We start from the raw sequence: 72,089 nt of genomic DNA on the forward strand, positions 1-72,089 counted from the left end.
GCTAGGGAGAAGAAGGATAGTGCAAGCGTTATACCCGAAGGCACTGCTTAACTTACCAACGTATCTAGCGATATAAGCTACACCGGAATATGTGAAAATGGGTAATGGGATGACACGAGATGCAATCACTTCCTTCAGCTCCTCGGTTAGTCATTGCAGCAGAGCAGAAATGATTTTTTTCGGCGTCGACGCGAAGTGCCTTGATTTTACTCCAAGATGAAACGTCCGTCTTGACAATGTGGTCAAGTGTCGCTGTTATGGCCCTCGTATCTAGCGTGTCGTTCTCTTCCGCACATTAGCCTTACTTACCCGAAGAGAGCCTTTATGGGGTCGCTATTGAGATTTTTAGTGAGAACGGAGCTGACATATCTCCGCAGGAGGTATTCTATCACTTGTACAGTAGACTTGATGAAATGCAGTGCCTGAAAGGTTTCTTCAGTGAAAGTGTCGTTGTTTAACGCTTTAGAAGTTACTTGGATGCTTGCGATATAGCAGGTGAACACATTTGTTAGCCACTGCAATCGAGTATCACCAGTGTTATTTATTGGCCTCCTTTTAGCGCTTCCAGCACAAGAAGCGTCATGAATATCAAACCATTCTATGATTGTTTTCCTAAAAAACATAATATCATGAAAAGATTTTATTAAAACAAAGTTTGTTTGAAATTAAAATAATGTTAATAATACAAAACTATTGCTCATTATAAATAAAATAACAGTGAAAACTCCACCTTACAGCGTTTACACAGAATGTTATAGTAATATTTTATTATTCAAGCATTATGCAACTTGCAATACATTTGTGTAAAGCTATTTTCACCATCAGTGCTAGCTATGTGGTTTCGCATCTAGTGCTGAAAGACAGCTTTGCCGTTGCAGACGAGTTGCTGTTATGATAGCTTAGAAAGAGTTCCGATGTGATCGCTTCTCATACAATTTTGTATTCCTATTCTTGTGCAGGCTTGGGAAAAATTCGGATTAAAATGAATAAAAGTAGCTACCATGCCTAGTTTGTGTCATATGCTTGTCGAACGTTTGCTGAGCGACAGTGTTTTTTATATAGTCTCAGCTGATGTCTGTAGTACGCTGACATGCCGCTGCAGCATCTACCTTCTGTGTACATTTCGGGACTGCACTCAAAACGAAACACGCGGGCGACAGCGCGAAACAAGGTAAAAGCCACCCGCAGCCGCGGAAGCAGATGCGGAACAAACAATGAGCAGGTTGCGCCCCTTGCTGAGACGGAGAGCCTAACTCAAGGATAAGAGCTTCCATTGCATGATACTCTCTAACAGCATGCACTACGAGTGATCCTATTTCCGATTCCGCTTTTCCGTGGTTGCCATCAGAGCTCATCAATACTACCAGTTGCAAAACTTCCCACGAGGCCCATGCATAAACAAAAAACGGCCGTTTTGATTGGTCAAAATTGAGATGTTTACGAATAGTGGCGGTACCCGCGGCCATTAAAACAGCGTCTAAATTCCAAACTGTCTGATTTTTGATAAATGCACAACCATGATGGAAAATAAAATTAGTTGAAGACTTGCAGCAGGAAACGTTATTAGGATAACAACCATATAGATAGTTAACGGGGTCGTTCGATGTATTGCTGTTTTATACTTTTTTGAATAATATATAGGCCTGTGATTCTACTCGCAAAGGTTTAGTGCCTAGCGCGACGCCCATATTACAAAAAAAAAGGAAAATGCAATAGAAATCGGGATTCGGAAGCTCTTCCCACCGAGAGGTACCGCAATTCTGAAATGCTCGTGTGACGTCACAAAGTCTATACGGAGGATCGTATACACTTTATATACACGAGAGCGCCCGCTTTCGTCGACCTCTGACCGCCGCATGGTAACCTGAGTTGTGCAGCTTCCGAAGGTAAAGCTGCGTCACCTGCCATTGCTACTATTCCTCCTCTGTCCCCATGAAACATGTGAACTGTAACAGGTGAAGGCATTGTACTAGAAGCATTAATTGATACAGGCACTGTTGTTTCCGTCATGCAGCTTCACTTGTACGAAAAACTACACAAAGTGCGAACTCCTTGCACTGGCCTTACATTACGTGTTGCCAATGGGAAGCATTACAACTCTTCTGCACAGTGCTTAGCCTAAATCATCATTGACGGCATGTTGCACTACAATGAGTTCGCTGTGCTATTATCCTGTGCTCATCCACTCATCCTCGGCAGGGATTTCTTCCCCTCTCACTCTTGAAGTCATTGAATGCACCACTGCTGCATATTCAGAGCCCGCTTATTCCCTCTTGGTTATTGTCGCCTATCAACCATCTCCCGTCTCCTGTCAAAGGGTATCATAAGCATCGTGTCACTACTTCGATCCTCCAGTAGTTCTTCTCTTCTCTTCGCCTTCAACACCACATCGGAGCCCATTTTTCTGCGCCGTCACTCTACTGTTCCTTCAGTCTCTTCCGCAGAGCCTGTCATCCTTCTTCTATTTGCACCTCACCTCGCTCCGATACATCTCCTATTTTGCTCAGTGGAGAACTTTGCAACATGATGAGCACCGACCTCACAGCAAACAGAAGCATTGCTCGGTGTATTGACCATGCACGCAGCCTCATTCGACGTGAGGTCTCGAGCATCGGGTCAAACCGCTGCAGCAACGAATCGCATCCACACCTACCGATCGGGCATCGTTTGACGCCGGCCATATCGTGTGTCTTCAACCGAGCGCAAGGTTATCAAGGAAAATATTGCTGACTTGCTCGCCCGCAACATTATATGCCATTCGTCTAGTTCTTGGTCATCACCCGTTGTTTTAGTGAAGGATGACGGCTTGGTTTGATTCTGTGTAGATTACTGTGCTCTCATAGAATGACTCGTAAGGATTTGTACCCCCTCCCTAGAATTGAGGACGCCCTCGACTGTCTACAAGGTGCCCAAATTTTCTCCAGCCTTGACTTACGATCAGGGTACCGGTAAATCCCCATGCATGAAGATGACAAAGAGGAGGCTGTCCTTGTCACTCCGGATGATTTATATGAATACAATGCAATGCCCTTTGAGCTCTGCAAGGCTCCTGCAACTTTCGAGCGCACGATTGACACAGTTGTGCGAGGGCTCAAATAGAAAACGTGTCTGAGTTACATGGACGGCATCGTCATTTTTTCTGAGACATTTTCAGATCATCTTACTTGACTTGGCTAAGTTTTGACAGCACTTTCCAACGCTGGCCTTCAGCTAAACACAATGAAATGCTGTTTTGCGTCCAAATGTATTAAAGTTCTTGGTCACCTCGTAAGCAGCGCCGGAATTAAGATTGACCCTGAAAAAACTCGCTGCTGCACTGCACTTCCCACGCCCGATTCGGGTCAAAGATCTACGCAGTTTCCTGGGATTGGCATCCTACTTCCGGCGCTTCATCAGCGATTTCGCCTCTATTGTCTCCCCATTACATGCGTTTCTCCACATGGATACACCCTTCGTCTGGTCTCATGCTATGACTTCGAGTCTCGTCCTCTGCCATTTTGACAATACAGCTCTAACTATTTTGCACATCGATAGTCACGGCATTGGCACTGTTCTTCTGCAACGCCAAGACAGCTCTACGGAAAACGTTGTTGCCTACGCAAGCCGCGCTCTGAGTCCCGCGGACTAAAACTATACTATTATGTAGCGGGAATGTCTGGCCGTTAAGACGTTTTGTCCATACCCAAGTAGCACAAAGTGGGCTATGACGTGGGGGCCCGCGTTGGGCCCGTGAGGGCAGCCCATACGGGCCCCATGCGGGATTTGCAACACGTAGCCAGAGGGGCCCCGCGTGGGCTGCCCAATACTGCCGCTATCGGTCCCAATCTGTACCCGTGTGGGCAGCCCAAATAGGGCTGCCCGCATTCAGCCCAGGTAGACGAATGTGGGCAGCACACCAGAATCATTAATGGGTCCCACATTTGTGCAGGCAATGCCATCCCATTGATCAAGGTTTTAATTTTTAAGTCGATTAATCCCTTCAATACCTTAATTATACAGGCGCGGGATTTGTGAAAGCCAGTCCGTTTCGGGCTGACCCACGTGCTGCCCTGATGGGTTGAATATGGCATTTTCGGGGCTGCCCAAATTCCAATAATCATCAATTGCGAAACATTAAGCGCTATTTTTTGCTTGTATGCGACACTCAGTAGCATGAGAGAAATTTATTCCCAACACTACAATAATGTGGGCTGGCCCACATCAACCCCAACATGTTGGTCCGAATACTTATTTCGGTGGTGCGTGTAGAATAGTATTGCCACAGGAAACATTTGGAGGTCGTTCAGTGCATACTCGAAAAGCGGAACAGTTACTGTTGCATATTTTCTGTCGACACTGCATAATTAACGTAGTTGTTAGAGTAAAAATAAATAGTATTTATTCATAGCAGAGATATGCTTAGGACAGTTATGTGAAACCTCCAGAAGAGGCAATTAGTAGCCGGTATAACATGATTTATATAAATAAAATGGTGCCTTAAAGATAGGGTGGAGACGTTTCAGAGCGGTGAGCCCACCTACGGCCAATTTGGGGCCCACTGCGGCATTACATGCGCCGCCCCAATTGGGCTATCTTGATTTTACCGCATGGACTACGAATATATGTTGCATTTTCCCGCGAGTACCCCACGAAATACCCGTGTGGGCAGCTAACGGTGTGGTCGCTTTTCAGCCCGGCCGCAAACCATGCGGGACCTATTCGGTTTTTGTGTGGGCAGCCCCAATCGAACTAGCCCGTCTTCAATTTGCTTTAGGCCCACATCTGCATCGCATCTGCCCTAAATTGCCCCACAAGAGACCGATGCGGGCAGAAGTGGGAAGGAGCAATTGCCTACCCAGCTACCGCCCACGCGGAAATTATCTAGGTTTTTGGTGGGCAACCATATTTGGGGCAGCCCAGGAATTTTCTGCATGAATTCCAGATTTTCGTCTGACCTTCCCTCAAGTACCCCTCAAGGGTCCAATGTAGGCAATCTGCGGGCATACCCGTATTCAGCCCCGCCGCGGCCCATGCGGGACCTATTCGGCTTTTGAGTGGGCAGCCCCAACTAAATCAGCCCAGGCGTTTCCTACACAAAGCCCAAATTTCATTTGCATCGGCCCTAAAATTTCCCAAGCGGGACCCTTGAGGGCCAGATATGGGAATATGTACTCAGTTAGCCCTTTTCACGCCTATGTAATGCCCACATGGAAAAAGCAGGGGCAAGCACAATTTGAGCTTGCCCACTTGATCCCTAAAGCGGGCCCTCGTGGGTGTTATTGAGGTTGCCCACGCCCGACTTGCCCATACGGGCCCCCGGTGGGCCATGTAATGTGTGCTACTTGGGTACCTGTACGGTCGTCACTGACCACCACACCCTATGTTGGTTATCCTCAATGGAAAACGTCTGGACGTCTCGGGCGTTGGATTCTCCATCTTCAAGAGCAGAATTCTTCACAATTACTTACAAATCGGGCAAGCAGCACAACGACGCCAACGCTCTCTCATGTTGCCCACTGCTTCGTCATCAAAATATATGTCTTCGCCTTCCTCACCTGCGCCTTTGAGCCGCGCCGTTCAGAGCCTACAGTCATGCAGCTTTTTATCTCCGCCTCCGTTACTCCTGCGCCAGCAATAGGCTGTCATCTCTCCCACCACCTACGTGCTGATCCATACTGTCGCAAGCTGATTGATCGTCTGAGTGGCATTACCAGAACTCCAAATGCCTGTCTCCGTTTCCAGCTCAAAAATTTAAAGCTAAGGAATGGCAAACTATTTTGGCACAACTACAGCCCGCTATGCCACGCCTGGGTTCCCGTAATTCCCCGCTCTCCACCTTTTCAAATTCTGCAAGCCTTTCACGACGATCCCAACGCTGGCCATCTTGGCTACATGAAAACCTACGACCGCATCCAAATCCTTTTCGTATGGCCTGGCCTCTCAACCTCTGTATTGAAATACGTCGCGTCTTGCATCCATTGCTAACGATCCAAATGGTCTACGTCACTTTTGGCCGGTATCTTGCTGCCTCCCCCGTGTCCTTTCACGCCTTTCGAAACGGTTGGAATCGACTTGTATGGACCCCTGCCTTTGACACTAGCTGTCAACCACTGTGTCATTACTGTTGTCGACCGCCTCACCTGATACGTTTAAACCACAGCTCTTTCTTCCAGCTCTGCTTCTCAAATTGCCAACTTTTTTCTCCCCACCAGACTCCTTCGCCATGGCGCCCCGCGTCTCCTCCTCAGTGATAGTGGAAAGTCGTTCCTCTCCTCAGTGCTCGAAGCAGTGCTTCATGCTATGGCACGGTGCATAAAAGTACATCCACTTACTAGCCACAGACCAATGGCCTCACAGAACGCTTTCATCGCACCCTTTTCGACAAGCTGTCCAAATACATGCACCCCCGTCACAACAACTGGACCCTACTCCCCTGTCACCTTTGCCTACAACACTGCCATTCAACGAACCACCACTTATTCTCCGTTTTTTTTTTTGGTTTATGGCCGTCCCCACTTTCTCGCTCGAAGCATCTTTCTTTTCAGCTACCACACCTTATGACGCACCTTCCCACGAATAATTCGTTTCTCGCATTACTCACTGCCGTGAGCTTGCCCGCCTCCAAACTTAAGCCACTCAAGCTACCAGAAAATGCCCTTAATATTCGACCCCCCTCTGAGTGCCCTCGCATCCGTGGCTTTTGTGTGGAAAATTGATTAGCCGATTTATTACGACGAAATGCATCGAAATGCCTTTAATGCCTCATCGTTGTCGACAAAAGGTTGTCAGCAGAGGTGTCACGCTTTTGAGAGCGAGTTAAAAATAAATTAATAAACCTTGTCGCCACCGGACTAGAACCTCCATTCCTTAGATCCCCAGCCGGGCGCTTTACCAATAGCGCCGCTCTAGGATTTTTTTTTTCAACATTCGAACACATTTTTTATTCACTCAGTGCTGAGGTAAGTAGTGTTATCCATTGCGCCACTGATGGTTTTTTTTCCTTGCCACCGTTTTAGTGAAGTTGTGCTAAGTCGTATTCTAGTTATGTTGTGTTGTATGTTCCAAATTGACTTTTCGCCTACATGCTGATTACTCTGTAAATAATGTATATAACTCTACGCCGAATTTAAAAGCATGTAATAAATACCATGCTGAAAAAAAAAAATGCGCCACGCTCGGATCGTACACCGCTCTTCATAATTCTCCTTGTCTACCGTGAGGATGAACGCGGGATTCCGCGAGTGACAGATGCTACTGCGACTTTCCTTTCCTGTAAACGAATTATAGAACGCCGGTGAACTTTGATGCGTTTCATTAAATGCTGGTTGTGTTCGACAAGAGAGCGGTCGACGTACTGTTACGACAGGTCATGACGTCACCGGGTGATTCGTGCATATGCAAAGCTGATCCCGCCGGGCGTACAATCCAGGCGTCCCTGTGGCGCCTTTTATTTGTCGCTTTTTCGAACGCAGCGCCACAAAGCTAATAGAAGCAGACCAAGATGTTTAGGAGGCCTTAGTACAGCAGGCATGAGCCACGTTGGAAATTGATTTACAGGATTTAAAAGGCGCAGTATCTGTCACAACTCTCCGCTGACACATGTACGACGCCATAAAGGAACGGCGGAAGGTGGGAGTGAAAGAAGAGAGGGAGATAGAGGTGTCGTAGTGGAGGGCTACGATCCACCGCGCTCTAATGGATTTCGCCTCATCGCACTTTATTGGTCCAAAGTGCCCTCTAGAATTGCTTTGGTTCTTACACGGTTCTGAAGCAAGCATAACGTGTGAACTATCTAAAAACGCCCCTGCATCGCCTGTTCGTGACCGTCGTATCTAACCGCTGACCATCTGTAACCTGCGACCACAATGATCGCTTTCGTCCGGGAGGGGGAAGATTGTAAGCACCTTGCGTGCACGTCATCTTCATCTGTACATATTCATCATCGTTGGTCATCTCGTCGGAGAGAAGACGAAGCGTGAATGAAACGCTGCTGGATGTAGCTGCTGCTTCAGCTGGGCTGGCAATAAAAAAGGGATCCTGCCGGTGCTTCCTGCTGTCTCAAAATGTAATAAATATATGTGGTATATATTTTGAAATTATGCACATTTACAAAATAAATAAAAATGACGAAAAAATAACACAAGGATAGGCCACAGTACACATCACACGGGATCACACCTGCTGGCGAAGTCGGGCGATTCGTGCTTGTGTGGGATCAAAGTTGACAACAGGCTTGTTTTTGATCCTTCTAGCCCTGCCCGCGTAGCGTAATGTGCTGAGGGTCTCCTCCAGGTTGCTGTCTGCCGGGCTGATGCAGGCAATCATCACAGTGTGGCTGTTGCCCCCCAAGGAATCTAGAGAAATAAAAATGAACGCGGAAGAGGAAACTCAGTGCTAGGAAGTGCCGCCTCTCTAACGTAGTTACCATAAACCACGTATAATGCTACCTCCAAACAATAGGTTGCCTAGTCCACGAACATACAAGGGACATCGAGAACCACGTTTTTCAATTACTTTTAGCAAATATTGGTCCTCCAGGTCTTTTTGGTTATATTGGAAATAGTTCAGTGGCAAAAATATAACTGTCGCTCTGAAAGCTATACCTAGAAATATCCCATAAAAAGCTTCCTTGGAAAACAAAGGACAGACCGCCGAACTGAATTTCAGCGCACCATGACCTCGCGTATTCGTTTCTGAATTGTTTATTGACGCATGCATTTTGTCGTAAAATTGGCTGGCACTATAGTTTCACCGATATCCCTTTTCTTGTCTTCTAGCTTTAGAAATCTCCGAATTTGGCAAGGCTCGCCTCAGTGTGACTAGAATTTGGAATTATTTCGACGCAGGCCAATACGTACTCAGCGTCCTTTTAATCACTGTAGAGCCTCCCCATTTTGTAGTCGCCTTATTTTAGTTAAACCCTCGTGGAAATTAAATGCTTCTTATCAGAAATGGTTCCCATTTTTGAGCCAGCTAGTATTTACTTATACCTCCAAACTTACAATGTGCAAAATGAAGGGGCATAAACAATAAAATATGCTTTATCAGCCATAGTCTAAAACTCACAGCACCTTGTTAGAGGGTCAGAAAACTTTCTGCATATTTCGAACAGTCCCTAATACATCGAGGGAAACATACGTGGTGATCCCATAAAAATGTTACTTGTCCCGTATCAGCCGAAATTTACGGTTGTTTAATGGTATTCAGAGGCTCAGACGGCACTAACAAAATGTCTTATCACTGTGTTCTCACCATGACACGGGTGATGCTGCACAGTTTTCCTCCTGAGTGTACTGTCACACACATTAGAGCGTAGCTGACGTATATGCCATGTTTAAGCAACAGCGGAAAAGGACAGAGACGAGTGGAAGGAGGTACACAACGACGGTGGAGGTGCACAAAGCATTTGTGTACATCCTTCCACTCGTCTCTCTCCTTTTGCACTGTTACTTAAACATTGATGATCACCAACTAGCCCAAACCTCCGTTCTTCTACAGCTGATGTGTAACCCCTCCCATATTGGTCGCATGCTCAGACTCGCATGATTTTACCATTGCTGTTCGTCGTCTGAAAATTTCTAACACCGGCTTCAACCCTTTCAGAATATAGTGTTTCCTCTTTCTCCGTATACTCAGTCACTGGCAAAACCCTTCCCTGTTACCCTGGTACTTTCGTAATATGCGTCTTCTAGGAATGCAATGCCACAAACGCCAAGAGTAGATCGGTGAGCTTTCACCACGGCGCAGCTTTTAGACACACACACTGACAGGCAGCTGTCAGTTGTAAAAAGAGCACATGGTGGGCGCATGGTAAATCCCGCCTAATCTGGAGCAGAACAGTGCAGTTTGCATTGGCGAGTCTCTCATGGACAACACTACCAAGCTGACGTCTCGCACAAGTCAACTGCTATGCCTTGCAACTGCAAAGCGCACTAATTTAGTAGAGGTACTGCCACTTCTCTCACGGCGAAGTGTGAACAATTATAGACCTTTAGTATAGTAAACTATTGATTGCGGATCTAAGAGAAAATAGGTTAGTGTCCCGTAAATAATCATCCGAGTTGTATCATCCACAATTCCGCTATTGTAAACTGGAATAAATCAAAGTGAAACTCAGCTCTTATTTTTATTGCATAAGCGACTCGACATTTTTTCATTTTTACTAAAGCCGTTTGTATTTAGACATGAGTATAGTAAAAGGGCACCAAAACATAAATACCTCAGGAGATAGGACACCAGGCCTCCAGGGGAGCCCCAAATAACAAAATTTTATTCACCAATATCACTTCAATGTCGTAGGATAAACTTCTGTCTTCCATATTTCCCATTTATGTGTAGCCCTGTCTGTACGGTGAATATGTTGCTCTCGTCAATCTTACTCTGATTTAGCAATGTGCACATATAAAAATCACTAACAAATCAAATACGCTAAGAGTATGGTGCGGTACAATATAGTCGTAAGCAGCAGAGGTGCAGATTGAATGTTTCCTAATATCACATGTGTGTGAATTAACGCCGTTCGAGGAAAATAAAAAGGTTGGGCATTACTATTAGGACACCCTTACTAAACACTGACTAACAATACCTCAATCTCACAACAGGTAATTCTCGAAATACTTTTGAAAATTTTAGATCGAATGTCATTCTAAATTACAAAAACAAAGCTCTATGAGAAAACCTGACACCGACAATATTAAATTCTGGGCAGTTCAATACGGTTGCAGCGCAGCTGGTTGCTGCAGAATCGAGAGCTTCTCAATACCTGGGCCAAACTACAACTATAACCCAAAGCAAGGACACAGCGAAAGGAAATAACATCAGTAGTCGCTAGTAGAAGTCAAGATATGTGAAATTAAAGACCTGAACTGGGATAAAAATATCCGTACGCTGTCAGTGCTCTTTACTTAACGATGTTTAAGTGGACTGAGAAAAACAACGTGAAAAATAAAAGTTTTTGTGAACCTCGTTAAGGCACCCACGTTTGTCCTGCAGAGTTTTGTGGATGGAGCCATGACAGACAAAGGAAGTCGAAAATGTAGTGGTTAAATGCAATCCGCATTATTAACTCCAAGTATTGGTCAAAGCTGCGCTCTCTAAAACTTGAGATGGTGGTGAAGAAAGCAATTATTGTGCGCTGTGCACAGTAAAGTACACAGTATGTGCCACATTCCCAATGCGCAACCGTGCAACCCAGGCATGATCCCAGCCAAAAAATGTTTGTACGTACCCTGAAGCAGCCTCGTCAGTTTAGAGTCTCGGCATGGTACGTGGGGGTCGCCATCGCATAGAGCGCTGATGACATTGCCATGTGACGAGAGGCCTCTGTTGATTTTGATTCCTGTGAACAAATTAGGAGTACACACTCATCCATCTTTTGACACTGATAATGAAATGTCAGCTAAGGGCCAACCAAACAGCTAAACCCTTGAACACGATATGATTTGATATCAAGCGCTGTATCTTTGAAAATGAAATACTAAATTACAACCGTGTGCTGTGATCGCAATGGATAATTTACTATTACGCGTAATTCGCTTATCACAAAAGCCATGTAGGACACTGGTTAAGACGTCCTGAGTCACTTGCGTGAGCAATGAAGCAAAGTATTGAACCTCGTAGAGAAATATTCAACCCTACATGTTGTGTATGAAATCTGGCTTTCAAACCAAATTATCGAAACGTCGACTATAAAAGCTGCATGGAGAACATGGCGGACTACAAGCTGCACAAAAGCTGTACATTCTCGTCCAAAAATTTCGATATCACTGGATGTGTTACGGGGCGTAACAGTAGCGCACCCTCATCTGAACTATTCTGCCTCAGTTTGACTACTGTGCCTTTTTACCTTCCAGCTGCTCGCCCTTTCCCAGCATTAGAGCCATCCACCAACAACTAGCAGCTTAAACATTGAAACATTGGCAACAAACCTTCCTTGAGCCTTTCGCCAACTGCCTTAGTTTTTCCAGCTCGTTCAGATCCAGCGAGATCCACTGTATGGAACTTGGCTAGCCTTGTGGAGACACCATCTCCTTTGTCCCGCTGCTCTACAATCATGGTGAAGATTGCGTGAGACCGAGATGACCGCATGTTCATGTTGGTCGAAGCTGTGCATCGAGATGCAGAGGCATTCTCGAGGAGCTAGATTGTCTCTTCGGGAGTGGTAACACTTACTTCCGTCAGGTTGGTCACCTGTTCATACAAGTTGAAACAAAAGCACAGACAGTGTATCAGCAAGCGTTCGCGCTCAACGTGAAAGCTGAAAATGGGATCAAAAGAAAGAGCGAACATTTCTAGTACCACCCTTTTTTCATCTGAGAATAAGCATGCAAGGAACATTACACTGTTCAAAAATACCAAGTATAGAGATTTCACCATAAGTTCAAGGCTCGAAACCAAACACTGGCACAAGAAAGGCAACGGGAAGGAGCGCGTCGTCCCGTTGCGTTTCTTGTGTCCATGTGCGTTTTCACGCCTTGAACATGAACTCTCACCAACTAGACCGACAAAACGTTATTTCAAGGTAGATATTTGGTCACAGCCCTTTTATAAGTTTAGGAGAAGGAACAGAATACATTTATTGTGAGGCTGAAATGAATTGTGAAAGGAAAGTGCGGATGGGATGGCGCTGGGTGGCAGACCCCATTCCAAGACGCCATTGGCCGCTGCCACTGCTCGAGCTCTCTGGATCCGGGCCCGCTCCTCCAGGTCTGAGCTGGACAGGGCCGCCTTGCAGCCCTCCCTAGTTGGACGTTATAACTGCTATATTTGTGTTTTTCTGGCAAGCCTAGACCATGTGGGATAGGTCAGCATACTGCCCGCAGAAGTTTCACCTACCCGTGAATGCCGGATCCACGTACGTATTTTAGTATGGCGAAGCCGCCAAGGCTTCAAACACCCGGTTTGAAGCCTTGGCGGCTCACGGGAGCTCCCCCCTGCAGAGGCGGAAATGTGTTTCCATCTTCGCATAAATTATGAGCGGGATTGTTATAGTTGCTGCGGTGCAACCGGATTATTTTAGCGGAACCACGGGTAGGAAAGCTCGGGAACCGCGTGAGCGGTCTCGTTCCCCTCCACCATCTGGCGACCGTACACCCACATTATTTGTTTTTTTTTTTACAAATAGCTGAATCTGAATTGCTCGTATGTGCCAATAATATTCTGCAGGTGAGTGGCGCTATCGTACCCCGCACGTAATTTCGGCAAACCTGTTGCGAGTCCAACATTATATACGCTGCGTCTGAGTGTGTGGAGGCCAGCGCAATCGCCACTTCCTCCAACATCAGCGCGTCACTAGTTTTTACCGAGAGCCCGTTCACCTGTCTTTCTTCGTGCACAACAGTGATGGTGCAGATGCCGTCCTTGCGGGGGACCCGCGGCATCCACGTAATATATATGTGCCTCTCTTACTGCCATAGTTATTTTGCATAAATGTTGCTCTGCAGGCCTGCAGCTTCCCCTTATTATGCTCCCAATTCATGTTTCTAAAGAGCGGCTTAACCGTCCAAATATTTCCACATATCCCAGATGTCCACTCTGTTTTCGATGACGGGGAGATGATGGGGAGAAGCCCGAGAATTAGGTCTCCGAGGTTTTGCCTGCCTATGCTGGTCACGGACAGTTTAGAAATATGCTTTGTTCTGCGGGCCTCAATCTGCTCCCGTATGCTATTATGGATTCCGATTTGGAGCAGGCACTCCGCATAGGTTCTGGCCGGGAGTCCTAGCGCCTTTTTAACCGCCGCCCGAATCACCGCGTCAAGGGTTCCACGGTCGCTCTTCCTAAGCTTGAGATAGGGCGCCACATACTCCCCACGAGTGACGCCGAACGCCTAAACCAGGCTAACGGTTTCTTGTTCAAGACGTACACCGTTCTTGCCGGCGATCCTGCCAATCATCCTACTAATTTCTCCGCAGGTGGACTTTCATTTTTCAGGGTCTTGTAAGTGTTACCCAGGTTATCAATTTGCAATCCCAATACCCGAAGTATGTCCATTTCTGGTATCGAATTGCCGTTAGCGTAAATGTGTATGTTTTGTCCTAGATCATTAGGTTTTGCAATGTGTAAGAGTTCTGATTTATTCGGAGCGCACCCCTCTCGGAAGGCTCAAACCATCTGCCCTAAGTTACCCATGGAACGACCAGAAGGTAACGTCGTACGCGTAGATGGCGTGGCGTACGCCATTCACTGGCGTTGAGCTTCTCTGGGAGCGCTATGAGGGCAACGTTAAAGAGCAGCGGAAAAGAACAGCTCCTTGAGGCGTTCCCCGTGTTCCCATATCGAATGGCCCGAATTTTTATTGCCTAAGCAATACTACGCCATGTTTCAACCCGTAGCGTAAACCTGGCCGGTAGCCACGTTTGACCTTTACAGCGACCGTAGATGGGGCCCCTCTTCAAGCCGTCGGGTAAACACGGTCGGTAGCCCGCCGCGCCGCGGAAGCAGGAGAAGAAGAAAGAAGGAAGAAGAATAAGAACAGAAAGAGAAGCTACCTCGGCTTTGCTTACGCTACCTACCGGATTGAACTAAAGCTAAACCTCAGGTAATTTTTTTATTGCCCAATCTGATATAAGATTTCTGATTTACTAAGTTTTTATGTAGCTAAAATATTTCTCGCCGCAATTGTTGCCGTTTGAAATTTTCACTTTTACAATACTTAACGTTTTCAAAGACCATCATCAGGTCCAGGGTCCAAATCGCCCTGTCTCTGAACTCCCTAAAAGGAGATCAATATCTTCCCTATTGATTTAGTGCAGTACATCCTGCGCTGATGAAAGTGGCCGGAAGCCGAACATGAAGGGCGGCAGCAGCTCATGCTGTTCCAAATATTAGGGACAGCCTTTGCCTTACTGCCACCTCCATGAGCTTATCGGTGCAGGACGTGAGAGTGATTGGTCTTAAATTTTCTTTTTTATCTTTATGCCCGGCTTTGGGATGAACATTACTATGGATGTTTTCCAGTCATTTGGTAACATCCCGAGTACCAGCAATCATTACTGGCCGTAAAATCGTCCAGGGTTTGATCGTTGAGGTTGGCCAGAAGGCCGACCGTTATCAGGTCGTCTTCCGGTGTCGTATCTCGCCTCATACTCATTAATGCGCTTTTTATTTCTACGACGGGGAATTCTACATCTTAATTGTGGTGTTTTTTCTCTAGTGTATCTTCTCATCTTTTTCTCATCTTCATCTACGGTCGTACATGAGTGTGTTTCTTTTAGTTGCCGCCGAGCTGTGATCCGTGCCTTTGAAGTCATTGAGTACCCTCCTCAAGTTACTGCTTTGTTTGCCTTTGGATTTATTAGGTTCAATGAAGCACCTCCCTACCCTACTGAAATAACTGTATGGGGCAATAACCTCACATTTTCTCACACAATCTCATTCAGTTCACATAAGAAATCACATACAAGTCGTATATAATTGAATAAGGTCTCATAGCTTCTTCTACATTATCATAAATTATGTAGGATATTTTATGATAATTATGTGAACCGTATGAGAGTCGATGCGATTAGATGAGATTTTATGAGGTTATTGCCACGTAGAATTTTTGGTTTTTCAATAGGGTACTGAAAACATGTGAGGCAATATCCTCACATTTTCTCACACGATCTCACTTAATTCGCATAAGCAATCACATACAAGTCGCATATAATTGCATAAGATCTCATATACTGTTGTGTATTATTATAAATTATGCGAAATATTTTATGATAATCCTGTCCACCGTATGAGAGTCTATGCGATTAGGCGAGATTGTGTGAAGTTATTGCCTCGTGGAACTTTTGGTTTTTCAGTAGGGCTGACAAGGCTCCATGTACTTTTCCTGCTGAGGGTGCCTCAGATGGAATCGCATGTGGATATCCAGATGGTTTTTGCTTGAGATCATGCTTATGTTTCTGCCTGTTTGGTTAGCTGGGAAATTCTAATTTTAAGCTTACAGTTCTGTATTAAGGTTTAAGAGCGCAGCACAATGCATAAGCACTGCATCATTGCTAATGCGGGTACCCATAGATAGGAGCGGCCTATTATAGTCACGTAACTATATAATCATAGCCGACGTACTTCGAGCTGCACGCTCCTAATCATGCTGTTAGCCCAAAACAATTTAATGCACTAGTGAAGTCTTACCCTTATCGTGCCAGCGTGATCCTCCCGTATCGTCAATGGTTCTCGGAATGAACTTGTGGAGAATAAATCAAAAATATTTTCCTTGCATATCTGCGAGAAAGTAGAAATGACATTACATCCACGACAAGCCAGTTGTACAACTACAAACCTGATGCCTCCTACATTTAGGTTCAGTTTGTATCTCAAAGGCATGAAAGGAAATTCAGTTGCACTAGAATATTCGCCTGCTTATTCGAGGAATTTGCAGCAAAATAAAGAAAAAACCCTTGATGTAGGTATAACATAGAGGGTTACTTCAAGAGAAATAGGCATATACACAGAAAGCAGAGCATAGACAAGTAAAAGCTTGAAGGGTTAAGACTTCAAGCAAATGATTCATCAGCCAGATTTGATGACTGTGCTTGGTTTGCCCACAAAGTCTACTACGATCGCGCTCGAATCAAAACAGAGCTGGATCTTTTTGCCACTCAGATTGCTAAAATAAAATAAACGCCGCTTATTCCTACTATGTGGTGGTTGTGTAAAAGGTTAAAATCAATAATTCCTTCAGAACCAGCATTCATGTCTTTTGACGACAAACGCAATGGTGCAATCTCGTTGTGGGATGCTTAGGAAATGGTCGAATTGTGCAACACATTAGTGAACAAAGCTTCTCTATTTATAGGGGAACTCGTTCAAGAAGCACCACTTGGGAATGAAGTCTTCATCTCAACAAATATATCGGTGGCGTTTCACTCATGACCTGATTATCGACAGTCATATACATACAGCAGAATAGCTCTCACAGTTTGGCTCTTTAAACTTTATTGGCCATATTTAGTACATTTTCGCGAATTACACGTCTCGTATTTGCTGTCTTGCATACAATGCACTCACCTCGAGGAAAGTAGCTCGCACAAGGAATATTTTCTCTGTGCTTGTCGTGATATGCTTGAAAATATTGTCAACTATCCTGGCGATAATGCTCGCATCGTCACAGCCGGTGTCATTGGACGACGAGCGCGTTCCCATAGTGAACGTTTTTCCAGAGCCCGTTTGGCCATAGGCGAGAACGGTGCCGTTGTAGCCTTGAACATAGAAGATACATTCTTGGTTTCAAATATATTTGCTGACGTGAACTCATTGAAAATGTAAAATTTGATCTAGCAAGTATAAGCGGACGGGGGCCTCATAGAAAATTAGCAAAACGCACAAACTATACCTACAACTAAGAGATGAAAAGGGGGCGCCTCATTTCCTGACAAATTTGGGTATGACGACAATACGGACACGAAGTTAAAAAATTTATAACGTGAATCTGCTCAAAATCAAAGTCCGAGACAGCCACTTCCTTAGCTTAGGCGTGCATGCGACGTGTGATGGATGGGCACGGTCTGGATGCGATGTAGATGGCTTGGAACCAATGGCAGCAGTAAGTAGGGGTGTGCGAATATTCGAAATTTTCGAATATCGAATCGAATATCATAATATTCGATTTGTTAAACGAATCAAATAGTGGAAATTGAAAATTATTCGAAACTGTTCGAATATCTTCGCAAATTTTCGAATAATTTTCGAATACTTTTCGAATAACTGGCACAAATTAACGTCCCGGTTACCTCCGACCATTCTCGCGAAGGCAGGGTCAGCTCCGAGCAGGCACAACTTGCTGCCGCAATAAACTTACGCGAGAAGCAGAGATCACCGTTTTAGGGAGCCTACATGCTTCAGCGTGGCCGCGACACGGTCCATTCGCATGGAAACATTCTTAAAGATTGGACATATCACGAATCGCGGAGGCAACTTCTCGTAGTCGTGTCTCTAATCTGCCGAGAAGTAACGCTACATGTTTATTCCCTGAAAATTTCATTCACTTTCATCATCAATAGTTGAGGTTAAGTTTATTATGCGAGTGGCGGATGACATGAGAGTTGCATGAATGTTGTCAGCTTATGTTGTTACATCTTTCCACTATATATCTCAGGTCGCCTAGCGCCAGTTGCAATCGCCTAGCGCCAGCTATAGGGGAGCACGCGAGCTAATTGAGAAAGAACGAAAGCAACGAAAGTCACTGAAAAGAAGAGGACGATGAGGAGATCGCGCGCTCGGCGATAACTAGTTCGAAGAGCCAACAGCAGGAGAAGCGCAACTCTATGGCCTCGGGTTACGCGGACGCAAGTCGGACGAAAACTTCGCTCAGCCATTCGTAATCTCTGATATATTTATTTATTTTTATTTATTTGAAATACCCTAAAGGCCCAATAGGGCATTACATAGGGGGGGATGTGGAAGCAAATCAGTGTAGAACAAAAACAGATTAACAGATTGTATCATGCAATCTAGTTCACTAAATAAACTCGTTGAAACGTAATTGTTGTAGATAAAAACAACCAGCAACTGACAATGTGCGAAGAGATTAATAGTTGCGCCGCCTAGAGGAGATCAGCGTTTTCCCGTCAGATCTATTACTCCACGAGTTATAACGCTCTACCGCAGCGCTATAACAGCGCTATAACGAATAGTAGAGCGCTCTGTAGCGCTCTACTATTCGATTCGTATTCGATTCGCTGCTTTCACTATTCGATTCGTATTCGATTCGCTTTTTAGCTACATTATTCGTATTCGATTCGATAGCAAGAGTGCACTATTCGTATTCGATTCGGTTTGGAAAAAGTACTATTCGCACACCCCTAGCAGTAAGGCTTTCTCTTTTTGAGAGCACTCCTGATGAAAAAATGATTACAGAATGCGCATTCTTCAAATAAAGCCGCAAAAAGAATAGAAAATCACTTTTGCCTAGGCCCTTCCCTCGTGCACACACCTCGATCACGGCGATTTCAGCTTACAGACGCCTAATAGAAATGTGAAACACGTACTAAACTGTTCAGTTTTGGTACACAATATGATGCATATTGTTGCTACTTGAGAAGCGCATTACACTGCCAGTGTTTTTTCTGTCTCCAGTTTGAACTCTTGCTGCATGTTGCGCTTACGGTAGTTCACCAACTATAGGAAAATGAAACAGTTATGTGGGCAGAGGAAAAAAGGTATTCAATCCTTTATGACTTTTTTGTGTCTGCTGTAATTTCATTTATGGCATGAGAGAAATCGAACATTTTTGTTGCAAACGCTTAACCACACGCACTCTTCAAATTTGCTGGGCTGGCTCAATACCTCGCTACGAGTGGCTTTCAAGCCAGCCCCAGGACAAGCTTTGCACGCCATCTCGGTAGCCGGTTTCTTCTCATGCTAAGTTGCCAGACTTTCGAGCTACGCTTCGGATGTCGCCGCCTTCATACGTTTTGATATGGTTGGACTAAATACGTTAATTAGGCCTCCATCCTAAGCAAAGCCTAAATCACCCGTTGCATGCTTCGCTAAACCTAACCATACGTATAAAATACGCGAATTAAAATTTAATTCAATGAACGCTAGATCGTATATTTATATTCATTTATGCTCTGAGCCAAGCTAAATCACCACTAAATGCTTTAGCTGCTACGCAGAACGTCCCCTGAATGAACGAACCTGGCTCCAAGATCACACCAGGGGCCCTCCTTTCGGCATGGATTGAGAGAAACTGTAACTACATAATTTATAGGCTTAGTTTGACATTCGATGACACTAGAGAAGCAGATAAATGACGCTGTTCAGCAGATAATATGCGACAGAGATATAGTGCCATGGCAAGTTCTACACCGTAAAATGCACCAGAGGTATTTATAGTGAGTTAATAATCCTGGCATGCAGGACATTTACTCTTCCGTTCGCCTGCCAATTCCTGCTAAGGTACAGAATTTGACTAGTTTGAGATGTTTCAGCTATCAAAGAGCCCATTTCATCTCTTCCATCAATAGATGGGTTTATTGAAATGGAAGGCAGAGAGGCTGGCCGGAATGTTTAAAATCTGGCCTGCTACTCTGCCCTGAGGAAGGGGAGAAGAGAGAGGATCAGATGGGTGACGATGTGGGAGAAGGCCTATGGAAAAATTATACAGGAACCATAGTTCGCTTTACAAGCTCGAATCGAGTCTGGTGGCGCACCAAAAACGGCAGACAGCCCGCACTGCCTGGACACCCTTCCCCTTGTCCTTCCAAGCGCACAGCAGCAGCTCCTCCGACAGAGGCCTCTTATCCAAACGCTTCGAAGAAACGGAGAGAACAGTTCTTTCACGCGCATACATCAAAATATGTTCCGCGTCTGTACCGTTCTTTTAAGACAAAAACCTTTCAAGGATCACGTCGAAAATCTCGCGCACGCGAGATTGGTTCGCCAGATGTGTCCGGCAGACGTCGCAATTGGTTCTAAAGTCGACATAATTTATCCGGCCAGGACGCCGAAATACGTTTTGACGTCGACATAATTTCCCGATTCGGCTACTTAAGACTAGTTCCTATAAAAGCCCAGTATGGTCCATGTAAATCCTTTCAGTCTCGCGTGTCAAGCAGAGGAGACCTAAGATGCCGATGTCACCGACCACGACACCAAAGGAAAGAGAGAAACGAAATTATAACGAGTACACAAAGACAATATACAGGTAGAAGAGAAGAGGTAGAAGAAAAGAAGGTGCAAAGGCTCTCGCCATTAAGCTCTTAAGTGAAATTAAATGCAATCCTGTAATTTGTTTGTAACTGTGTTTTTGTTGTATCTGAATGTCCATTGAATTTACTGGATGAGGAGCCTCACACTGTCTGACGATCGTCTTTGACTCTCTTCACCTCTCAAAACAATAATACATGTACAGGTGCTGTTAAATTTCGTATCCATTGAAATTCAGCGATTGTGCAGTCATTTCAAGCCACAAAATTTTGGTTACTGAGAAAGTGTTTGCTACGGCTGCAAATACATTACAATGTTTAAATAAGGTAGAAAATGTTTTATTCTGCATCTGAAGATAATGTAAACCAGTGTAATGAGCATGCATGGAACCATTTCTGTTTGCTGTGCGTGTTTCGGAGCTACTCACAAGAAGACATTATTGAAAAATTCCCACCGATTTTAATAAAGCAACTTCTTCACGCATTACTGTTGTTAAGCGCCTTTGTCAGCCGTTTCTTTACTCGTGGATTAGGAGCGCGCTGGCACACATTGGCCATCTTACGCCTTGTGTTGTTGCGGTGCTTCATCATGCTCTACACAGCACCACAAGAGCAGATAAGTGGTGCGGGAACACTGCGGTCTATCATTGCTTTTAGGAGCAAGACTGCAATGACCAGCGTTTTGTTCATTACCCTTAAATATCGTTTAGCGTGCAAAAGTTCATTTTCTAATTCATCATGTTAGGCAACAAAATAATTCAGCCTAATTTAGCTATACTATGTTACTACCTTAAAGGGGCCCAAAACAGCCTTAGCGATACAGTTTTCCTATGCCTAGTATGTGAAAGAATATCGATGTAAGATAACGTTCCCGCAAAAATTTTTTAAATGCGGCATTTGGAAGCAGAGTTATTTGCAATCAAATTTTGAATATCTGCGCCTTCGCGGCTTTCCTCCTCTTTTCAACTTTTTAGCGCGCGCAAAGGCTGACCCTCCTCCAAGGCCTCGCCCACTGCCACGTCACAACTGACGCATCTGCGCTTTTACTTTTTTTGCTTAGCGCCGCACGCCGCAACTTCCGTTTTGGCGCGCTTGCTTGCCGACGCGCCGCCGGGGGCCTCTTGTCGTCTGCTTCATCGTCATCGCCCTTCGGCACGAACTCGCGAAAGTTTTGTTGCCACGCTATACATCCCTGGCGTTGACCTCACCTTCGATTTTGTGTTACATAGTGTGAGCGACGGGTGCAGAACAGCTCTGGGCTAGACTGGTCACTCTCTTGAGTTCGCGAAGGCAGTTATCGAAGCGCTGAATTGTTGTTGACGGGACATGAGCGGGAGGTTGTTACAGTGTGCAGTCCCTGGCTGCGAAGGTATTGCTAGTGACGGCAGGAAAAACATTCTGCATCAAGTGCTTCAAAACGCCAATCTCCGGAAACCGTGGCTACATATCATCGGATAGCCAGCATCGGTGAAGACAGCGTTTATCTACGTTTGCTTTACCCGGATATGTGGTTCGCGATTTGGGGATCCCGACAAGACTGAGTCTGCATGAAGGAGCGGTACCAACGCTGTTCCTTCCAACCCTGCCGGTAAGTGTAAAATGAAAAGATTGTGATAATATTAGCTTTAGACGCGTTATCACAGTACAGAGTGGATTGTTTCTTTTTTTTAACTCAGGCGATCTTGCTCGGCGTTGTGGCATGCATATAGCAAGATTTGTCATGATCACTGTGAACTACACTGCTCAAAATAAACCAGTGGCGAGCTTACGATGGGATTTTATTATTTTTAATGTTATGCTAGTCGACCCCACGCACCAATGCACCCATATAAGCCGTATACTATCATCGTCGGGGTTTAGCAGCGGATTCTTCAACGGCGTGTACTTGTGGGGGTCGAGTCCCATCTCGGTACTCATTCGCCGAAGTCGCTTTTCAAGCTCGGGGTCCATAATATCCGTACCGCAGCAAGGGCATGAGATGTTAGCGAAAGACTAGAAATTCAGAATCGAGATCGCAGAGAGCGGTCTTCCGGGCGTTGCGGAGGAAAACTCTCTCGTGCACCTTGCCCGAACCTTGAAACCTCCGTGTTTAGGTTCCTCTTGCTTTTGACTTATGATGCCCCTTCGTGAAAGATAACGATCGATTGTAAAGAAAAAAAAAAGGAAGGGGATGAGGAGAAGGGGACTGCGTAGTTGTGCGCTGTGGTGTAGTTTGTCAGCCGCGGTTCGGCGTCAGCTGACTGCAACGGCGAACACGCGCGCCGACAGGAAGTAAACAAACTCTGTTCGGTGCCCGATTATTATCGCAGACTCCCGCCCTGTAGCTTTTTTTTTTCTTTTTCTTTTTTTAACGCCGTGTGGTGTTTGTGCAGAGTGCACCCTGAAATGTCGCGCGGATGGAGCCGCGTCCAAGTTTACCAACCGAGGCGGCCAGGAATTAGAAACACGTGAAAACCGAGATGGGCGTTGATAAGAAGAAAGTCAGGAATGAAGAGATGGAAACAGAAAAAAAAAGTGCCAAGAGGCTTTACCCATCAGCAGGAGGGGAGGGGGGCGGGGGGGGAGGGGGGTCGCGAATAAAACGTTATCACTCGCTTGAACTGGCTTAGTCGCTCAAAGTTGTGCCTCTTTATCCCTAAGCGATCAGCTGCCGATCGGAAGTGTAAGAGTTGGTTTTGACAGGAGCATAGACAGGAGTTATATACACAACTAGATTTTTCCTGCGGAAAGGGGGGGGGAGGGGTGGATTAACCGCAACAAGGGAAGTGGACTTCTCCAAATGGCTCACCGACAGCAATAAGAGCAAGAGCCTTCTCCGGTTCCTAACGGAAAATAATTTGCACGGGTTCTTATAATATGCCTTATGGCAAGCTTGCGTCATAAAAAAAGAAAAAACAGCGCGCGCATGCAGTAGTGCAACGATCGAGTGACACATTCGGCACAATGTTACAAGTGGCTCACAAATGCACATTTATTTTTGTCCCAGCTTTTCCAGGAACAGCGGGTGCAGATCATCAGCCAGCTGGATGGAATGGAAGTGGACCTCGCAGGAGATGGGCTTTGCGACTCCCCCGGCTACAGCGCCAAGTACTGCACGTACAACGTTGTTATCATTCAGACTGACCATATTCTACAATGGGAAAAGGTAAGAATAGGAGAGGTAAGGCAATGCTGCGATATGAAAATTGGCAAGCTGCAATTCATATTAACTGTGTGAAGTCAGCCGCAGTGCCCAATAGTGCGAGCAGGGGGCCTGGCCTCAACTTAACGAGTCTCAATGCAGTCTTTAACAAAAGGCGACAATTTCTGCATATTATTAGGAGAAATTATTTTCAGCCTCACCAAGAGTGCCCTTGGCAAGTGCTGCTTGCATGTCTATACATAAAAAGAATCAAATTAATCATTATATAATACAAACAATTGAATTACAAAATGTTTTATCGTTGCAAACCATTGGTGAAGAGGTACATTTGCTGACATATATTATTATGTAATGAGTTTTTAATTTCATCTACAGACCACCACCCAGCTATCTGGACATATTGCAAGAGCAGCAAATCGCCCATACAGCACTACTTTGATGCTTGGTGCATTACTAAAGATGCATGCAGTTGCTTGCTTTAATAATTAGGGCGAATACATGGTAATAACAATATTCTATACTGCATTTAAAAAGTTGGAAGCTGTGAGCAGGTCAAAGGGCTGTGAAGCAATAGAACCATGGATCCAGACAATCACAAGTCTATGTTGCTGCCCTGGGCCAGGGTAATGGTGACCTGATCATCAGCATGTAGCAGCCTGTTGAACCACATATGCGATAAGCGTGACGGCCATGATAGACCATACATCAAATGCCTGCATTAGCTCCTTGCAAACAGGCAATGGATGAGCAGAGGTAATCTGTTTTGCATAGTTTTATTTTTGTAAAGTTTTCACTTTGATGTTGTTTGGAAGGTGCACGGCTCACACTTGTGGCATTTGTCAACCAATGATAAATTTAGGAGATAGGTAATGCAAATAGAACTTCACAGAAAAAACTTTGTATACATTCGCACATAACAGGAAGTTCACATATGACATAGCTGAGAAAGAAACCCCTAATAAAGTGAAGAAACAGAATAATGTAAATGTGAGTGCTGAGACTGCAAGATATTTTAATACTGAGGCAGCTTGGTTATACATGCTAGTATGGAACACAAATACAATGGGATTTTCCATACTGTCCTATACTGACAATTTTAAAGAAGACAAAGTGTAGCATGTTTGCTCGACAACATCTCTTAGATTTCTTTTCACCGTAATATAGTAGTACAAGACCTGGGGTGTTTTTAAGAATATGATGCTAAAACTGTTTTCAGCTGCAATGAAGCAGCTGTAAGCAGGTTCAGCATCTACGATTGACTAGAACACACACCAACACTGCAACTCATCAGCCAAATATTTATATATATATTTTTTATGTATATATTTTTAACAGATTCATGTGCTTTCAAGAAGCTGAACTCCATTCTGAAGAACTCCCAGTTTTTGATTGACACTCGACAACTGTCTCCCAAAGCCCAAACATCTTCCCTTGAATCTTTTCACAACTTTGTCATCAAGTTTGCTCCCAAATCAATTGCATACTCGGATGGTGGGATGCAAGTAAGGTTTGTTGAATGAAAGAGAAGACCAAGACATTATTTTTCCCTCTAATGTGACTATGTAGTCCAACTTTTCTGCATGGCATGTGCAAACAATAAGTCCTTGCATGAAGCTTTTAATGTATGTACATAATATTGTCATTATAAAAGGAACAGAGACCATAGGAAATTGAACACAGTGCGAAAAAGAAGACCAGAAGTTCATATCATTTGCTCCATTTCCTTTTGCTCCTTTTGATTCTTCAACTTGCTAAGCAGCCCATTGGAACTTGCAACTAAGCAGATTGCTTTTAGTTCGTGCTATGGAATAGCCCTGGAGGGCTGAAAAATTGCTTTGTGACCAATTTCAAGCACCTCAAAACAGTCATTCTCATGGTCTAGTGCTGAGGTTTAGAGAAAAAAAGTTCAAAGGTTTTTTTTTTTGTTTTTATTTTTAATGTGAGGAGGGGGAAGCTGCTGTGTTACTGGACGCATTTGGCGCCTTCTTTTTATGGAAGTTGGGCTTGACTTCAGTCTCCTTAGTGCAGTGCTTGATCTGGAGCTCTCATGTTATCAGGCTAGGTAAAATGAGACCCTACAATTGCGATTCACAGGAGTCGACCCTGACATCTGCCAAAAAAAGTGCCCTCCACGTAACTCAATCCCAACTTCTGCATAAAGTAGGCACTCAATGCACCTTATGAGCCAGCTGCCACAATCCTTCCGTCCTGATAGTAAATACACTGCTGTAAAATTAGCTGAACTTATCTTGTGTCTTTCTTTTCGAAAGTTGGAACACTTCCATGTCAAAGGTAGTTATCATACATTTGGAGGAGACTGCAGTGCACACTTCTGACATTCAAGGATGCTTCATATAATATGGTAAAAACATATTTGGTAGAATGGTAGCACTAGCCATTCTGTAATCCCCTTCCATGGAAAAAGTGAGACAGGAGGCTATAGACATACTGCACAGGCCACCAAGGGTCCTCATTGAAAGTCATTGCTGTTATATTAGAATAGGCAGATGCGATGAGATAAAGAACAGTGCACCAGGAATACATACAGACAAAAATGACATGAGCTGAGACACTGCAATGACACAAAGTTGAGGGCGAGCATGGAGGGCTGGCTGGAAAAACACCTTGTCTCTCTTTTGTGCTCCTCATCTTAGTGCAGTCCGAAGACAAAGGTAGTTTTTAAAGAACTGGAAGTTATCAGCGCAAGTTTCCGACCCCTCTAGAACCATCTCGAACGTCCCGAAGCTAATGTATTGAAACTGAAAGAATGCTCAAGGTTCACTTGATCACTTGGACTAATGATGATCGCTAGAATACCACAGCAGGGAGAACACGGGTGATCCACGATATGAAGTTGTATATAGCCCATGTCATACATTAATTTTTCTGCTTGCAGATCATTGCATCACATTTTTAATTTGATATAAAGGCGCTGGATATAGAAGCTAAAATAGAAGCAATCTCTGCTGCAGTGATTTGAATATAATGCATAATGGTTTCTTATAGTAGCCTCTACTTGGTATAATTTTGCTAGTAGACAACAAGAAACACATTTTTTTCCAAAGTATGAGAAATTCATTCATATTTACCTTCTTTTTAGGTCACATCTGGCTGTTATTCACTTCAATGAAAATTCTTCTAAGCTCCAGGCACAGAAAAAGAAAGGAGAGGACGGCTGGAAAGTGAAAATGGCAAAATCAAGAAAAGGACATTTCAGTGCCGCTTCAGTGAAAATGGAGCATACTTTTTGTAAGTTAAAACTTTGTTTTACTTATGTTATTACACAAAAAGCTAAGTGAACTGTTGTAATCACGATGGCTATTTCGCGCAGCGTACGTCCAGAGGCTCCTCCAGGATGCGGTGAAACGGTCTCGGGGCTCTTCACACAGAGACACAGCTGCAAGCAAGCTTCAGAGTGCCACCTTATGACTGATGCCTATGAAAGACCGTCAAAAGAAGTAATTGCTGCACACAGGCACAGATTTGTGCTTCATCATGACTATTCAATTGCACAGCACAACTGTCAGTATACTTAACCCAAATGCTCAACAGACTGGCATCAGCGAGGCACAGCATTGGCCGCTGGAGCCAAAACAATTGTTTCAATATGTTTGCTGCAACTAACAATAACTGGAGCGCAGTTTCATATGACTTTTTTTGTCGTAGTGAGTGCAGTCTTGTACCCATGTCTATGTGTTTCGCTTCTGGCTGCGGCCAAGCAAACGTGCACACAAAGCATGTTGCTGTTTGCTTATCGCGGCAACTCCACATGGTGTGCGACCGCTCGCAGGCCCTTCAAGTATTGCATCAAAGCTGCCGCTTGAAACAAAAAGTAGGAAAGACAGAGCAACTGTGGGTTCAGGGTGTGTGTAAAGCTAGAGAGCGAATAATTATGCCGATCAGAGTTGTTCAGCTTCTTGAGGTCAAGCTGGAAGTAAATGGAAGTAATTAAAGTGAGCCGACTTCACAAGTGACCATGTCACATCTCTCTTTTCACAGGCTCGCTGTTCCGCATCCGTTAAGGTCCACAGTTTACAAGACAACAGTGTAATTGCGCTTATTATTATTATGTGGGCGATATATTAATGTGTTCTTAGCGATAATTTATACTGCTGAGCGACTAAGAAAGCACAACGCTTCGCTGCGGAGAGGTGTTTTTTTTTTTTTTTTTTTTTTTTAATAACGTCAATTGTTTACCCTCAGAACATAATGGAATATGCTCTAGGACTTATCTAGAGAAATTCTGTAGGCCTTCTCTAGAAATAAAGTTGTTTTCTTTGTTTCTTCGGTGCCTCCTCATCACTGCACGTCATGGTAAGGGGCAGATACAGCATGCGAATGCTAATACGTGTTTACCGCGGCGTCTTGTATCTCACCGGCCTAACCGCTCAGTAGTTTGTGGTGAAACTGCACACGGAGCTTTGATATTGCGGTAACTTTTATTTACTCGCAGTAAGTTAGGTAAGGGTGCTTAATTCGCTGCTGCTGCGTACAATGCGAACCCGCAATCTGCGCCAGTATCGGGCGCCGAAAGCTGCCAACGCCGGCACATGATACCACGGGTTCGCGCATCGCGCACGGCCAAGCCAGGTAGGTACAGTTGCCTTAGCTAATTTACCATAAGGCAAAAGTTTATAATCTACAAACTTACTACGAGAAAAAATGCAACCTCCGTGAGTAGTTTCACGCAATCAAGTCAACGGTTAAGACGGTAGGATTTTAATAGCCGCCACAGTAATGATGCATCACAACAATGACTAACTCATTGCACCTGTGAAACCGTCGCTTATCTATGCGCTATGTTCAAGCTAGTAAACACATTACTTACCAGCGTATGCTGTCGCCTTGACTTGATCCGAGGTGCGTATTTTGGTTTGGTGGACACAGGAACGGAGCAGCGGTTGCCTCCGAAATTTTGCTGCACTACGTAAGGCGCAGTGGATTGGAGCCCGACATTTAAAGCACCGACTTAATGTTGTAAACCTGTTAGCCGACTTCGAAGTTCATTTCGCATGGGCGACACAAGAAACGAGAACATTCACAAGCGGAAAATGCCCCGCAAGTACACTGCACGGAACTGAAACGAGATCGCCGCTCGCGACCGCGCCGCGATTGCCGTGGTGCCTGCGTGAAGGGCAAAAAGATGCGCGCGTGCGCGCGCGAGACCGGAAGTGCAGGAAAAAAAAGCTTTGAAAAAATGTTTCTGTCTACAAAACATCCTAATTTTCTTTCCTGATAGTTAAAAGTTAAGCGTATTTCGATTTTTCTGGCATAAGCGATAGTTTAATGGCTGTGTGACGTCGCAAAGAAGCAGACCAATAGTCATTCGAAAACGCATGCACGTAGCAGCGTTGCACAGAGGAGAAGGAGGACTGGCAAAAGTCGAAGGAAAGAACGCGCCAACTTTGGAATGGGATTGTGGGACCTGCACTGCGCGTAGACGTGTATTATTGCGTTCAAATGTGTATCGCAGCATAATCTAGCGACTGAGATAGTTTGTGAGGAGTGCTCGGGAGGTGTTTGTGGGCCCCTTTAATAACGTCTTCTAGAAAATCAACCACCTATACGTCGCTACCATACCTAGCCACCAAGGCAAGGGAAACCAGGAATACTGGTTTAACAAGATTTGTAGGCGCTTGAAAAATGGCGCTAATCTCTCATTTCAGAAAGGTAGCGAGTTCGTCAGATCCCGACATTATGACAAACGTAGTAACAATTTTGGCACTACAACAATGCGCCAACACCGTTGTTCTCTTTAACGGCCATGCAAGAAAGGTAAATAACGATGCTGCTACATTTTCGTGTCTCCAGAACCAAGTTTACCCGTGGGATAGAAATGAAAACTTTTAATCGTTATTTTTGTGGGCAGTCTTTATATGCTCACCTTCAAATATCCTGGGCAGCAGGCTGGAGACGCATGCCTCGTAGACCTCAGCCTGGCTCGATTCTCCACAGAAAACGTAGTCAAATTTGAACATTTTTTCACCACGTGAAACCATAGTCTGTTCATTCGGCACTGTCCGTGTGCAAACTTGGCACCCTTCCAGTACTTCATTGGACACTAGTGGGCGGCAGCGCAGCGCCACTTTCACGGGGATAGTTTTCTCCATTCCGGTTTTGATTGAGCAAGAGGTCTGCAGAGAAAAATCATAATCAAAGGGTAAAACTTTCTCCGAAAGCAGCTAACGAGGAAATGAAAGAGAAACTTTGGAGGTACAGCAGTAGCTTGAAACATTACTACAAAGAGGTGTGCTGCGCATCTGGCATTGCAATGAGTTGCCGCAATTCACTGCAAATTCAAAAATGAGCCGACGCAATCATTCAAGAGCTTCACAAATCCGGTACGTTTAAATTCATCAAGCTTCTCCAGCGCTTAAAAGCAGATGAAAGCGGAAAAAACAACAACAGAGAATTGCTTAAAGAATACATCTATGCTCGATTTAAATAAGCAGGAACAGAGAGAGTGGTTCAAAGCAGCAACCAGCTGACGAATCTGCCCGTGCACAACTATGGCGTCCCTTTCATGCTTTTAAAGTGAAAGCTTTACTGGCTTAGTTCCGCGAGTTTCGCCGTGGTCGGCCAAGGCTTTAATTGCGCATGCGCCATCGCTATGGCAACCAGCTGCGTGGGCTCTCCACGCCGGATCTCCAAAGCGGCTCCGGGCTCCCGCATAACAACTTGACTAGCCGCGGAGCTTAATATACGCTGAAGCCTGCGCGTTTGCTAGGCAGACGCACCATGGGGGTGAACGTGGAGCGCATGTGGAAGGGCAAATCCAATCTGTTTATATTAGGCTTTGGAGAAGGAAGGCGAAGAATCTTGGCTAGGCATCTCGGAATCATGGACACCCAATCTTAATTAGGTCAAGGACCCTTGCAGGCCAAACTCCCAGCCACAGCAACCTTGGCTTTCCTAGCGCTTTGAAGCTCTCGCGTCTCTTAAATGTCAATCATAAGAGAAGAACGACGAAAGCCTACCCCTCATCTCCTATCATTTGATTCCCATCGCTAAGCATTGTTACTTCTTTTTAGTTAGTTGCGGACACTCAAGTCGTCGTTTGACGTATTAGTCGTTTCGTAGTCATGACGAGTCATGTCTAGTCATTTTAGTGCTTACCATCAATAGCTAAGCATTTTTACTCATTTCCAATCAGTTACGGTCATTACGATCGTATACTTTTGCGTATTCACCATTAAAAGTCATTTTTATTCATCATTAAAATTATCATTATTAGTCGAGAGGAATAGCCATACTCTATTGAGGCCTATAATTTTTATTATTTACCTACCACCAGTAGTCGCTTTAATACATAACCTCCCTGATCGTGCGCCCGCTATTTGCGAGTGACACATCAGTGCACAGTTGAGATACACAGGCTACGCGCATAGCTTATTCATTTTTAAAACTGCTGGAATAAAACAAGGACCGAGCGAGAACACAGAAACACACACAAGAGCTGTTTTTGCGCAGCTTTTCACTTCATGAGCCTAGAAAGGTTTTCGCCTTAAAAAAGATATTCGCATGCTGTCAAGACGTCAGTGACCGCTAGATCCCCAGGTGTTCGAAATGATTCGGTAGTATTCCACTATGGCACAACTTTCAGTACTTCCTACCTCTCTTCCCTTAAGGCGAGGTTCCGGAGTGCACCGAGAAGTGTGACAAATACCCCGCCTTTACGTCTTATAATCTGTATTCTGTGCGATCTCAGTGCACGTCAAAGATCCGCAGGTGGTCAAAATTACTCTGTAGCCCTCTAGTACTGCTCCCATTGGTGTTTTCGTTCCCCCATTTCTACTTTCTCTTACGATGCGGTCAGCTGTCCAAGGAGAAAAGTCACCGATACAGTGCCTTTTATGCTAAAGCGTAAGGGCCCCGTGTCGCAGAAAATCCGGTACCGGCGTTGTTTTTCTTCTATGTTGTAACGCAAAAATCCAAAATGAATTAAAGAAATAAAAGTAAATGAAAGTACTCCGAACATACCGGGATTCTTTCTCCTGTGCTTCTTACTGTGAGACGAGCATGCAACCGATACATCAAAGATCGTCACTATTTCGTTTGAGTAAAGGGGTGTTTTGCGTAAGCTTTGTCACACACTATGTCATTAGAAATCATCTGCAACGGAACTAAAAGGAAACTAAACAAGTAACAGTACATTTTCGAAAATTTTGCGCATTGCTAACATACAATTTGATGGCGATATCATGCCGGCGAAAACCAGAACTCTATCTAGTACGACTTCTTTAGTGCAGATGGCGCCACCACGTAGCTAATGCTAGATTTCTTTGAGCGACACGATCTAGTTATAGTAAATAGAGAAACAAAATGTGAAGGCCAAATCACGTGGGAATTCTGCAACAGGCAAACGACCATTGACTATTGTATAATGTCGCAGGAAATTTCTAGCAAGGTCACAAAATTGGAAATAGACGAAGAAGGGGAGTATAGTCTGGGAAGCGATCATAAACGTATTAGTCCGCAGATGGGACCCTTGATGAAAAGAGAAATGGAACTTAGACAAAACGTAAACGCAAAATTAAACGACGATCAAATAGCGCAGATAGCAGCAGACATAGAGGAAGCAATAGAGAAAAGCCCCATGGAAGACTGGGATTATGAACCGGTAGAACTACTCATAAGGAGGAAAATTCAGGAGGTTAAAGTAGCAAACCGCTGGAATGGAAAGAGGAAGCCACGGAGCTGGTGGAATAAGGAAATCAGGGAAGCTATTGAACAACGACGGGCTGCTTCAAGAGAACATCGAATGGCAAAGAAAGCTCAGGTATCTCATGAGGAAATCGACCAAAAATGGGAATCATATCGACGAAAGAAACTTCAGGTGCAGCCCCTCGTCCAAAGTAAAATAAGGCAGGGCACCGATCGCTGGATGGCTGACATACACGATGCCTCTAGAGGCGAAGCAAGAAAATTCTGGAACCATATAAGCTGGCTTGGGAAGAAGAATCAAAGAAAGCAGGATCGGATTCAAGATAACGAGGGAAATTGTTTAAAGGGAGACATCGCAGTGAACTACATTACATCAGTTATAGCCGAGTCATTTAAGAGCGACGATAGGGTAATCTCCGCAAATCAGGAAGCAACACAAGGTAGCAGAATACAAAGCAGCTTAGAACTGACCAATCTAAACTGAAAAAAGGCAGAAAAAAATATTCCTAAAAACACATCTACAGGAATAGATTGAATTCCGATCAAGCTGATTAATGAACTCGGTCCAAAAAGTAAGGAAACGTTGTTAAAAGCTCTGGAAACAGTCATAACGAATACGCAAATTCCAGACAGCTGGCGGCAGAGTAAAATGAATTTGATGTATAAAGGGAAAGAAGACAGGATGCACATAAAATCCTACAGGCCGATTATCATAACATCTGTTATGTACAGGTTAGCCATGCAGGCGGTGAAATTAAAGGTGCAAGCATGGGTAGAAAGTAACAAGATACTCGGAGAACTTCAGAACGGCTTTAGAAATGGTAGGCGCTTAAATAATAGCCTGTTCGTCCTTACCCAATGCATCGAAATATCTAGAGTTTAAAAGAGACCTTTGTATTTGGCCTACCTGGACATAAACGGGGCGTGCGACAACGTAAGCCGGGAACTCCTGTGGAACATATTAAAAGAACAAGGTATCGGTTATGAGATAATAGAGTTCCTACAGAAAATATACCGGGATAATAAAGTAGAAATTACGTGGGAAGGGATAAGAAGTACGGACGTTGTCAATGTATGCAAAGCATTAAGACAAGGCTGCACTCTATCACCGGTGCTGTTCATGCTTTATATGATAAACCTGGAACGGAGGATACAAGACAGTAACCTAGGTTTTAACCTGTCATATTGATTAGGTGGAAAGGCGGTAGAGCAGCGCCTCCCCGGCAGACGATATTGTGCTGCAAGCTGATAGTCTGGAAGAATTGCAAACTCTAGTTAAGTATTGCGGAGACGAAGGGGACGCTCTAGGCTTCAGTTTCAGCGCAGTTTAGTCGGGTCTGATGATTTTCAACGGCTCCACTCATCAGGGTCTTAAAATACAAGGCCATGAAATACCTAGAGCAGCAGAATATAAATATCTGGGGGTATGGGTAAACGAAGGATTGGCATACATTGAAAAGCATGAGCAATCACTTAAGGCCAAAGGGCGAAGGAATGCCGGGATAATGAAGCATAAGGCATTGTGAGGATACAATAGGTATGAGGTTTTGAGGGGTATTTGGAAAGGAATTATGGTGCCCGGACTTACTTTCGGAAATGCGGTTTTGTGCCTAAAATCAGAGGTACAGTCGACATTAGAAATAAATCAGAGATCCGTTGGACGATTAGCACTAGGTGCCCATGGCAAAACTACAAATGAGGCGGTACAGGGAGATATGGGCTGGGCATCTTTCGAAGTACGGGAATTTCAGAGTAAAATATTATATGATTAACGCCTGAGGAAATTGAACAGTAACAGATGGACAGCTAAAGTATTTAAATACCTGTACTTAAAAAAGCATTGACTCACAATGGAGGAACAGAACTGAGAAACTAACTAGTAAGTATGCTAGACACAAGGACGGAGAAATAGAGAGCATTAAGCAACAGGTGAAAAACACAGAAGGTAAAAATTGGATAAATTCTATGGAAAAGAAACAGAGTATGGAATTATACCAAAAGTGGAAAATGCAGATCAGGAAGGAAGATTTCTTTGATAACTCAAGAGGCGGTTCCCTACTTTTTGAAGCCAGATCAGGGTGCCTTAGAACACGCAGCTACAAACAGAAATTTAACAATGGAGATGACGCATGTGCTGTATGTGGAAACTGCAGTGAAACAATTCACTATATTATACTCGAATGTAATGGTATCCATCCGGAAGTTGATGCAGGCGCAATCACTGTTCCTGAAGCTCTGGGGTTTAGAGAGAACAGTGGCCGGGTGGATAAACCGGCGGTGGAAACTAGCAAAAAACGACTAGAAGAATGGTGGCTTAAAAGCAGAGAAGTGACATAATGTTAGTAATGTAGGAACAAAAATTTAATAAATAGAATGATGGTTTAGTTAACCATTCAAAATCAATAATTAATATTTAGGGAGAAAAGTGAGCATGATAGCTACTGCTACCACCCTGTTTCAAAGGGAACGCTTCTATATTCAATCCGAGATGCGCTTCGCACTCTTTCCGTACTGTGGTGCCACCAGCTCACTATCACAACTATCACCAGCCGGCCGGCCAAGCGCAGGCGCTGTATGCTGGCTGTGAAAATTTTAGTGGACGCGGAGCATCCCTTCTCTGTGACTACGTGTGTGATGGATATACGCTGCCGACTAACAGGGCGGGACGTTCGTATGATTCGTCATCCCCATCTACAAGTGCCGACTGGGTATATATGCCTGCTCCTGCTCGGAGCCTTCTACGAGTGCGGACGGTGCATGTACTGGTGCGGACATAAATAAACGAAGCACGCTTTGCCGTCCAAGTTGCAATCACGCTTTCTGTACTTGAGATAATAAAACATTATTTGTCCAAGTAAATGCGCACTGGTGTCTACTACAAGTATGCACATACTATGACTGAATTTCAATTATGCACCACGCGAAGTTTTACAAATAGCGTGCTCCATTTACTTTTGTCCGCACCGGTACGTGTGGTCATCGGCGGCGTAGTCGGCAAAGTCTGAAGCCGAGGAGGTGGAGACGAACGCTACGCGAGCAGAGGTGATGAGGGTTAGGCGGCGCGAAAATGCCGAGATGCACGCACGAGACGCGGAGGCAGAGAGACAGAAGCGTGTCCGAGAGGCGGAAGCAAAGCGGCGCAATCAGGCCGAAGATGTTGACTACCGAGCGAGGGAGGCGGACGTCATGCTGTTTTTGAATCACTAAAGATTAGTCTCGGAGTGGGTGAGGAGACTGTTAAGTAAATTGCGGCTTCATCTGCTTTTAACGAGAATGTAGCTTTAATCTAACCAGAAAGTGAAGTGTGTTGGAAACTACGCTCAAGGCATAGCCTGAATGAGTAGCATATTCTGCGGCGTCCACATGAACTGCACTGGTATCTGCGTGATAGTGTTTGCTCAGCGCCGCGGCGGTGGCTCCTCGGCGAGCTAGGTGATGGACCAGGTGGACGTTTCTTGGGACTGGATGAATTGTTAAACGTTGGAGTACATGGGTCTGAGGGAGCTAATAGGGTTGACGACTAGGGAAGAGAGAATGTGCCTCCGTATTGCGGTGCATGATAGGCGTTCAACTTGTGCTGTGCGAGTAGCTTCGATGGGCTCATCTAGGGTATTGTGAGTCACTATAATGAGCAGACGGGCATTTGACGTGTGTCTGGGGAGATTGAGGGCAGTTTTATAGGCTTGCGTGAGTAGTGAATTTACTTTTTCTTCCTCCACCTTGGAAAGAAACAAGTATAGAAGGAAGTACACCACTCGACTCATCACGAACGCTTGTATAAGGTGGCGGAGGTCATGCTCCCACATTCCCTGATGATGGTTCGCAATTCGTCTAATCAGTCTCATGGTCTGGTGGACTGCGTTTGTGAGCCTAGTAATAATGGCAGTATTCTTGCCGTTGTTCTGAATTATTCTGTTCTGAACCCTCGGGAACTTGTTGGATATCAATGTTGACTCAAATATTTTGCACAAGCCAGGATTCACATGCCTGCTTTCAACATTTTCAATTCTGTTCAACCTTTGACCAGATCAGTTGAACTCCTATGGGTACCTGCTCATGCAGGCAACCCTGGGATTGAAGCTCCCCACAACACAGCTCCAGCGCACGTCAACCGACCAGGACCATCTACAGACTCAGGCAGTGTACGCGAATGCCTCGTTACCTATAACGAAATTATTCCCCACTACAGGGAGCGACGACTCAATCCTTCTAAACTCGAGCAGGCGACCTTGAGCCAGCTGCAGTCGTGTACGTTTCTATCTCCAGCACATCTTGCCCATATCCACACCGGCCTTTTCTCCCCTGTATGCACCCTCTGCGGAGCACCCAAAGCAGACATCCACCACATATCCTCTACATTTGTTCTAAGCTCCAGCCACAAAGCAATTGGCAACTAACAGACATAGAGCGATGGGAGATCGCGGTGTCCAGCTCGGACCCAGCTGCACAAAAGAAGCTGGTGGGCTGTGCTCTAAGAGTAGCTGAAAGCCACAAGCTCCCGGCAACCCTACGCGATATTGAGCAGACCTATCAGTGAAGACAATAATAAGGCTCAAGAGTCAATATACGTTCTCACCACTACCAGGGACGCCATGTGCCAAAAGCGGGGTTAAGACGCTTGCAACAAAACGCATGAAACGCAATGCGAGTGGTGTTCGCTAACGCTATCGCATGCCACTCTTAAAGGTGGAGCTGAAGCGTCCTACCGATTTTCATTCCAGTAAACTAATTATTGTTTATGTAATAGGGCGTTTATTGACGCTCAGATGGAGAGCTGTGAGGAGAGGACCTTGCAACGGCGAGCCCAGCGTACTTCTTTGATTCGTCGCACAACGCACTGGTGCATGTCGGTGGCTGAAGTGCTGACTATCACAGTACATTTTCCCCCCGGGTAAAAAAAAAAGGAGCCATCCTGGCGACTTATGGCGCGGAAAGCTCAGCGGGGTCATAGAATGGCTTCAATCGGTTCACGTGAACTGTTTCACGACCACGTCGACGCAAGTCCGCAGAGGGCGTGACGGGCTCAACTACGTAGTTGACTGCAGATGTTTGCTGGAGGACCCTATATGGCCCGTGGTAGCTGGCAAGAAAATTCTTTGAAAGGCCAGGGGTTGTGGAGGGCACCCTGAGCCACACCAGAGAGTTCGGGAGATATGATGAAGCTTCGCCGGTATCACGGAGGTATTTTTTTGCCACTGATTTTCTGTTGTGAGAGAGCGGGCGAGCTGACCGCATTCTTCTGCGTACGTGACGGCATCGGATAGCGGGGAAGATTCGGAAACGTCAGGGCGGTAGGGAAAAAGTGTGTCCATAGTACAGGGTGGCTCGCGCCCGTAAAGGAGAAAGAATAAAGATAATCTAGTAGTGGTCTGTGTCGCGGTGTTATATGCGTAAGTAACAAACCGTAGAACTTGGTCCCAATTGGAATGGTCGGTGTTCACGCACATAGCCAGCATGTCACCGAGAGTGCGGTTGAAACGTTCTGTCAGTCCCTTCGTCTGAGGGTGGCACGAGGTAGCGGTTCGGTGTATGATGCGGCATTCTTTCAGGAGAGCCTCAAGAGCGTCTGATAAGAAAACGCGTCCGCGGTCACTGAGCAGTTCGCGAGGGGCACCATGGCGAAGAACCAGGTTTTTCAGAATAAAGGCAGCCACGTCGCGTGCGGAAGCAGAGGGCAATGATGATGTCTCAGTGTAGCGGGTCAGATGATCCACTGCCACGATAATGCAGCGGTTGCCAGCTGAAGTTGTAGGAAGGGGACCGTATAGATCTATGCCGACACGATCAAACGGACGGGCAGGACAGGGCAACGGCTGCAACGAAGCAGGAGACTTGAGAGGAGTTTTTCGACGTTGGCAAGACTGGCAAGAGCGGACAAAATGGCGGACAAAGCGGTACATTCCACGCTAGAAGAAGCGTAGACGCAAGCGCTTGTAGGTTTTCAACACTCCGCCGTGGGCGCACTGGGGATCAGTATGGAAAGCAGCACAAATTTCGGCGCGGAGATGACGGGGGATGACTAAAGGCACTTCCTTCCGTCGTGAAGATAATTGCGGCGATAGAGCAGCCCGTCACGAATTGAAAAATGGTGAGCTTGGCGGGCAAGCGCCCAAGACAAACTACCTGGAGAGTGACTTGAAAGAAAGTCCAGAAGTGTAGATATAAACGGGTCGCGCCGCTGTTCCGTGGCCATGTCGATATTGGCAAGCGAAGTCAAATCGTAGGCGAAGATCTCATCAGACAACGAAGAGGGAGGCAGTGGTGAGCGCGAAAGAGCGTCCGCGTCAGTATGCTTGAGGCCTGAGCGATATATGACACGAATGTCATACTCTTGGAGGCGAAGAGCCCAGCGAGCAAGGCGGCCGGACGGGTCCTTGAGGGACGCCAGCCAGCACAGAACGTGATGATCAGTGACCACATAAAATGGTCGGCCATAGACATACGGACCGAATTTGCCAATGGCCCAAATAATGGCCAAGCATTCTCTTTCCGTAACAGAATAATTGGACTGCCTTGGTCAAGGTGCGGCTTGCGTACACAACCACATAGTCTCGGATATCAGGTTTGCGTTGGGTGAGAACGGCGCCTATACCAATACCGCTAGCGTCAGTGTGAATCTCAGTTGGCGCATTCGGGTCGAAGTGGCGGAGGATGGGAGGCGAAACCAAAAGACGGCGTAAAGTGTTGAATTCGTCATCACAAGCAGGTGTCCATGCGGATAGGTCGGAGCTGCCGGAGAGGAGCTGGATGAGAGGAGCAATGATAGAGGCGAAATTTAAGATGAAGCGGCGAAAGTAGGAGCACAGGCCGATGAAACTTCGTAGCTGCTTCAGTGATTTAGGGCGTGCGAATTCGGCAACTGCACGATGTTTGGTGGGATCGGGAAGAATGCCATCCTTAGAAACGACATGACCTAGAATAGTTAGTCGGCGAGCAGCAAAGCGGCACTTCTTCAGATTCAGTTGGAGGCCGGCGGTAGCGAGACAAGTGAGAACGTCCTTCAGTCGGAGCAGGTGGGATTTAAAATCGGTAGAAAAGACTACGATATCATCGAGATAGCAAAAACAGGTTCGCCACTTGAATCCATGAAGCACAGTGTCCATGAGGAGTTCAAATGTGGCCGGGGCGTTGCAAAGCCCAAAGGGCATGACGTTGAATTCTTATAATCCATCTGGTGTGATGAAGGCAGTTTTAGAGCGGTCAGCGTCATCCATTGGCACCTGCCAGTAGCCAGATCGTAAATCCAACGAGGAGAAAAACTCGGCGCCCTGCAAGCAGTCCAGTGCGTCATCGATGCGTGGCAGAGGATAGACGTCCTTGCGCGTGATCTTGTTGAGCCGGCGGTAGTCGACACAAAACCGGAAGGAGCCATCTTTCTTAGGTACCAACACAACTGGAGACGCCCAGGGACTGTGGGATGGCCGAATGACACCACGACGGAGCATGTCGTCCACATGATCAGCAATTGCTTGGCGCTCCGAAGCCGACACGCGATAGGGGCGCTGGCGCAAAGGTGCGGTTTTACCGGTGTCGATGGTGTGCTCTACGACAGACGTGCGGCTCAAGTCCGTTTGAGGAAGCTCGAATGAAGAAGCGAAGTTCTGCAAGAGGGCGACAAGTTGATCACGTTGCGCAAGTGGAAGATCAGCATCAATAGCATGTTGGAAAACGTCGGAGGGCGTCGAAGCGGTCGCAACATCGCAAGAGCACAGACTAACGTCGAAGGAGGGGGTTGAGTCAGCAAGAGTGGTGATATGACCGGGATCAAGCTCTTCAAGACGTCCAATGCATTCGCCACGGAGCAGGACTGCTGGGCAAGAAACTGGGTTCGAGACGTAAAGTGCACTCTCGCCGTCTTGAATTTCGAGAACTGCAAACGGAAAAAGGAGGCAGGGATGACGGGAGGTGGCTTCGGAAGGTGTAAAAATCGCAGTCAAAGGAGTTACGCACTCACAAGACAGTGGTACGAGGGCAGCAGAAAACGGAGGAATGTCGGTGTCATGGGCGACGAGAAGTTTTGAAGTGCGGGGAGGGGTATCACAGAAGGGGGCATCACAGAGGGGGGCGAAGGCAATTTGCGCACGAGCACAGTCAATAACGGCCTGATGAGTCGATAGAAAATCGTATCCGAGGATGATATGCGAGCAGTTCGGCAGAATAATAAACTCGATGGGGTACAAGACGGCTTGAATGAGCACACGAGCTGTGCAAGATGCGGAGGGGTGAATGTGCTGTGATGAGGCGGTGCGAAGCGAAAAGTCGGAAATCGGAGTGGTCACTTTGCGAATTCGACGGCAGAGCGCTTCACTGATGACGGAGACGGCTGCACCGGTATCGACGAGAGCGAGAACTGTGGCGCCTTCTACAGAAACTTTGATAACATTAGCGGGACGACACGGAGGACTTGAGGAATTCGAAACAAGCGCAGTTTTTGCCCCGGAACTTCGACTGTTAGTTTCCCTCAACGGTGCTGGTAGGACGTCGTAGCATTGGAGAAAGCGATCGGCGCCGAGGAGAATGTGATCGACGAGTGGCATAGGTTTGGCGATCTTGTGAGACAAATTGAGAACCGGGCGGAATCATTTGCGAGCGTGAGTCGCTATTGTACGGGTAAAGTCGAATGTCAGGCTGTGAAGGTTGGAGGCGCTGGCGACAAAGGCGTGCAACATGGCCCGGCCGACCGCAGGCATAGCAAATCGGAAGGTTGTCCGTAGTACGCCAAGGTTTCATAGGATATGGGCGGAACCTTGAGAGTGGGGCTTAGAAAGAAGGCTCAGCATGCGGCGGAGAACGGTAGGCAGGGACCTGCACATAGGAGCTAGACGTGGGCGAAGTTGGTGGCATACTCGGACTTGGGCATACGTGAGAGGTGCCGTCACAGGCGGCAGCACGGGGTTGGACGGCAAGACATCAGCGACGTGTTCTTGCACGACACGGCGTATAGTAGGGGCCAAAGATGGAGCCAGTTCAGGAACTACGCGGCCCGAGTCTTGAAAATGGGGAAGGAGTGAGAGTTGACGTGCGACTTCTTCACGAATAAAATCTTTGATCTGTTGATTCAGCGGGCTCCCTTCAGAAGTTGGCGAACCACCCAGGGCTAATGCGGATACGCCTTCGTCGCACACACTGGAGCGGCGCCTAGAAGCGCGCCGCTTGCGGAGCTCGTCGTAGCTCTGGCAAAGCTTCACGATTTCACTAACGCTGGTTTCACTTTCACTTTCGCTACCAGCATCTGAAAGGCGCCCTCAGTAATGCCCTCGAGGATGTAGCGGATTTTGTTCGCTTCCGGAATGGCCGGGTCGACTCGTTTGCAGAGATAAACGATGTCTTCTATGTAGCTGGTAAAGGTCTCATCAGCGCGCTGAACACAATAGTGTAAACGTTGTTCGGCACGAAGCTTACGCACTGCCGGGCGGCCAAACACTTCCGCGAAATTCTTTTTAAATTCCGACAAAGAAGACAGGTCAGCCTCATGGTTGCGAAACCAGAGGTTCGCCACGTCCGTCAGATAGAATATGACGTTACTGAGCTTGTATGAGTCATCCCACTTGTTGTAGCTGCTTACTCTTTCATACGATGACAGCCAGTCGTCGACATCTTGATCGGCCGTGCCACTGAAGAGGCAAGGGTCACGCTGGCGCACGACGCCAGAACATATGATCGTGGGTGGAACGGCCGGCAGCGTCGAAGTGGACTCGTCTTGCATGGCGGTCGTTGAGGGCAGTGTACGGCTTCGGAGTTCCAGTTTGGATGAGATCGTTTCCGGCACCTCCGCCAATTGTAATAGGGCGTTTATTGACGCTCAGATGGAGAGCTGTGAGGAGAGGACCTTGCAACGGCGAGCCCAGCGTACTTCTTCTTTGTCTTCGTCGCGCAACGCACTGGTGCATGTCGATGGCTGAAGTGCTGACTATCACAGAACATATATTACAATTCATGAGCCTCCTTTCAAGACGCATTTGAGGTGTCCTTCCAGAAATAGATAGTTATGCGGATTTCATTATTGCGGCTCGAACAGTACGCAATCGGTAATCACTTGATGGACAGCACTGAGCGTTAGTATGCCGGCATGGACGAAGGAAAGAACTTAGGAGAGGCCCTGACGTCACTTTTTTGAAGCCGGCGCGGCCGGACGCTGCAACGTCTCTCCTCCTCCATTACCCTCCGCATTTTTTTCTCCGCGACGCTCACGTACCTAGGGCCCATAGCAACGCTGTTGCTAGTGGCCCGAGTTTTCATAGCAACAGCGTCGCCGTTGCTAATGGCCCGACTCGGCTAACCCTAAATTTTGACGTCACTTCCGCCACACTTTCTCCAATGGAATGGCAAGGGCCTCTCCTAAGTTGTTTCCTTCCTCCATGTATGCCGGAGCCATACGAGGGATGAGAGCTAACTCTTCTCTTTACATCTCGTTCGGAACTGAGAGGATCTCGTTTTCATGCTTGGAATAATGGAAATGTTTGCCAAAATCTTACTACGAAGTGGCTGACTTCTTGGTCAATCATTTTAAGCACTACAGTGTGTTGTCATAAAACTGACGTCAATATAAGCCAGTTGAAGACATTTTTGTTAGCGCCCATGTTTGTTCTTGTTCTATACGTGTCGCTACTGCGCTGTAGTCTCCGAAATCTTAGCTTCCGCTTTTACTTCGCTTTCCGCTTTTAGGTCGCCTAAACGTCGCTGACATGGGAGGTAAAAGTATTCCATGCCTAATAGCAAAAGCTCTTGCCGAGGCGCCTTCATACGCTAACAGCATTATAGGCAGGGTACTTTTGACGCCATTACCCACAAAGTTAAAATCGGACTGACCTGTTTTGCTTCATTTATTGTGCAGGGAACACCCGCCGCAGGCGACGTAGCCTAGCGCCGCAAAGCTATATTGTGATTTTGAACGCGAGCTTTTTCTTCGCTGAACGTGGCGACCATTTTATAGGCCGGATACATCAGTGACACTGACGAAGAAGTGGTTGGTGGCACATTACGTCGCTACAAAATCAACAAATTACGGTAATGATAAGTGTGTACCGGGCGGCTTCATACGCTAGAGCAGTCGCAAGCAGAATATCTTCAGCGCCCCTGCCACGGAAACCAAATTCAGACTGACCTGTCTGGCACCTTTCAGTGAGCAGTGGAGAGGATCAACCGCCGCAGCCGACGTGGCCCAGTGCCACCAGGACCGAACGAACGACACGGGCTTCATCGGGATGTTAGATGTAAACTTGCTCGCTGAACGCGGGAACAGTTTATAGCCGGGGAACAACAGTGACGCAGATAGAGAAGTGGTTCGTGGCAGATGACGTTGCTGCAGAATCAAAAAAGGTTTGTAATCGTAAAATGTCGCCCGGTAGGCTTGATACGCTAGCAAGGCCGTAAACAGAATATATCCGGCGCTACTGCAACCGTAGTCAAATTCGGACTTACCCATTTGGTTCTGTCCAGTGATCAGTGGAGGGGAACCCCGCCGCAACCGACGTGGCCTAGCGCTGCCAGGGTTGAAAGAAGGCAGCGGGCTCCATTGTGATTTTGACGGAGAAGAGGTTCGTGGCATAAGACGTTGCTACAAAGTCAATACAGGCCGGTAATGGTAAAATGTTGCCCAGGCGCATCCATAGCTTATAGGGGAGCCCTAAGTAGAATACCTTCGGCGCCACTGCAACCGAAGTCAAATTCGGGCTTACCTGTTTGGGGCCGTCCAGTTATCAGTACAAGGGAGCACTCGAAGCAACCTATGTGGCCTAGTGCAGCCACGGGCGAACGAACGCAGCACGCACCCTCGCGATTCTGTTTCTTCTTCTACCTTGATAAATGGCGCATACCCACGAAGGGTGATTGACCAGGGTACAGTATGGACTGCCAAATGTCCACAGATAATGAATTAGTTCATTAAATAATTACCAACTAAACAAAAACTTAAGATTTAAGATCACAGAATTTAATGAAAGGAAAAAAATATGGAGCAAAAATTTGGAAGTTTGTAAATTTGGAATACAATTAGCAAGGGAATTTGTCCGTAGCTGTGATGGGTATGTAAATAGTGACAAATTTGAGGCAACGCAAATCTTTTTTGCACTCGCACCGAATAAAAGTAGAAACGGGACCGACAACATAAATCCTAATTGTGCTATTGGAATTTATAAAAGTACCCTTCTGTGACGTGGACACCTTCGTCAAGCGAGATGGAAATGTTCAATATTTTCAATCTCACCGCAAGTCTCTCAAAGGGTTGTAGGGCTGAAACCGCATCTACAAAAGTAGAGATTTAGGCGGGGAATCCTGCATCGCATGAGAGTCAGCGTTACCTCACACTGCCGTGATTGATATCAACGAACTTTCTATCAGTACATTAGATGTTGGTATCCTGCTGTAGATAGCAAGGGATCATTTTATGAGGCTACTATGTATTGATAACGCTGAAAACGGGACATTCAAAGAATGATGATATTAGGGATGGTACATGGAGCAGATGCATCAAGAGCTGATTTAGCTCTTTCCGAGCCTTTTGCTATTGCCTCCTGAGCCAATTTTTACTGAATTGTCTCAAATAAAGATGAAAGAAAGAAAGTCTGCCGCTTCATTCTGGAAAATACCGCACTGACCGGGGACCCAGATAAAGCGTATTTCTTTCACCCATCCCGGTATGAAATACTACAGTATTTCATACCGGGATGGGTGAAGGTTACAGGTACGGTCACAGGGGGTGGCCGTACATTATCGTTGGTAGTACGGCTTCAGCCGCTGTGCTCTTTTGAGCACAGCGGCTCCAAAAAGCATCCTGTGCTGACTCCGGTAACAATAAAACAGAAAGAGAGTCGGATAGAAACATTATTTTTGGCTGATCGCAGGGGCTTTCTAAAAGTGCAATCCCAATTGCCATAAACTCTGCTAAAAACATCGGTGTGTAATCGGGTATGCGCACCGAAAAACTCCATGAACGAAACTGAAAAAATTCCAATCGCTGCTTTCTGCGCAGTCATCAACACATCAGGGGTGATTACCGTGTGATCAGGGACCTTTTCAAGGTGACCGGGTAGAAGAGATATTAGATTTGAAGGTAAGTGCTTCATATTAGATGGAAATGTAGAATCAATATTGATATCCACAATGAACATTGTGTAACCAATAGGACTTATAGAACCGAGGTTCATACCAATAGCTGTCTCCTGTCAGATGATATCTTTTAGCCTGCTGTGTCTGCTTGTTTGAAATAGCGCATTGGCCTCTTCGTTTTTCAAAAATGAGACTTACTTAAATAAGAGAGAAAGCATTTGGCCATTGAAGCTTCAGTAAGGATCGCTTTCCTGAAGAGGTTTCACTTGTCAGGTAAGGCGTACATTGAGTTACATGTGCTTGAGTGAGTACGCCTTCAGGCCTTTACAGATGAAATCAATTATAATAAAGCAGACCTTCAACAATTAAAAACTGACAAATATAAGGGGGCCTTAAATAAATTTCCAATAGGTTTCTAGAAGAACAGTCCTCTTGACGGGCCCTAGGTGATGACAGATAGACTGCTCTTTCCAAGAAGATATCGGAAATTCGTTATGACGGTTTCACCTACAGTGTTTCACCTGTAATTCTGGTTTCTTTTTTCGGCTATTATCGCAAGCTCTTTGGGAGCTGTGAGGGCCAAAAGAAGAGATCATATTTCAATCGCCTGTTCGAAGCTTTTCCTAAACTTATGATGAGCAGCATGCTGTAGTAGAAGGACCTCTCACTTTAGAAGAGGTTATATCTTCTATTTCTTTATTTAAGGGTCAGAAATGCCTTGGAGAGGATGATATTACTGGCGAGTTTTATGAAACATTTTCGTCTTGCTTTGCACCTGTATTCCTGCACGTTTTCCAAGCATCTTATGATAGTAGTTTTCTGCCTCCCCCTTTCTATTCTGAATATACTATATTTGTGCCTAAAGGAAGACAGTAATAGCTTGAAAACTGTTGAAAGGTATCGTCCAATTTTCATCTGTAATATAGACTACAATGTTTCCGTTAAGACTCTTTGTGGCCCCAATATGACTGCACCAGGTCTGTTGCAGTAGAGGCCGCTGTATACAAACCCATATCCATACTTCTCGTTTGGTATTAGAGTATCAGATGAAACTGGCCAGGTACCTGTAATTCATATTGGCTTTGCTACTGCGTTTGATAAAGGCCGTAACGATTTCTTGTTGGCGATCTTGCAGCATGCAAATGTGTGTCATCTTTTACTCCAGAGCATAAGACTTTGCTATAAGAAGCCCAACACAAGGCTAATCGTAAACCGAAAGCTAACCAAACAAATTCCACTGAAATCATGTGTTCGCCAAAGGTGTCCATTGTCACCTTTGCTGTTCGTCCTATATCTTGAACCCCTTTGTCTCAGCATTATGACTAATAATGCTCAATGCAGGGCTGCTATTCGAGGTTCGTCCCTGGCTCAATGTGAAATTAAGATTTTCCCTATGCTAGTGACGTCGTTTTTTTGTTGTGACGACAAGAGTGTGCTTGAGGCTCGGCTTTTAACTGAACAGTTCTTGCGCGGTATCGGTGTGGCACTTTGGACAAATCTAAAAGATTCTGGTTTGATCAATGGGGCACGAGATCGAGTCTTTAGGGGCATAATTTTGGCCACCTACACTACCTAGTGGTTCCTCTGCATCAGGTCCGTAACAGTGGGGCATATTGATTTGGTTTGGTTTGGGGAGTTTAACGTTCCAAAGCGACTCAGGCTTTGAGAGACGCCGTAGTGGAGGACTCCGAAAATTTCTACCTCCTCGGGTTCTTTAACGTGCACTGACATAGCACAGTACACGGGCGTCTTGCTTTTCGCCCCCATCGAAAAGCGGCCGCCGAGGCCGGGATTCGATCCCGCGTCCTTCGGCACAGTAGTCGAACGCCGTAACCACTGCGCCACCCCGGAGGGGCGTGGGGCATATTGAGATTCAGAAATCGTAGCTATTATGTGACTAACTATGGCGTGAATACATCGGGAACTTTCGATGTTTGCTCGCAGGCAAATTTGTACAACATTCTTGTTTGCAAAGCTCGCCTGCATCCTACAAGTTCTGCACTTCGCGAGACAGAAGGTGCGGGCAATACACAGAATATTCACAACCTTCGTATGGTGTTCTCAGCGAGAACCCATGCGTCGTAACAACCTGTTACTTCCAAAAAAGTTTGGCGGTTTTTGGTCTCGTTCACGTATTCGTAACCAGCTAGTTTCGCGTTGTTTTTCTTTTTGAAATTAGCAAACAATATAACATATCGTACATATTGTATGATAATGTTCAAGAAATTATGAGACCTTATGCAATTATATGCGACATGTATGTGATTTCGTATGTGATTTGAGTGAGATTCTGTGGGAAAATGTGAGTTTATTGCCTCATACAATTTTTTCAGCAGGGTAGTATTGACGTCGGGTTAGTGCCACAGTCTTTTACCAAAAGTTATATTGTGCAAATACCAAAAATTGATGATAAAGAACTCCGGTTTATCGACAGACCTATCACGCTTTCAAATGTTGATTATAAGTATTTCGCTAAAAAAATCTCCAATCGGCTACAGATTATAATGTATATTTTTACTGGACATCATCAAACATGCGGCTTGAGAGGCCGGTCAATACAGTCTAATCTACATGTGGCGCGTACGGTGGTGCAGTATTGCAGTGGCGCTCACGAGCAGCTGGCACTGCTGAAAATTGATCTGGCAAATGCGTTTGATCGTGTGGCTCATTCTCTCCCCCCCCCCCCCCCCCCACCCCCATCCTTCTTTTCTCTCTTAGATCGCGCCATCCTCGGTTCAATTTCTTCTACTAGGGTACGCCTCTGTTACAAAAAGAATCTTCCGCACGATTGATTGCAAATTATTGTCGATCACAACCTGGTCCATCGAGTCCTCTGTTAAACAAAGATGCCCATTGTCATCGCCCTTGTTCGCTCTATACTTGCAGCTTCTTAGAATAAGTGTCATAAACAGTAGAAAAGTTAGTGGTTTTGATATTATGGGTCACGAACTAAATTTTTTACCCTATGCAGATGACCTCGTATTTTTCTGCGTTGACAAATCAAGTATTGATGACGTTATTTGCTTAACGGGAGACTTCGGTTCAGTGTCAGGTGTTCGAATCAACCAATCAAAGAGTCGCGGTCTCTGGTTAGGAATCTGGGGATCGATGCCCGCTGAATATGCTGGTGTGGCAAGGACATCTAGGCAACTCAAGTACCTTGAAGTTTCTTTGAGTTCCTATAAGAATAGTGCACCTTACTGGAAAGACTGCGTGCTGACTCTTCAGCTCTACGCTCTAACTTTTATCCCTCATGGACTGTAATTTTGGCAGAGCTACCGCCTCTTTCTCTGGTTCTGGGCAATAAAATTTATTATGTACAGCAAAGTAATTCTCTTTGCAAGTTTATATCCAGCGTTTCCGCAAAGTGTTCGCTTCTTTTTTGGGGGATTCATCTGTTGAACCAATGAGGCGTGATAACCTTTTCCGGCCTGTAAGGGCCGGCGGCCTTGTCCACCTGTATGTCCGGCAGATAGTTTCGCGTTTCGTGTTTTTATTGCGAAAGCAATACTACGCGCATTTTCAAGCCCTTCGCGTGACACGGCAGTTGACACGCGCCGCGCTTAGCCCGCCGCACACCAGTGGCGCTACTGTCGGTGTGACGTCATACCAGGTGCAGAGAAACGGGGCCCCAGCCAACAACACCTAGACTACTACAAGGCTGTGCAAGCTTATGTAACGTCTTCGTAGAGAGATCATACTGAAAGTCGGCTTCACCCTACGCGGTTGCGTTTTTTTTTATTCAACGTTGCTCTGGAGCTACCTATTGAAATATTTAGTGCTAGCTATGAAGAGCGTTATACTTGTGCTATCTGTGTTATCTAGTATTGCCTACCTTTTGATGTATATGAGAAGTTTTACACAATACACCTGGCATTTATTTCAATGTCAGAAATGAAGTTGCGAGAAAATTTTCACATTTAAAACAGGCACGAAATTAATCTGAGAGCACATTTATTGTTAGATGGATAGATAAAGCTAAGAATGGTAGGCAGATATATTACTCAGAACGGTGACCTTGACGACACTCCATGCAGCTTGTCGTGAATACGAGATCAATTTCACGGACGTGCTTGTCACAAAGCTGTAACCTAAATATAAAAAAGCTGCTTAATCTGGGAGCAGCGATTGCCATGAATATATTAACCAAGCGAGCAGCTAACTTGTCTTTAAACCAGTCATTTACTACGGCAACTATGATCACGTGGCCACTAGCCAAATAAAATTGTTTCCATAAAAAATAATTTCGACTGCAAAACTATTTTGTTCCGCACTCAAAACAGGGCGAATGCTACTCGATTATTAGTAGCTGTGCTGTTCAAATTGTGTGCTCGATACGGTCGCGCCTACGCTTTAATACACTGTGCTCAATCAAATTGTGGTGAATAGCAGCACGAGTATAGGAAGCAAACAAGAACGCTTTCTTACCACAGTGCACTTCATCGGTAATAAGTTTTTCCACGACACAGCATTTGTCCTCGCTGCATTTTGAGCCGAGTCCGACGGAAACTTGTACACTTGCGCTTTGGATCCTTTGGCATAGTTAGAGCGACGGTTTAACGCACAACACCCAGACATTGTAGATACCTTGCTTTCAAGCGCTATGCAGCGCGGATTAGGAACGCAGCAAACATAGGGTCAAAACACGCACACTCAGGCCGAGTCGTTCCAGATCGCCTTGCTTTCGTACGCTTGGGCTCGGTGCCGCCGATCTATCCCCAGATCTCGCTGTCATGACGTAGAACTAGTGGAAAGGGGGACTTGCGTCGGCCTTATCTTAGTCTAGGGGGTGTTGCCCCAGCTCGGCTCGTCGAAAAACGCCGCTTGCCAGTGGGGCTACTGTTGGCGTGACGTCATACCAGTTACAGAGAAAAGGCATAGAGCCTCAGCTCGGCTCGTCGGAGAACACGGCAGGGGACACAGGCCGCGCTTGGTCATGCCATCGACTAGTAAGCAGAAGGAGAAGACTGCTCGCCAATGCAAGGCCAGGAAGAGATGAAGGACTGCGGAAACTGCTGAAGAACGGGAACAACGGCTTTTTGAACGCCGGGAGCAAGATGCAGCTCGTCGAACGCGTTCTAGCTCTAGGGAGTCTGAAACGAGTTTAATGAGTGCACTTAACGCTCGTGAGGACCCAAGTCTTTCCAGTGCTGAACGTTGGAATGAAACTAAGCGGTTGCGACGCGCTCAAGACACTTCACAAGAACGAGAGAAACGTCTCGAAAAGGAGCGCGTACATTGGACCAAGTTTGCTGTGGCTCAACTTGAGTAAGCCCGAGGAATTGCGAAAGCAATACCGCCTGGCTACGCTTGGCACAACTAGGCATAGCTTGAATGTTTAGCTGAACTGTTTGGTCTATGTATAAGCAGGACCAATTGCTTTCGCAATTCCCCGGGCTTAACCAAGCTGAGCCACATAAAACTTTTTTTTTTTCGTGACATTTCCCATCCGATAGTACGTGCATTTTTGCAAGGTAATCTCGGTCGTGTTCACCAAATGTTTGTGTGTCTTATAACGTTTCTGAACGCCCGTGCTTATGTGGTGTAATGCATAAGGCGTATTTATCTCCTTGATTTCAACTTGTTCGTTTCTCCCCTGAGTTCCTGTTTTCTGTATCGTGGAAGCGTATGTAGAAAAATTTAATTTCTATGCTCTTTCTTCCTCCCATACACGTTATATGTATTTTGTTTCACTGGGACATGATGTACTCAAAAGAGTATGGAAAATGCCGCTTTCGCCATATACGAATGCTTTGTTTTTTTAAGTTACACGCTGAGACCCTGCCTGTTAAACGTGGTTAAGGAAAAGGGCATTTTCGTTACAGTAAATTGGCAAGGTCAGTTGTTGGGCGAGTTGGTGACGATGTTCCATATCTACAGCGCGATAAACCGGACAAGAGAACACAATAACGACAAACACAGCGCTGTGTTTGTCGTTATTGTGTTCTCTTGTCCCGTTTATGGCGCTGTAGATATGGAGGGAGTAAATTGGCGCCTTTGTGATTGTCCGGAAACCACTGAGCACTGCTTTATCAATTGTAAAGCTGCAATATTGTTCTGGGATTTTTGCATTGGACATTAAAAAAAAAGACTTGATTTGACACCGCATTCTCTACGATATCTCACTGTATTGCCATTTGTTGCCTAGCCTCTAGATACGTTATTTCTTACTGGGTTACACAGCCTCTGAAAAAAGCGCATGATAGACAGAAAGTGTCAGCCTGTTGTTTCGACAAAACACCATTTCTGTAGGATGATTGTCCATTTAACGGAATTGTATCCACAGGGTGACTTTGAACTAAAAGTGGCACTCACTATTTGTGAATGGGCTTTACATTGACTCTTGTTTAGAGTTCTGTTGAATTGGTGCATATATTGCGTATCGTGTTGATTTCATGCTCTTTTCTAAACCATTTGTACATAGTCCATGTATATAGGACATTGTTTCAATGTAATCAGTATCATGTTAAAAAAAATATGTTACAGCGGTCAGAACACTCCGACTCTCAGTTCGTAACATCGGTAAAAGTTTATTGACTTTCGTGCAAAGCCGTGTAGCGCAGTACTGCAGATGAGTCGAGTTGTGTCGGCATACATTTGAAAAAAAAAGACCTGTGTAGCTGAAGATTATGTGGGGTCACCTGGCGATTGGAACAAGCTTCACGCGCTCAACGTAATCTCCGGGATCTGCGGTCCCACCAAGGCGGCAAAATCAAAGAAGCCGTCTGCAAACTGCTTGAAGTTATTGCTATAGCAACCTTTTAAACTTGAATACAGCAATAGTGTAGGAGGAGGAGGAGGAGGAGAAAAGGAGGGCGGAAGGCAGGGATGTTAAACAGAAAGATTGAATTCCGGTTGGCTACCCTCACTGGGGAAGGGAAATGTTGGAATGAAGGGGGAGGGTAGAAGAGGAGAGGAGGTGAGAAAGCAATAGTGGACCAATGAACTATCATTACGGATTGCATGTCCATTTCACTACTTCACGTCTGTTCCTGCTTTGAGGAGGAAGTGAAAGCTAGCGCATGGTGTCTTTTTGACGGCTCGTTCTATTCGCATTTTGGCAATGGTTGCGAAGCCATATTTTCCGGGGCCACATGTTAAACAGGGCGGCCGAGCGATGCACTGGCTGCATGACTGCGAAGCATGAATCGATTTCCACCTCGTGTTTTCGGACGTCAGGGCAATTTCGGAGTATCACTGTGTAATAATTCCAATCGACACCAGCTAACCCGACCCACCGAAGAGGTCGACTAAGTGGAGACGAAGCCCGGTTGACACTTGAGAGCTGGTTCGAGTGACACTCAGTCACTCGGTACACAGTCATCGTACACCGTGCTGACTTTCTAATAAACACCTTGCAACTGCTAAATACTTTATAGCTTACTCAGAAGCAGTGTAGGCTATGATAGAAGGGTAAGCACTTGCGTAGTTCTCCTAGCGCCAATGCATGTCCAATGTATATCGGTAGTAAGGATATAGGTGGTTTTCTGAAACACGGAGCGTACACATGCCTATGCCCAGTAGGAATGGGAGAATATGTGCTGCAAATAGTTATCGTTCACAGCTCGAAATTCTACACTAAGGGTGACGTACATAAATGTTATTTATTGTTTTTCTCTGAACCGTCAATAGCAGGAAGGAAAAATTAGCCGGGGCAATCTCTATAAGACATGTGCCGCCTGAGAAGATTTTTTGGCGAGTAACAAGCAGCGCTTTAAAATACAAGCGAAATTTCATACGTAACTAAAAAGAAAATCATTTGTTTGTAATGTCATCCCGTAATTTTTATGTGTAAATGTTAGAAGCCAAGATTGCATTCTGATCCCTTTTTCGCGTCAACATTGTGCGTGTAATTGCAAGGGTATCGGTTGCTATCTTAGTCGCTTAGCTGCTGTGTTGGCTACAAAGCAGAACTTGTATGGTAGATATGGTAAATATGTCGTATGGTAGATACGCTAAATGCAGTAACCGTACGGCCATTCGGCAAATGGAGCAACTGCATAGCTGCAGGAACGTATTACCATATCGTCCGTGCTGCGCTGAACTCTGATAGCCACAGTGGCGCACATCTGTTTTGGTGTATGACGCCAATGCAAAGCCGCACTTCAAAAAATGAAGGATAACGCAAATTCTTTCCTTTGTTTTATTTCTGTTTTTCTGACAACGATCTAACGTTCCTGAAGAAATTAGGCAATATTTATTCGTTACATTTTTTTTGCATTCGATGTGCATGCTTCTCGATTCATTTGAGACACCATCATGCAGTGGGTCGACAAAACGCAGCCCCAAGCAATCGTTGACCTTTTGCTTTGCTATGACAACAACGAAGCACATTAGAAACGAACATTATGTGACATGTCAACACTAATAAAAAAACACCTGTTGAGAGAAATTGGCATCTCAATCATCAGGAATTATTTTGAGCTTTGTTAATAAAAAAAGGAGTCAGTGTAATCATTACATACAACATTTTTGCTCAGGAAACGCAGTCACCGTCTTGTGCCTATTCCCCAAACATTAGAAACTCTGCTTTCAAAAAAGGGGAATACTGATCTATTTAGGACGATACGCAAGAGTTCGCTAAATGTAGAACATCGTGTAAAATTTCGCCTCGGTGTGCCAGGCAAATAGTTCAATATTTGAGGTCAAGGGGGCATACAAAAGTGCATAACTTTCCGTTTATTCACTGGAATATCGGCCCGTGGGATAGGACAGCCCAAAATAAAAACGCTAATTAGAGCAATAATATTGCAAATTGTGTATACGTGGCGTCGTCATCAAACTTGTTCCGTCACACATACACTGTTGCACCGCTGAAACCAAACTGAACAAAAGAGGTATTTTAATTAAATAAGCGCTTGTTTGTTTTTTATAATGGTGCAGGGAAGGTAGCTTGGTGTCGATATATGTCAATTGAATGCTCTATGTGGGGCCAATAAGGCAGCAGGCCGAACGTCGGTCCCCTTCCCTTTAAGCATCATCGCTCTAACAGTCTTCCTCATATCTTTAAAATGTTCTGGATTACATCCGGAGCTACCCAGGAGAAACGTCATCTCCACGAGAGTGGTAGGGTTTTATGCGGGCCACATGGGCGACTGCTTGTAGTTCTAGTGTGGCTACGCCCAGTACACTGCTATCGAGTCAGGCTAGTCTATATACTCGCTGACCTCTTCGGTACATAGACAACAAGGTACCTAAGGTGCAGAGTTGCGCCGCAACATTTTCTGGCCACACTTCCTGAGTGTTCGCAGAAACTACGTTAAAGCATCAGGATGGATCTCGCGATGTGCCGGACTAGTGTGTTGTGTCTTGTGCCCTGAACCACCTAAGCCCCCAACCACGTAACCATATCCCCTGTGTAATCCTAGTTAATGCCAGTAAAATATTCTCTTCATATAACCTCTCTCCTTCGCGGCTGTTGCAAGTAAACACGAGGTAGAGGTTTGGCAGTCGGTCCAGTGCCATCAGTGCACGTCCAGCACCATTCATGACATATAATTCGAATAGTGGTCTCCGGCTTCAAACTAAACAGAAATTATGCCGGAATATTTGCGGAAATGTTACGCTAGCAACGTTTCCCAAATCAATCCACGAAAGCTGATAATTAAAATGAGTTTCGACATAGTCTTGGCCGGTGCCTGCTCTCCGCGCTCGCTGAGATTGGTGCGTATGACACGGGACTTGCCGCCGTGAGGTTTTCCCGGACGATGATGAGTAATTCGGGACTGCATGAGAGGCGTCCCAGCATGAGTGACGGCAATAAAGGGCACTCCACATTCAGTTCATGGAATACGAACCTGACCATGGTACTGACAGTCTTAGAAGACGCTGCCTGAACTGTGTGCTGCAATAGGCAGTGCTCTGCTGCGTTCTGCGTCGCAGGGTATATAAGGCCCGAGACCCCATTATTTTTGTTGCCCCGCCGACGTTGGGTGCTGAGCGCATTGGTTTCGTTCGTGTGACCGCTGAGAAATTGTTCTGCATAGTGAATTCAATGCAGTCATTTTCTGCTTCGTGCTGCAATGTAAGAATCAATGATTCGTACTCAGTGCACTTCAACGGCATGACTCACATTTTGGAAACGTAGCCACTTTTATAACATAGTAGTCTGCAGTCGCTCCTCTTTGAGTTATAGTCGAGATCACTTCCAGCGAAAAGCTGGGTGTGCTCTGTGCCCTCAGCTGCTGCTTCTCTCTTTAATTCACTAAGCATTTGCCTCTGAGATACCGCTCCAGTGGGTGTCCCTGGATAGCAGCGTTGCCTTGTCGAATAGACTTGCCTTCAGAAACGCTGATCAATGTAACTAGGCTCTCAGTGAGCATCAGGAAGCCCTTAAATATAAACAATATATGCATGGCATATCCATCCAGGTTGTTCCCGGCCGTCCAATGTGACCGACTGGTCTTGATTTTAGAAGCAGCCCTGCATCGGCGCTCTGCACGAAGAATAAAAATCGCTGACCACGTAACTTTGTGGACGGAATGAGTGCTCCATTGCCTTCGTGAATCCGTGAGCGAATTCAGCGTTGCATAGGACAAGGAGCACGTATCACGAGCGTGTCAGCTTATCATTCTCAATGAGTGAGTGACACGTAGGACATTGCGCTAGACGAGAAATCCACGTGCCTCGTGGTTAAGACTTTCTCGTCCCTTCATTATGTCTCGTACAATCCAATATCACCAATTATAACATGGGTATGCCAGAAAGAGCTACGAGTTTGCACGCTCAGTGACAAAAGAGTATTGGGCTTGTTGACAAGCGATGCCTGCAAATGAACTTAGGGAACTAGTTTGACAAAGCGTTATGTTAAACCAGCGCTAGAACAGGGGCAGATATAAAGAGACAAACATACATCTATCCGTGTTCTGGCGCTGTTTTAACATAACTTTCAACCAACTCGCCCAACAAACCAATCTGCTTGATAAAGCGGTTGAGTGAAATAAAAAAACTCTAGTAGTACGACAAAGCCGTTAGAAGATGCATATGAAAGCTTGAAGAGCACACCAAGTTCGTGAGGAATAAGGTCAAGCCTTCACTACTAGGTATCGCACCAGGCATAGTTAAGCAATTGTGAACAATAGGGTGTGTTATTTAAGGCCTAATTGCAAGCAAGCGACATCTTAGGCTTTAACGATGAGATCAACGTGCCCAGACACGTCCCATCCCTGATTTTTCGAATTCAACATAGTTGCGATGCAGACATGTACTGAATTCAGTAAAGACTCAGGAGTAGAACGCCTTTTTCACAACAGCCGATCCCAAACGAAACACACATGCTTGCGTCAGGGCGTCCGGAGAGGTCGCATGGTAGAGCTTCATGCTGAATCAGGCTGTAGAGACAATAAGCCCTATGAGCATCTGCTGATTTTTGTGTACTACGCTGACTCGCGCCTAGGCCCACTCTGGCGTTTGATTGACTTCACGAAAAAGTAGAGCCTTGGAATGATATAAAAACACATGACGTGCGTAGTGAGCTAATAGTGGTGCTCCTCACATCCAACTGAGCTTCCTTTCTTCGTTTTCAAGAGGCCTATGAGATCTATCATGCTGTCGTGATGATGACGTCTGCCACTGAAGCAATTGCACCCTCAAGAAAGGAAACCAAGTTAAAAGCTGCAGAGATGGGTATAAGTCAGCCAAAATTGTTCTGCATAGTGAATTCAATGCAGTCACTTTCTGCTTCGTGCTGCGATGTAAGAATCAATGCTTCCTACTCAGTGCACTTCAACGGCATGACTCACATTTTGGCAACGTAGCCACTTTTATAACGAAGTAGTCTGCAGTCGCTCCTCGTTGAGGCATAGTCGAGATCACTTCCAGCGAAAATCTGGGTGTGCTCTGTGCCCTCAGCTGCCGCTTCTCTCTTTAATTCACTAAGCATTTGCCTCTGATATACCGCTCCAGTGGGTGTCCCTGGATAGCAGCGCTGCCTTGTCGAACAGACTTGCCTTCAGAAACGCTGATCAATGTAACTAGGCTCTCAGTGAGCATCAGGAAGCCCTTAAATATAAACAATATATGCATGGCATATCCATCCAGGTTGTTCCCGGCCGTCCAATGTGACCGACGGGGCTTGATTTTAGAAGCAGCCCTGCATCGGCGCTCTGCACGAATAATAAAAATCGCTGACCACGTAACTTTGTGGACGGAATGAGTGCTCCATTGCCTTCGTGAATCCGTGAGCGAATTCAGCGTTGCATAGGACAAGGAGCACGTATCACGAGCGTGTCAGCTTATCATTCTCAATGAGTGAGTGACACGTAGGACATTGCGCTAGACGAGAAATCCACGTGCCTCGTGGTTAAGACTTCGCATCCCTTAATTATGTCTCGGACAATCCAACATCACCAAATATAACTTGGATCCCAGTCGAAAAAACTGCAAAATTTTTTCTGATGTTACGACAGAATTTCTGTGCGGTTTTTGACGGGAAACCTGTTGTGACAACAGAACATTCTATAGTAACATTAAAAATTTCTGTAGTTACAACAAAGAAGTACTACAGAACTACAGACAACAGAAATATACTACAGAAAAACTACAGAACTACAAAAAAATGTGACGGTTACTACAGAACTACAGGATATTTTGTCGTATTTTTGACACAGTTCTGTAGTTTTCTTCGACGGGGATATACCAGAAAGAGCTACGAGTTTGCACGCTCAGTGACAAAAGAGTATCGGGCTTGTTGACAAGCGATGCCTGCAAATGAACTCAGTGAACTAGTTTGACAAAGCGTCATGTTAAAGCTGCAGAGATGGGTATAAGTCAGCCAAAATTGCTCTGCATAGTGAATTCAATGCAGTCACTTTCTGCTTCGTGCTGCAATGTAAGAATCAATGCTTCGTACTCAGTGCACTTCAACGGCATGACTCAGATTTTGGCAACGTAGCCACTTTTGTAACGAAGTAGTCTGCAGTCGCTCGTCGTTGAGGCATAGTCGAGATCACTTCCAACTAAAAGCTGTGTGTGCTCTGTGCCCTCAGCTGCTGCTTCTCTCTTTAATTCACTAAGCATTTGCCTCTGAGATACCGCTGCAGCGGATGTCCCTGGATTCAAGAGAGTATTCAAGGTTGCTTCAACCGCGTTCCTCTTTTCTGGTGAGCGAACTGAAAAACACTTATGCAACTCATGGTCGCAAGGAACTGCTTGGGGGTTGGGTGGTCATTGCAAGCGCTGCACCAACTATCCCAAATATGTTCTCCAAGAACTCTTGACTTAGCCTTGCTGCCATTAGGTACCTGTAACCTAAGGTTGTCATGATGTAGTCCAACAAAAGGATAGGGCTTTTCATAGTAACATTTAGCCTAATGGCAGTACACTGCCCTATAAACCCTATATCAGAGTGTTTGTGTGCGCCTTCCATTCTGCAAGGTAAGCGAGGAATGCCGAAAGACAGTCAGTAGCCAGTGAGTTGCTCCGCTGCGCGTCCCTTGAGTGACGTGCAGACATGACTGCGACGACGGTGTTGACCATCCTGCATGGAGAAAGAAAACAGCAAGTGCGTCATTATGTCTTCTCGAAAAGTGTCCTTCCAAGAATATGCCTTTTGCAATATCGAAAACTAAGCTGTCTATTACCTACACAAATGTCCCTCTAGAGCGTTTGGCGCAAATGAGGCCGAAAGTCTTCCTTTGCCTGTATACGTACTGAAGCATATATATATATATATATATATATATATATATATATATATATATATATATATATATATATATATATATATGTATATATGAAATCGTCGATGTGCTCTCAGTTTTATCCTGACCAGTGCCGCGTCGTATCCGTCATTTCACGTGTTGTGACACGGTCTGCTAATGACGTAATGACGCGTAAACTGCCTGGCTTGTTTTGAAAAAAAAAACTCACCAAGCTTCACTAAGCTCATTCTGTATCCCACGAATGCACAAACCTCAGGCGAAGACCGAGATGTTTCGTCGCATGCATTCAAAAACGTATTCCCGATTTACTTAAAACTACGGTCACTGCGTTTATTTTATATATTTACTCGAAAACTGCAGGATGTGGCGAATACTGTCTTTCTTTCTCTGAAGAAACAAAGCCCATGTATGACTTGTGGGCCGAACAGCTGGTAGGCCATGCGCAGCTTCTCGAAGTTGTTCGGGTTTAGATGGGTTTCGGTTATGCCGTGCATGACTCTCAGGGTCACCGCGCTACCGTCTATCTCGTGCACCCTCCTGCGTTTATCTTTGCGTACTAGCGTTCACATCATTTTGACTGTAATGCATTTTCCAAGGCGTTCTTATCGAAAGAATAAAGAGCACGAAATCCTTGTCAGCTGCGGAATGTTCTAATTAAGGTCGGCCGTACAGAATACGCACACACAAAAAAAACATGGTGTATATATATGAGGTTAACGTCCCCAAGTGACTCAGGCTACATGGCACACGTCGTAGTAGAGGGCTCCGGAAGTTTCGGCGACATGGGGTTCTTTAACATGCAATAACATCGCACAACTGGGCGCGTTGCGGTAAAAACATATGACTGACGGAGGTAAACTTCAGTGATCTTAGCAGAACTCGAAAGTACAGAATTTTATCCTGCTCTGACCGCTACGGCGCCTAATATATTCTAACTTTTCTTATTTCAGACAAACGTAACAGTATGCTTTCCCCACAGCAATTGCATAGCAATCGTGCATGCCCGGCGCCTTTTTGTTTTGTAACGTGGCCCCGTACTTTTTCCTCCGATGAGAAACAAATCTAAAGTTAGGAAAGAAATACAGATATCAAAACCCAACCAAGCCATCGGGTGTATTGCAATTATGTGAGAGGGGGTTGTTGCGCGTGCACTTCACCAAGAGGGGGAAATCAGACACGAAGGGCAGGAAGCGACCGCTGTCTGTTGGATGCCTGATCCTACCTGTAATTGAGGTAGCCGTCATGCAGATTCACAGAAATGTTCACGATATTTCGATTCCACGATGCCCCGTCACACGTGACGAAGTCAACGTGGAGGCCTGCCTCATCTGCAAGTATCACGGCTTCGGCAAGAATCTTTACCAGAACTTCCCCTTTCACATTTCCATGTGTGCCGAACACAACAATCACTTGCGTTCACTTTCCAGTGAGGGGTAAAAACATAATAACCATGCCGTGGTCACGCAGCTGCTCTCGTTCACTGAGTGGCTTAAAGGGACCTAAATAAACCATGCCTTCGACGCGGCCTAATGATTTGGCCGACAACTGCTCTCAAAGTTTGAGTTCGTCCACAAAAAGGCCTCAATGTCTTTGAAAAACCTGCATCGTTCTTGTTTTTTCCTTCAAGGCGCTAAATAGATTATTCCATAAATCCTAAACTATATTTCTAGCACACTAATACTTCCGCAATGTGTTTTGACATTTCAAAACCAAAAGTTGATTTCTTCTCGTATTGTTATATAATTTAGGACTTGATTTTCATAACAACGCACTCGAGTAGCGAATTCTTACTGCACTCCATCTCACGACTGCTTTTCCTCTTTGCTGCTCTCTAGAATTGCAGCGCGGCTTCGCGGGAAGACCCACCATCCTGTTTTGAAATATCTTTTCGCTTAGGTTGCGGGCCTTTTCCGCCATTGTTCTGACTTTCTTCCCCTAATTCACCCCCTGAGCCCTGAGCCTTCGCTGTTGCTGATGCAAGTTTTTCTTTTGCTGTGGCTGTTTAGGGCGCTCTATACGGTGGCGTATGCTATCTTAATTCAGCTTGTACTTCTTTCTTATCAGAAAGATTCTTGCCTCTGTGCATGGGTGGGCACTGGGCACGTGAAACGCAACAATTACCGCCACGTTTACAACACTTTGTAAAACTTACTTTGCAGATCCGTAAATACTATGGCAGGCACATGTACTTCACTTGCTGTTTTCTATATCAAATAAAAGCATTGCAATAGGCAGCAATACCAGAAGCGTGTACGAAAACAGATGACAGCGAATTTGCACTGTAGCAAATATGAAAATATCGATATGGGAGACAAAAAATAGGTTTCCTCAACGAATTAGTAACGCCGGTAAAGAAGCTATAAGGAAGCTGCATGAACTCGCCTACTTCGATCGTGGTTGCTGCGTCATCAATAGCGTGTATCTGGTTTCTGCAGAAATGCACATCGAATCTGCCTGCATATCCATTAAGACTAGTCGGGCACGTCCATAAGCGTAGGGGGGGAGGGGGGGACGCGGGCCGCCTAATATCAAACTCTCCATTGTTCAGTCGTGTGGCTGTGCGCTAAGCTATACAAATCCACGGCGCTTCGAACTATAACATATGCCGCCTCATTAATATCCCCCCCCCCCCTTCACCCAAAGAAACAAAAAACACAAAGTCGTGGCTACGTGCATGACAGCCGCCAAATTTTGGGGGTTGGAGGTTGCGGATCAACGAAGACCAATAGTTTTGCTAAATCAGTGTTATAAAATTCGGTAAAAAGCCGAGTATTCTTGCTATGCAGAGCATAAGTAGCTGAGTGCTGAGAACCGCGTGGTTCCACTCGGTGAAAAAAGGAAGAATATACAGCAGCCAGTGGAGAGATGTGGTGGTGGTATTGTTGCATAAGCCGTGCAAATGTATGATTTCAGGCAGGCCTTTTGACTCTTGTAGACAGGGATCACCCCCTCTCGTTCTCTTGGCTAAACACTTTTTTTTAATTATCAAAGCATAGCGCATTTAGCCGGCTCAATAGAGGCTTATGAACTGCCTATATTGGGTGCCGACACGAAGTTGTGTATAAGCGTCACAAAAAAGTTTCACGATCTTGCTACTGGGACGACTGGTACGTACACAAGTAGCGGTATAACTCGATCTCGGGTATACATCGCATACGAATTGAACTCGAACCATTTTGATATGTCGATATTCCGGGATATAAAATATGCCAACATATAAACTTCTGTGTAACCCATAAGCGCCAATGTGATGTACCTGGGAAATTAAGCAGCATGCTTCCTGCAGCGATGGACTACCCACCGGCGTACTGGCAGCTCATCCGCGAAGCGCATATGTATGTCAGGCGTCGAAAAGAGGGACGCACTGGGCGCAGTGCCGCTCCGTGGACGTGAGCCTGTCCCCCAAATATTTGATGGGTATAGGTCGATGTGTCGTAGTTCGCGCTGCTCATACCTTGCAGTAGCATCTCGGGCTGTGTGGTACCAGTGCCGTTGGATTTTGCACAAAATCTGCTGCGGACGATGCCTTTCCCCGAGATCCCTACTTCTGTTACTGGGACATCAAAGGGCAGTCATGGACACCTTTAGCAGACCGTGTTACGTTTTGCCATCAGCGTTAGCGGAGTTCGCGCTCCCTCCCACCAGCAGTGCGAACGCGCTTCAATGGCCGTGACGCGTGGCAGCGTGACGCGTGGCAGATGGCGCTAGTAGCTCGTCAAATTAGCGCTTGCCCATCACGTCAGGACCAATCAATGCGGGATCACAGCCGGTGGGACGAATTTCGGAACTCTAGTAACACTGAAAACACGCAATACGAACTGCTAAAGGTGTCAAATAACTCAATTAAAATAAAGTGTAGTTGATCTCTCAGTGTTCTTCGGCAGCAAAGCAGAACAAGCGAGAGCCGTCGCAAGCCTTCGGCCGGCTTGGCTGGCTTCACCGCATAGTACCTTGTGCCCTGAATGCCAGCTTCCCCGTAAGATAGCAGTGTCGCGCTGAAAACAAGCGCAAAAGACCGCAGGCAACTTTCAAGCAGACTCGACGTCCACCTTACCAGGCGGTTTTACAGCGTTAGCGTTGCCATCAGGTGCCGAAGGCTGCCCAGCCGACTCTGATCACACAACAAAAATCGCTCAGCTCAATTAGGAGAAAGGATGTTGCAAGGCTACGGCACGAACTTCGATATATACATACAATAATTTTTCACTGAACAGGAGTTCGATAAACTCCAAACAACGTTCCTATGCTTTTGCATGAAGTTTTAATGGGATACTCTGAGAGTTAGCTATATGTAATATTCAACTGTACTTTGGCCTGTCGCTCAAACCGGTGCGCAAATCCGGCTATAACACCTAAACACGGTTCTTAGAAGCAATCTTTCACATCCTGTTTGCCTTCAGCTTACAGCTTATTTGTTTCGAGCTACTTTTGTAATGGCGGCCAAAGTATTATCATTTCAGCGCTATGGACTAGTAAATAAACAGTAAATGCTGGGAAAACGGCCAGACAGATTCTCAGCAATGGTGAATTCTCGAGTGCAGGTTGAATGAGGATTTGAAGTACTTCGAGAACATTTATGTACGTGTGGTTGGTGAACGAAAGCTTTTTTTTTAAAAGAATCCTCTCCAATAGCGCAACAAACTCTGCTTTCGGATAATGCAGTCCACTAGGACCTTGCCCACGCAGAAGAGTGCAAAGCGGGCTGCTTCTTTCGCTAGGGAGAAGAAGGATAGTGCAAGCGTTACACCCGAAGACACTGCTTAACTTACCAACGTAGCCAGCGACATAAGCTACACCGGAATATGTGACAATGGGTAATGGGATGACACGAGATGCAATCACTTCCTTCAGCTCCTCGGTTAGTCATTGCAGCAGAGCAGAAATGATTTTTTTCGGCGTCGACGCGAAGTGCCTTGATTTTGCTCCAAGATGAAACGTCCGTCTTGACAATGTGGTCAAGTGTCGCTGTTATGGCCCTCGTATCTAGCGTGTCGTTCTCTTCCGCACATTAGCCTTACTTTCCCGAAGAGAGCCTTTATGGGGTCGCTATTGAGTTTTTTAGTGAGAACGGAGCCGACATATCTCCGCAGGAGGTATTCTATCACTTATACAGTAGACTTCGTGATTAAATGCAGTGCCTGAAATGTTTCTTCAGTTAAAGTGTCATTGTTTAACGCTTTGGAAGTTACTTGGATGCTTGCGATATAGCAGGTGAACACATTTGTTAGCCACTGCAATCGAGTATCACCTGCATTATTTATTGGCCTCCTTTTGCCGCTTCCAGCACAAGTAGCGTCATGAATATCAAACCATCCTTTGATTTTTTTTCTAATAAACATAATATCATGAAAAGATTTTTTTAAAACAAAGTTTGTTTGAAATTAAAATAATGTTAATAATACAAAACTATTGCTCATTATAAATTAAAATAACAGTGAAAACTCCACCTTACAGCGTTTACACAGAATGTTATAGTAATATTTTATTATCCAAGCATTATGCAACTTGCAATACATTTGCTTAAAGCTATTTTCACCATCAGTGGTTTCCTATGTTCCTATGTGGTTTCGCATCTAGTGCCGAAAGACAGCTTTGCCGTTGCAGACGAGTTGCTGTTATGTTAGCTTAGAAAGAGTTCCGATGTGATCACTTCTCATACAATTTTGTATTCCTATTCTTGTGCAGGCTTGGGAAAAATTCGGATTAAAATGAATAAAAGTAGCTACCATGACTAGTGTGTGTCATATGCTTGTCGAACGTTTGCTGAGCGACAGTTTTTTATATAGTCTCAGCTCATGTCTGTAGTACGCTGACATGCCGCTGCAGCTCCTACCTTCTGTGTACATTTCGGGACTGCACTCAAAACGAAACACGCGGGCGACAGCGCGAAACAAGGTAAAAGCCACCCGCAGCCGCGGAAGCAGATGCGGAACAAACAATGAGCAGGTCGCGCCCCATCCGGAGACGGAGAGCCTAACTCAAGGAGAAAAGTTTCCATTGCATGATACTCTCTAACAGCATGCACTACGAGTGATCTTATTTCCGTTTCCGCTTTTCCGTGATTGCCATCAGAGCTCCTTAATACTACCAGATGCAAAACTTCCCACGGGACCCATGTATAAACAAAAACGGCGGTTTTGATTGGTCAAAATTGAGGTGTTTACGAATGGTGGCGGCACCCGCGGCCATTAAAACAGCGTCTAAATTCCAAACTGTCTGATTTTTGATAAATGCACAACCATAATGGAAAATAAAATTAGTTGAAGACTTGCAGCAGCAAACGTTATTAGGATAACAACCATATAGATAGTTAACGGGGTCGTTCGATGTATTGCCGTTTTATACTTTTTTGAATAATATATAGGCCTGTGATTCTACTCGCAAAGGTTTAGTGCCTAGCGCGAAGCGCATATTACAAAAAAAAAGAAAATGCAATAGAAATCAGAATTCGGAAGCTCTTCCCACCAAGAGCGACGGCAATTTTGAAATGCTCGTGTGACGCCACAAAGTGTATACGGAGGAGCGTATACACTTTATATACACGAGAGCGCCCGATTTCGTCGACCTCTGACTGCCGAATGGTAACCTGAGTTGTGAAGCTTCCGAAGGTAAAGCTGCGTCACCTGCCATCGCTACAATTACTCCCCTGTCCCCATGAAACATGTGAACTGTAACCGGTGAAGGCATTGTACTAGAAGCATTAATTGATACAGGCACTGCTGTTTCCGTCATGCAGCTTCACTTTTACTTACAACTACAAAAAGTGCGAACTCCTTGCACTGGCCTTACATTAGGTGTTGCCAATGGGGAGCATATTAACTCTTCTGCACTGTGCTTAGCCTGAATCACCATTGACGGCATCTTGCACTACATTGAGTTCGCTGTGCTATTATCCTGTACCCATCCACTCATACTCGGCTGGGATTTCTTCCCCTCTTACTCTTCAAGTCATTGAATGCACCACTGCTGCATATTCAGAGCCCGCTTATTCCATCTTGGTTATTGTCGCCGATCACATCCTCTATGCTGGCTGTGAAGTTATTCTTTCTGTGACTTTTGATGCCGTGACTGATGGGGACGTCTTGATTACAACCATCTCCCGTCTCCTGTCAAAGGTTATCATAAGCATCGTGTCACTACTTCGATCCTCCAGTAGTTCTTCTCTTCTCTTCGCCTTCAAAACCACATCGGAGCCCATTTTTCTGCGCCGTCACTCTACTGTTCCTTCAGTCGCTTCCGCAGAGCCTGTCATCCATCTTCTTTTTGCACCTCAGCTCGCTCCGATACATCTCCTATTTTGCTCAGTGCAGAACTTTGCAACATGATGAGCACCGACCTCACAACAGCAAACAGAAGCGCATTGCTCGGTGTATTGACCTCGCACGCAGCATCATTCGACGTGAGGTCTCGAGCATCGGGTCAAACCACTGCAGCAACGCATCGCATCCGCACCTACCGATGGGGCATCGTTTGACGCCGGCCATACCGTGTGTCTTCAACCGAGCGCAAGGTTATCAAGGAAAATATTGATGACATGCTCGCCCGCAACATTATATGCCATACGTCTAGTTCTTGGTCATCACCCGTTGTTTTAGTGAAGGATGACGGCTTGGTTTGATTCTGTGTAGATTACCGTGCTCTCATAGAATGAGCCGTAAGGATTTGTACCCCCTCCCTATAATTGACGACGCCCTCGACTGTCTACAAGGTGCCCAAATTTTCTCCAGCCTTGACTTACGATCAGGATACCTGTAAATCTCCATACATGAAGATGACAAAGAGGAGGCTGTCCTTGTCACTCCGGATGATTTATATGAATACAATGCAATGCCCTTTGGGCTCTGCAAGGCTCCTGCAACTTTCGAGCGCAAGATTGACACAGTTGTACGAGTGCTCAAATAGAAAACGAGTCTGAGTTACTTGGACGACATCGTCATTTTTTCATCGACATTTTCAGATCATCTTACTTGACTTGGCTAAGTTCTGACAGCACTTTCCAACGCTGGCCTTCAGCTAAAATAATGAAATGCTGTTTTGCGTCAAAATGTATTAAAGTTCTTGGTCACCTCGTAAGCAGCGGCGGAATTAAGATTGACCCTGAAAAACTTGCTGCTGCACTGCACTTCCCACGTCCGACTCGGGTCAAAGATCTACGCAGTTTCCTGGTATTGGCATCCTACTTCCGGCGCTTCATCAGCGATTTCGCCTCTATTGTCTCCCCATTACATGCGTTTCTTCACATGGATACACCCTTCGTCTGGTCTCCTGCTCTGACTTCGAGTCCCGTCCTCTGCCATTTTGACAATAAAGCTCCAACCATTTTGCACACCGATAGTGACGGCATTGGCGGTGTTTTTCTGCAATGCCAAGACAGCTCTACGGAAAACGTTGTTGCCTATGCAAGCCGCGCTCTGAGTCCCGCGGTCTAAAACTATACTATTATGTAGCAGGAATGTCTGGCCGTTAAGACGTTTTGTCCATACCTGTACGGTCGTCACTGACCACCACACCCTATGTTGGTTATCCTCAATGGAAAACTTGTCTGGACGTCTCAGGCATTAGATTCTCAATCTTCAAGAGTACAACTTCACAACTACTTACAAATCGGGCAAGCAGCAGACAGACGCCAATGCTCTCTCTTGTTGCCCACTCCTTCGCCATCAAAATATATGCCTTTGCCTTCCTCACCTGCGCCTTTGAGCCGCGCCGTTCAGAGCCTACAGTAATGCAGCTTTTTATCTCCGCCTCCGTTACTCCCGCGCCAGCAATAGGCTGTCATCACCCTCACCACCTACGTGCTGACCCATACTGTCACAAGCTGGTTGATCGTCCGAGTGGCGTTATCAGAACTCCAAATGCCTGTCTCCGTCTCCAGCTCAAAAATTTAAAGCTAAGGAATGGCAAACTATTTTGGCACAAATACAGCCCGCTAGGCCACGCCTGGGTTTCCGTAATTCCCCGCTCTCCACCTTCTCAAATTCTGCAAGCCTTTCACGACGATCCGAACGCTGGCCATCTTGGCTACATGAAAACCTACCACCGCATCCAGATCCTTTTCGTATGGCCTGGCCTCTCAACCTCTGTATTGAAATACGTCGCGTCTTGCATCCCTTGCTAACAATCCAAATGATCCACGTCACTTCCGGCCGGTCTCTTGCTGCCTCCCCCGTGTCCTTTCACGCCTTTCGAAATGGTTGGAATCGACTTGTATGGACCCCTGCCTTTGACACTAGCGGTCAACCGCTGTGTCGTTACTGCGGTCGACCACCTCACCTGATACGTTTAAACCACAGCTCTTGCTTCCGGCTCTGCTTCTCAAATCGCCAAATTTTTTCTCCCAACCAGACTTCTTCGCCATGGCGTCCCGCGTATCCTCCTCAGTGATAGTGGAAAGTCGTTCCTCTCCTCAGTGCTCGCAGCAGTGCTTCATGCTATGGCACGGTGCACAAAAGTACATCCACTTACTAGCCACAGACCAATGGCCTCACAGAACGCTTTCATCGCACCCTTTCCGACAAGCTGTCCACATACATGCACCCCCGTCACAACAACTGGACCCTACTCCCCTGTAACCTTTGCCTACAACACTGCCGTTCAACGAACCACCACCTATTCTCCGTTTTTTTTGTTTATGGCCGCCCCTACTTTCTTGCTCGAAGCATCTTTCTTCTCAGCTACCACACCTTCTGACGCACCTTCCCCCGAATAATTCGTTTCTCGCATTACTCACAGCCGTGAGCTTGCCCGCCTCCAATCTTAAGCCACTCAAGCTACCAGAAAATGCCCTTAATATTCGACCCCCCTCTGAGTTCCCTCGCATCCGTGGCTTTTGTGCGGAAAATTGATTAGCCGATTTATTACGACGAAATGCATCGAAATGCCTTTAATGCCTCATCGTTGTCGACAGAAGGTTGTCAGCAGAGGTGTCACGCTTTGGAGAGCGAGAGTTAAAAATAAATTAATAAACCTTGTCGCCGCCGGAATCGAACCTCCATTCCTTAGATACCCAGCCGGGCGCTTTACCAATAGCGCCACGCTAGGATTTTTTTTTTCAACATTCGAACACATTTTTTATTCGCTCAGTGCTGAGGTAAGTAGTGTCAATCCATTGCGCCACTGATGGTTTTTTTTTCCTTGCCACCGTTTTAGTGAAGTTGAGCTAAGTCGTATTCTAGTTGTGTCGTATGTTCCAAAGGGACTTTTCGCCTACAGGCTGATTACTCTGTAAATAATGTAGATAACTCTACGCTGAATTTAAAAGCATGTAATAAATATCATGCTGAAAAAAAAAATGCGCCACGTTCGGATCGTACACCGCTCTTCATAATTCTCCTTGTCTACCGTGAGGATGAACGCGGGATTTCGCGAGTGACCGATGCTACTGCGACTTTCCTTTCCTGTAAACGAATTATAGAACGCCGGTGAACTTTGATGCGTTTCATTAAATGCTGGTTGTGTTCGACAAGAGAGCGATCGATGTACTGTCACGACACGTCATGATGTCACCGGGTGATTCATGCATATGCAAAGCTGATCCCGCCGGGCGTCCAATCCAGGCGTCCGTGTGACGCCTTTAATTTGTCGCTTTTTCGGACGCAGCACCACAAAGCTAATAGAAGCAGACCAAGATGTCTAGGAGGCCTTAGTACAGCAGGCATGAGCGACGTTTGAAATTGATTTACAGGATAGAAATGGCGCAGTATCTGTCACAAATCTCCGCTGACACATGTACGACGCCATTAAGGAACGGCGGAAGGTGGGAGTGAAAGAAGAGAGGGAGATAGAAGTGTCGTAGTTTAGGGCTACGATCCACAGCGCTCTAATGGATTTCGCCTCATCGCACTTTATTGGTCCAAAGTGCCCTCTAGAATTGCTTTGGTCCTTACACGGTTCTAAAGCAAACATCACGTGTGAACTATCTAAACGCCCCTGCATCGCCTGTTCGTGACCGTCATATCTAACCGCTGACCATCTGTAACCTGCGACCACAATGATCGCTTTCGTCCGGGAGGGGGAAGAGTGTAAGCACTGTGCGTGCACGTCATCTTCATCTGTACATATTCATCATCATCGTTGGTCATCTCGTCGGAGAGAAGACGAAGCGTGAATGAAACGCTGCTGGTTTGTAGCTGCTGCTTCAGCTGGGCTGGCAATAGAAAAGAGATCATGCCGGTGCTTCCTGCTGTCTCAGAATGTAATAAATTGATGTGGTATATATTTTGAAATTATGCAAATTTAAAAAATAAATAAAAATGACGAAAAATAAAAAAAAGCCGCTGTTGGCTCTATGAAAGCTTCATGCTTCGGTGGTAGACGAGGAAGACATTGCACAGCGCGTGAGGACAGCTTTGGATTCTTGATTCGCCTTGAGTCTGCCGTCATTTGCAGCTTGGGAGTTCTTTAAGCAACAAGTTTGGAACATAGCTATAGAGATTGGTTGAGTCAGGTCTTCAAATTCGGTGAAGGAAAACGGCTGCTGCTGAGCCTTCGTAATTAGCACGAGCTTGAATGTGAGGCTCCTGGCTTATACACTGAGGAAATTCCTATTGTAAATTACCACCTTAAAGAGTTCGATGCAGAGCGCTTTCGAGCGGGCCGAGTGCGGTCTCGTAGCGATCATGCTTTGCAGTCTAAGGAGGCAACTAGACAACCATTGCTTAATGAGCGTCGCCATGCAGCTGTCAAACGAGTGTCTGAATTCTATTGTAGTGGTGGTGGTAGTTTGTGGGGTTTAACGTCACAAAGCGACTCATGCTATCAGAGACGCCGTAATGAAGGAATCCGGAAATTTCGACCACCTGGGGTTCTTTAACGTGCACTGACATCGTGCAGCACACGGGCGCCTTGCTTTTCGCCCTCATCGAAAAGTGGCCGCCGAGGCCGGAATTCGATCCCGCGTCCTTGGGAACAGTAGTCGAGGTCCGTAACCATTTCGCCACCCAGGCGGGGGTTATTGTAGCGGTGCCTTGCTCACTAATTTTGATGCAATAGTAACCGAGTTTGCAAGTCGCTACACCTGTCTTTCTTCTGCCACTACAGGTAATGGTGTTGATGTTCATGTAGAGTGTCTTGTTTTAATGATTAATCCCCTTCATGAGGATGAATGAAGGCGATAAGTCCTCCATTAACCTTTACTAAAATGGAAGACGCAGTTGACCGTTCGCTGCTTTCCAAAGCTCCGGGTCCTGATTGTCTATCCGGTGAATTTTAGAAAACAAAATCTGCTCTCTGCCCTGCCCTACTCCAAATTTTTGAGACTACCCTACTGAAAAACCAAAAGTTCTACGTGGTAATAACCTCATAAAATCTCATCGAATCGCATAGACTCTACGACGGTGCACATCGTTATAATAAAATATCGTACATAATTTCTGATAATGTACAAGAAGCTATGAGACCTTATGCAATTATATGCGACTTGTACGTGATTTCTTATGAGAATTGAGTGAGATAGTGTGAGAAAATGTGGTTATTGTCTTATACAATTTTTTCAGTAGGGCAGTAATCACCCAAACTTTAAAGACGCTATTTTTAATACAAGGATAGGCCAAGGTACACATCAAACGGGATCACACCTGCTGGCGAAGTCGGGCGATTCGTGCTTGTGTCGGATCAAAGTTGACAACAGGCTTGGTTTTGATCCTTCTAGCCCTGCCCGCGTAGCGTAATGTGCTGAGGGTCTCCTCCAGGTTGCTGTCTGCCGGGCAGATGCAGGCAATCATCACAGTGTGGCTGTTGCCCCCAAAGGAATCTAGAGAAATAAAAATGAACGCGGAAGAGGAAACTCAGTGCTAGGAAGTGACGCATCTGTAACGTAGTTACCATAAACCACGTATAATGCTACCTCCAAAAGATAGGTTGCCTAGCCCACGAACATACAAGGGACATCAAGAACCACGTGTTTAAATTACTTTTAGCAAATATTGGTCCTCCAAGTCTTTCTGGCTATATTGG

The 72,089-nt window shown here is 45.7% G+C and overlaps 2 protein-coding genes and 1 long non-coding RNA gene across 4 annotated transcripts in view; all 3 read right to left on the reverse strand.

Moving 5' to 3' along the window:
• Positions 1–8,151: 8,151 nt before the first annotated feature.
• On the reverse strand, positions 8,152–12,072 carry LOC146183979 (chromosome-associated kinesin KIF4A-like). The gene is made up of 3 exons (XM_084608452.1): positions 11,907–12,072; positions 11,207–11,317; positions 8,152–8,333 (listed from the first exon to the last, which is right to left on the reverse strand). Exons 1-3 carry the CDS (start codon positions 12,070–12,072, stop codon positions 8,152–8,154), a joined length of 459 nt encoding a protein of 152 aa, XP_084464578.1.
• An 11,510-nt stretch (positions 12,073–23,582) lies between these two features.
• On the reverse strand, positions 23,583–28,740 carry LOC146183980 (uncharacterized). Of its 2 annotated transcripts, none has more exons than XR_014708532.1 (3): positions 28,592–28,740; positions 26,853–26,938; positions 23,583–23,711 (listed from the first exon to the last, which is right to left on the reverse strand). It is a non-coding gene; the product is annotated as an uncharacterized LOC146183980 (long non-coding RNA). The 2 variants fall into 2 exon arrangements; XR_014708533.1 differs by having other exon boundaries at positions 23,583–23,751.
• A 42,964-nt stretch (positions 28,741–71,704) lies between these two features.
• LOC146183981 (chromosome-associated kinesin KIF4-like) overlaps positions 71,705–72,089 on the reverse strand; it is a 13,289-nt gene continuing 12,904 nt past the window's right edge. Inside the window, exon 5 of the mRNA XM_084608453.1 lies at positions 71,705–71,886. Within this exon, the coding sequence (XP_084464579.1) occupies positions 71,705–71,886 (182 nt within the window). The remainder of the gene's footprint in view (positions 71,887–72,089) is intronic.

This window comes from Amblyomma maculatum, chromosome 7 (genome assembly GCF_055883805.1).
Source record: "Amblyomma maculatum isolate TAMU_Amacu chromosome 7, ASM5588380v1, whole genome shotgun sequence".
Classification (NCBI taxonomy): domain Eukaryota; kingdom Metazoa; phylum Arthropoda; class Arachnida; order Ixodida; family Ixodidae; genus Amblyomma; species Amblyomma maculatum.

Coding starts and splice junctions, on each gene's coding strand:
- LOC146183979 (XM_084608452.1), bottom strand. CDS start 12,072: ATGAACATGCGGTCATCTCGGTCTCACGCAATCTTCACCATGATTGTA. Junction 11,318..11,906: donor TGGCGAAAGGCTCAAGGAAG/GTTTGTTGCCAA, acceptor ATTTGTTCACAG/GAATCAAAATCAACAGAGGC. Junction 8,334..11,206: donor ACTGACGAGGCTGCTTCAGG/GTACGTACAAAC, acceptor TTATTTCTCTAG/ATTCCTTGGGGGGCAACAGC.